Raw genomic sequence first — 72,089 nt, 5'->3', positions numbered from 1 at the left:
ACCCGACATTTTAGGTAAGAACCTGTTGGGTCCAGTCCGAGCCTGACCTACGAACATGTCTAGTTAGACCTAAATCCAATTAAAATACACATACTCGAACTTATTGCAAAGTTTTTTGTTAAAGGCTAGACCTATAATTAGGACCTTAAATTTTAGGGTTTTTAGCACCCATTGATTGCCAAAAAATACCATGGGAGTTGTGTACGGAACTTTATTTTTTTTTTTTTTGCAAAGAATTGAAATAAATGAAAGGCATAACACTCATTTAGATCCTTAAACTAAATGCTCAAACTCAATTAGATCCCTAATTTATTAAAATCAGCAAACAACCCCCTCAACTCTCAAATTTTCCTCAACTCTCCCCTTGCGTGAAACAAACTCTAGCAGTGGATCTTAATTGACTGCTTTATGTGACTTTTAACTTGATATATTAGTTTTAAATCCTAATGGTTCTCAAAATACCTGTCTTCTTACTCTTAATTTCTTATAATTTTCTTATTATCCCACCGAAAATCTTAACCACTCAGAAGAGATTCTGATGTTCTAAAAACGAGTTCAATGGATGAAGAAGGGGTGTTGTGATTTGTTCACAAAAAGGAACTTAACTATGAAAGGAAGATTTTCTATAGATGATGAATTTGAAATTGTGTATATGGGTTTATTTTTCATAATTCAAAATGAGAAATATGATTGAAAGTTAATCCTAAAAATAAAATCTCAGTTCTTAAATTGAAGCTAGCAAGATTTGGTGTGGCAAATTGGAAGTATATAGAAAACGGGTTGGATGAACTCGGACCCGACATTTTAGGTAAGAACCTGTTGGGTCCAGTCCGAACCTGACCTACATACATGTCTAGTTAGACCTAAATCCAATTAAAATACACATACTCGAACTCATTGCAAAGTTTTTTTGTTAAAGGCTAGACGTATAATTAGGACCTTAAATTTTAGGGTTTTTAGGATTGCTCCCAATTATAATTTATTTATTTTTTCAGAATAAGTCTTTAAGTTTTCACAACTTTAAGGATCAAGTCCAGCCTTCACTAACGGCCCTGTTAGGACCTTAAATTTTCATTAAATCTCTACCTAATATAAGATCCTATATGAAGTCAATAGTATAACAAATTTACATATATATAATATAGAGAAAAGATCCAGTGTGAAATTTTTTTTTATGGTGAGACAAGTTTTATGGTGTGACAAGGACCAATTTTATAATTAAGCAGGGGAAGATGGAAAAGTTGTAAATAAAATAAAAGAGAAAATTATTTTATTTTTTTCTTTAAAATGCATTTCTCCGACTTTTCCAACCTCGTTTTTCAAAAAAAATTTATATTGTTGGACTCGTCTTAATTAGACGGTCATTTTAAGATCCCAGAAGCTCGGGTAAAAAAAAATTTGGTGAACGGAATCTGGCGATCTGTTTTTCTGTGAGAAAAAAATATCCAGAAATTTTTTAAAAAATTACAGAAAATGTAAAACATCATTCTGAGAAACTTTAATTTTTGACTCAAAGTGAGATTCCTTACAGTTTAGTCTCAAATCAACGGAATCCGGCGATTAGGTGGGCGTTTTTCGGTGAGAAACCCGAAAGTGCCCAGAAAATTCTCAAAAATTCTAAAAAATGTAAAACATTATTCGGAGAAACTTTAATTCTTGATTTGAAGTAGGATTTCTTACGGTTTAGTCCCAATAAAACATTTTCCTTAATTTTATCCATTTTACATGCTTCAACAATTTATTGGGTCAAAACCATAAGAAATCTCGTTTTGAGCCAAGAATTAAAGTTTCTTAAAATAATGTTTTACATGTTTTGAAATTTTTTGATAATTTTCTGGACACTTTTTTGTCATATCTTTCAGCACTATGTGTTGGAATATTTTGTTGGAACAATATAACAATTCTGTTGGAACAATATAAGTATTATGTTGGAACAATATAAGTATTCTGTTGGAATAATATAAGAATTATAATTATTTTCTAAATAATATAACTAATATAAATTTGAAGATACTATATTAAATACTAAAAAACAAAAATGACATTGAAGACGATAGATAATAAAATTGATTTGAAACAATTAGTAAACTGATTTATTATGTTGGAACAATATAAGTATTATACTGGAATAATATAACTATTTTATTGGAAAAATTGATACGTTGATTTATTCTGTTGGAACAATATAAGTATTATGTTGGAACAAATGGTACACTGATTTGGAACAATTCCGTACACAGTCGGAACAATGTAAGTAGGATAAAAAAATATGTTCAGAAAATTATCAAAAAATTCTAAAACATGCAAAACATCATTTTAAGAAACTTTAATTCTTGGCTCAAAGTGAGATTCCTTACAATTTTGACCCAACAAATTGTTGAAGCATGTAAAATAGATAAAATTAAGGAAAAAGTTTTATTGAGACTAAACTGTAAGATATCCCACTTTGACCCAAGAACAAAAGTTTCTCAGAATAATATTTTACATTTTTTGAAATTTTTTGAGAATTTTCTGGATAATTTTTTGCTCACCAGAAAACGTCCACCCGGATTCCGCTCACTGGAATTTTTGGTAAACTGATTTGGAACAATTGGTAAACTGATTTATTATGTTGGAATAATATAAGTATTATACTAGAATAATATAACTATTTTATTGGAAAAATTGGTACACCGATTTAGTATGTTGGAACAATATTAGTATTATGTTGGAACAAATGATACACTGATTTGGAACAATTTCGTACACTATCGAAACAATGTAAGTCGAATAAAAAATGTGTTCAGAAAATTATCAAAAAATTCAAAAACATGTAAAAAATCATTTTAAGAAACTTTAATTCTTGGCTCAAAGCGAGATTCCTTACGGTTTTGACCCAACAAATTGTTGAAGCATGTAAAATAGATAAAATTAAGAAAAATAATTTATTGGGACTAAACTGTAAGAAATCTTGCTTCGACCCAAAAATTAAAGTTTCTCAGAATAATATTTTATATTTTATGAAATATTTTGAGAATTTTCTAGGCACTTATTTCTCGCCGGAAAACGCCCATCCGGATTCTGCTCACTGGAATTTTTTTACCTGACATTCAGGGATCTCAAAATGACGGTCTAATTTAGACGAGTCTAATAGTATAAAAATTTTCGAAAAACGAAGTTAGAAATGTCGGGAAAATGTATTTTAAAGAAAAGAAATAAAACAATTTTCTCTATCATCTCTTTTCTTTTATTTACAAATTTGCTACCTTGCCTTTTTCAATTATCATCAAAACTACGAAGTTTTGTTATGTCACACAATAAGCTAATTGCCACACCTAGACCCCTTGTCTCACTAGATCTCACCTCATATATATATATATATATATATATAGGAGATAGCTCTTGTGAGAACCCTTTCTTAGGTGAGAATCACTCAAAACTACGTAGTTTTGAGTGTAAAAATTAATAAAAAAACACTGATGCTACTGGGGTTCGAACCTTGAACCCATCAGCTACACTCCACACCCCTTACCACTAAGCCATGTGCTTTTCTTATGTATTATGTTGCGCACTGCTTAATATACCAATGCCCTTGTAGCTTCTATTGTTTAATATTTGATGCATGCACTTATTAATATTGATTAAATGTGCATAATAATAAATTATTAATAGAAAAATAAATAAATTTGCATAATAATGAATTATTAATAGAAAGAAAATGTCCATAATAATGACTTATTAATAGAAAAAAATCCAAAAACATGATCCAATTTCTTATTTATTTAATTCCTTTATATTTTTGTAATTTATGTTATATAAGAAAATATATTTTTTAAAACATACGTTAGAACATATATTTTAACTTTTAAAACACGAACTATGAAGTTTAGAACGTACGATATATTTTTTAGAACATACATTATGTTTTTTAGAACATGTGTTATGTTTTTTCGAACATGAGTTATAAATTATATTATAGAACAAATGAAAAAACGATCCAGATATCTACTGATTTTTTAGAACATTATACTTAATTTTGAGAACACAAACTATATATTTTTTAAAACATACGTTATAACATATATTTTAACTTTTAAAACACGAACTATGAAGTTAGAACGTACGACATATTTTTTAGAACATACGTTATGTTTTTTAGAACACGTGTTATGTTTTTTCGAACATGAGTTATAAATTATATTATAGAACAAGTGAAAAAACGATCCAGATATCTACTGCTTTTTTTAGAAAATTATACTTAATTTTTGGAACACAAACTATAAACTTTAGAACATATGTTATGTTTTTTAGAACATACGTTATGTTATTTAGAATGTGAGTTTTTTTTTTAACAAAAAAAAATGGCTCATATATTTACTATTTTTTTAAAACATTATCTTAATTTTTAGAACACAAATTATAAAGTTTAGAACATATGTAACAATATTTAGAACATCGTCCTTAACAATTTAAAACATAAATTACAAAAATATAGAGGAATTAAATAAATAAGAAATTAGAGCATGTTCTTGGTTTTTTTTCTATTAATAATTAATTATTATGCACATTTGTTTTTTTCTATTAATAATTATTATGCGAATTTAATTAATATTAATAAGTGCATGCATCAAATATTAAACAATAGAAGCTACAAGGGTATTGGTATATTAATCAGCGCGCGGTAAGATACATAAGAAAAGCAAATGGCTTAGTGGTGAGTAGTGTGGAGTGTAAGTGAGGAGGCCAAGGTTCGAACCCCAGCAGCATTATTTTTTTTTATTAAATTTTACACTCAAAACTACGTAGTTTTAGGTGGTTCTCACCTAAGGAGTGTTCTCACCTAAAGGAGGGTTCTCACTTGATCCCTCCCCTATATATATATATATATATATATATATATATATATATATATATTAGTTCGGAAGTAGAAATCTATACCGAACCAATTCAATAGTATTGTTTAAAGTTCAAAACAAAAAGTGATCTTCATGAATGTGAAAATTAAAAATCAATAATCCTTAAAATCATGAAAGCTCAAGGAGTTAATTTGGAAAAATAAATAAGGAAAGACTCATTCTTTAAAATCTTGAAAGTTTAAGGGTGTAATTGTATCTTTAATTTTTTTAAGACAATAAGTATCATCATTGAGAGTGAATTCAAATAAGGGGTAGACATGGTTTTAGCACCCATTGATTGCCAAAAAACACTACAAGAAAATTGCTTTTTGGCAACAACATTTTGCAACAAATAAAATTTTGTAGCCATAAATACCTTTTGGTAACGCTATATCTTCAGTCGTTACTAAAGTTTGTTACTGTAAATGACCCAACACCATCCTTCGAAAAATTTTGGGGGCCAATAGAAAATAACAGTTTTGGTAACAAAAGCTTCGTTACTCTAAATTTTACAATTTACGGTAACAAACACATCTTGTTGCTTTAAATAAAAAACTTTACGCAACCTAACAAGTAGTTGCTAAAGTTGTTTATTCGACTAATTAAAAAATAAATATGTATATTAGTAACTCTTGCTGCAAATTCTCCGTCCAAAAAAATTGGTCTCACGGGCTTTGTGCAGAAAATAACTAATTTTCGCAACAACGATATTGTAGCCGTGGAATAAACTTTGTACAACTACAAGTACGGTCGTTGCAGGTAATAAGTTATATATGGCTACAACCCTGTTGTAGTGAAAGATATTTATTTGATTAAAAAATATATACTAATATATATTTCTCTTCGTTCTCCCTCCATAACTTTAGTAAGGCGGGAATTGTGAAAAAAAAAATTGGAAATTTAGCAACAAAGGTTTAGTAGCTATAAATAAACACTTGTATGGCTACACCCGAAAGTTGTTGCAAACCAGTTATTTGATTAATTAAAAAGACATGCAGTTCATTTATATAGATATTTCTACTAAAAAATTTCATTTAGTACGTTTTTTAAAAGAAAATAAGAAGTTTGGCAACAATGTTGTTGTTACGATAAATAATATATTTTTACTACGAATTTAAAGGCATAAAATAAATTAAGTTTCTGCCACTCTCCCTCCAAAAATTTAGGTTGGCGGGCTATAATAGAAAAAAATGCTAGATTTGGCCACAACAACTTTGTTGCGGTAAAGGAAAATATATATAACAACAATTTTTTTATGTTGCGGTAAATATAAAACGTTTAGCTTCAGAGTATATTGTTGAAAAAACATATTATTAGATTTATTAAAAATAAAATTAATTGATATTAATATTCAGCACTAAAAAATGCGCGGGGAAGTAAAAACAAATAAATAATAATAAAAAGAGAAATATCCTTCCACCTACCCCTATCAATTATCTGTACCTTTGTATTTTCATATTTACAAAATATCTCTAACTATGCACATTCCCCTTCCACCACTCGTAATCGGTGGGAAGGGAAGTAAATTTGCCGGCGATTGAAGTGATTCAAAGGGCTGCCGAATGCTTACTAATTGACGTTCTTCCAGAAGCCATCTCCTCCATTTTTCATATTTACATGTATTTTTCAAGTTATTGTGGGTTTTATGTTGTTTGGTTGTATGATTTTTATTTCATAGTCATGATTTGCTTTCTTGTTGATGTTAAGCTCTCTTCCACTTTTGTTGTTTTTTTTCTCATTATATATATATGCTGCCTTTTATTGATTAGGGTTTTAGTTCAGGATTTCAAATTTCCCTTTTGTGTTTCTAAATTCTAAATTCAGTTTAGGTTATTTGATTTCTTACATCCCATTGATGTTTTTGTTTGTCTATGAGTGATTTCAAAAATCTATAGATAAAATTTATTGTGGGAAATTCATCTCTGCTCAGAAGCACATGCTAAAAGCAAAAGACAACTTAATAATTGGTAGGTCAGAGATTGTTGTGTTCAGTTTCAATTAATTAACACCCAAGTAGAACTACTGAAACATCGATACTATTCAAATATACTAGTATATTGTAGACTTGTAGTTACTGGAAAGAGTTCATTTGATGTGGTGTATCAAGAATTCATAAAGAATGTAAGGAAATGGCTTTGATGGATTAGTGTGCAACCCTCCTTAACACTCCAATTTGGAGTGTTGAGATTTAGAACAAAACAACACTTATCAACCTTACTAACCCTCACTCCTTATAAAACCTTCATTCGTAACACGGGTTGATAATTAAACCTTACTTTAGTATATTAGAATGTTAATTGGAATTTTGTTGGAAAGGCTTCCATTTAGACTCCTTTACCTCTACTCTGAAAAAAGAGTTTATGACTGAAAATAATATATATTCATTTGAAGCATTGCTAGGAAGCTTATGAAGCATATGGAGCATAGGATTTCATGTGACCTCGATGTTTATTTTACTGCCAATCTTAACTTGCTCAATTAATGTAACCAATTATTACTAAAAATCTTAACTTACTACATTACTATAACCACTTAGCTCATATTTTATTTAGATGACCCTATCTTCTCTTTTAAGCTCCTTTTTACCAAAAAAAAAAAATCGTTAATTTGATGGTCTGCAATGTTTTTTTTCTTTGATCTGTCTATTGTGATTAACTTTAGCTTTATGCTTGTTTAGGACTTTTTTTCTTAGTTTAAACTATGGAAGGTACATACATGATCTTATTACTCATTATTTTCCTAGACTTTAAAATGACATGTGGTGGTTTAGTTTGATTAAGAATCCAAATTTAATGTGGAACATATTGCTTAATGATATTGAAGGCATCTGTCGTTTAGGTTACTGATGAATACAACTATGTAATTAGAAGAGAGCTGTACAATTTCCGATCATCTTTAAAATTCCTGAGACCTGTACAATTTCTTTCATGGTCAGCTTTAAAATTTCCGAGACCTGTACACCATCATTAGTTTGAGTTATCAATTCAAAGTATAGGCAAATATTGTTTTGTCCAATTTCAAACAAAACACCATAAAAAGGTCCCTCGTTTTTGTACAGGGAATTGTCTGTTTATATATGTGATATGATAAGGAGCAAAATTTTGCTCACCTCAAAATACTATTGCAATGCTGGTGAATATTGATGCAATATATCTTTGATAACTCTGAAATGAAATTTATGCTTCAATATTTTGAGTACTATGGCCAGTTTGTAATATATATCCCTCATATCCATGATTAGTTTCTAATGTAATTAATATGTATTTCATTGCATCTGACATTTTTTTTTTGGAAATATGAGAATATCCAACTATAAGAAAAGTTAATATTTTTCAATATTTAGCCACTGATTGTCACTATGTTCTCCTTAGGCCGTTTGGTTACTAACTTTTTTCCTATGTACTTTTCTTTCTTGTTTCTTTTTTGAATCAGGTTGGAGTTTCAGGATGATGATATCGATCATGAATGAATAGCAACCGATACAAAAGAAATCCATGTTTTAGGAAAATGATACTTTTTGGATAGCTAACGAACTTTAGGTTTTTTTTTTTTTTTTTTGACAAAGTCGTGCACAAGCTTTTTGTCATCCATGTATTTTTTGGACTTGGCGATGACACATTAAATTAGGTTGATGTAATTAAGTATGATGATGCGTTAAACCATATGATCAAATACATTGACAATCTAGTTGATGATGATTACTATAAGCTATTGTACTTATATTTGTCTATTAAATTAATTTTATAATATATATATATATATATATATATGATGGGGTTCAAACTCTAGCCTTCTCACTTACACTCCACACTACTTACCACTGAGCCATTTCCTTTCCTTGTGTATTTTGCCGCGCGCTAATTAATATACCAATGCCCTTGTAGCTTCTATTGTTTAATATTTGATGCATACACTTATTAATATTGATTAAATTCGCATAATAATTATTAATAGAAAAAAATAAATGTGCATAATAATTAATTATTAATAGAAAAAAACCAAGAACATGCTCTAATTTCTTATTTATTTAATTCCTCTATATTTTTGTAATTTATGTTTTAAATTGTTAAGGACGATGTTCTAAATATTGTTACATATGTTCTAAACTTTATAATTTGTGTTCTAAAAATTAAGATAATGTTTTAAAAAAATAGTAAATATATGGGCCATTTTTTTTGTTCAAAAAAAAAACTCACATTCTAAATAACATAACGTATGTTCTAAAAAACATAACATATGTTCTAAAGTTTATAGTTTGTGTTCCAAAAATTAAGTATAATTTTCTAAAAAAAGCAGTAGATATCTGGATCGTTTTTTCACTTGTTCTATAATATAATTTATAACTCATGTTCGAAAAAACATAACACGTGTTCTAAAAAACATAACGTATGTTCTAAAAAATATGTCGTACGTTCTAACTTCATAGTTCGTGTTTTAAAAGTTAAAATATATGTTATAACGTATGTTTTAAAAAATATATAGTTTGTGTTCTCAAAATTAAGTATAATGTTCTAAAAAATCAGTAGATATCTGGATCGTTTTTTCATTTGTTCTATAATATAATTTATAACTCATGTTCGAAAAAACATAACACATGTTCTAAAAAACATAATGTATGTTCTAAAAAATATATCGTACGTTCTAAACTTCATAGTTCGTGTTTTAAAAGTTAAAATATATGTTCTAACGTATGTTTTAAAAAATATATTTTCTTATATAACATAAATTACAAAAATATAAAGGAATTAAATAAATAAGAAATTGGAGCATGTTTTTGGATTTTTTTCTATTAATAATTCATTATAATGGACATTTTCTTTCTTTTTTTTTTGACATTTTCTTTCTATTAATAATTCATTATTATGCAAATTTCTTTTTTTTCTATTAATAATTTATTATTATGCACATTTAATCAATATTAATAAGTGCATGCATCAAATATTAAACAATAGAAGCTACAAGAGCATTGATATATTAAGCAGTGCGCAACATAATACATAAGAAAAGCAAATGGCTTAGTGGTAAGGAGTGTGGAGTGTAAGTTAGGAGGCCAGGGTTCAAACCCCAGCAGCTGTAGCGTTTTTTAATTAATTTTTACACTCAAAACTACGTAGTTTTGAGTTGTTCTCACCTAAGGAGTGTTCTCACCTAAGAAAGGGTTCTCACAAGAGCCATCTCCTATATATATATATATGGGAGGGATCAAGTGAGAACTCTCCCTTAGGTGAGGACACTTTGTTATGTGAGAACAAGATGAAACGACGTAGTTTTGGTACCTTTAATTAAAAGATTAAATAAGAAAATGAGGGTGGAGGGTGGAGGGATTTGAACCTGAGACTAAAGAATAGAAGGAGTGATAGGCACGCATCATCTACTGCTGGGCCACTAATTTAGTTTGTTTATTATATAATTCCTTTATTTATATATTATTAGGTGGCTCTGATACTAAAAAAAATCTAATACTATATTTTTTAAATAAAAATACATTTGCTTTAGTTTGTTCATTATACAATTCTTTTATTTATATATTATTATGTGCTTCTGATGCTAAAAAAATATAATACTATATTTTTTAATAAAAATACGCTTGCTTTAGTTTGTTCATTATACAATTCTTATTTATATATTATTAAGTTCATCTGATGCTAAAAAAATCCAATACTATATTTTTTAAATAAAAATATATTATATATTTTAATAAAATTTCATATTAATATTTTATTTATATAAGAAAATATATTTTTTAAAACATACATTAGAACATATATTTTAACTTTTAAAACACGAACTATGAAGTTTAGAACATACGACATATTTTTTAGAACATACGTTATGTTTTTTAGAACATGCGTTATGTTTTTTCGAACATGAGTTATAAATTATATTATAGAACAAATACAAAAATGATCCAGATATCTGCTGATTTTTTAGAACATTATACTTAACTTTTAGAACACAAACTATAAACTTTAGAACATACGTTATGTTATTTAGAATATGAGTTATAAATTATATTATAGAACAAATGCAAAAATGGTCCATATAATATTTTTTAAGTAAAAATATATTATATATTTTAATAAAATTTCATAATAAAATTTTATTTATATAAGAAAATATATTTTTTTAAACATACGCTCGAACATATATTTTAACTTTTAAAATACGAACTATGAAGTTTAGAACAAACGACATATTTTTTAGAACATACGTTATGTTTTTTAGAACATGCGTTATGTTTTTTCGAACATGAGTTATAAATTATTATATTATAGAACAAATGCAAAAATGATCCAGATATTTACTGATTTTTTTAGAACAATATACTTAATTTTTAGAACACAAACTATAAACTTTAGAACATACGTTATGTTTTTTAGAACATACGTTATCTTATTTAGAATATGAGTTATAAATTATATTATAGAACAAATGCAAAAATGGTCCATATATTTACTGATTTTTTTAAAACATTATACTTAATTTTTAGAACACAAATTATAAAGTTTAGAACGTATGTAACAATATTTAGAACATCGTCCTTAACATTTTAAAACATAAATTACAAAAATATAGAGGAATTAAATAAATAAGAAATTGGAGCATGTTCTTGGATTTATTTTTCTATTAATAATTTATTATTATGCACATTTCTTTTTTTCTATTAATAATTTATTATTATGCACATTTCTTTTTTTTTCTATTAATGTACATTTAATCGATATTAATAAGTGTATGCGTCAAATATTAAACAATAGAAGATACAAGGACGGTAGTATATTAAGCAGCGCGCGACATAACGTACAAGAAAAGCAATTGGCTTAGTGGTAAAAAGGGTTCTCACAAGTGCCATCTTCTATATATATATATATATATATATATATATATATATATATATATATATATATATATATTATATTTATATATAATTTTGCAATAATAAGTTGTTGTCAAATATTAAATTTATGACAACAAATTCTAGTTGTAATTGAAGAAAACTAGTTATGGATACAAGTTTTATTGTTGCACAAAAATATCGTTGCTAAAAAAAATGTTGTTACCATTAATGAGACAATGGTAACGACAACAATTGTATCTATAAATGTTAATTTCCTAACGACCACTATTGTTACTATTTACGTACTTATTGGCAATGACAGAAGTTGTTGCAGAATTTGAAATATATATAACAATGACCACAGTCGTTGCAAAACATGAATATAATTCTCTGTTATGTATTCTAGATTTAGCAACAATGTAAATTTTGAAACAAACGGTGTCGTTACCAAATAGGTGTTATTGGCAACAAACGAGAGTCGTTACAAAACCCTTTCGTAACGGTGTTTCCCATAACGAGCGAAAATCGTTGCGCAAAATGCAAAATCATTGCCAAACATATTTTTGGTAACAATTTTCGCCGTTGCCAAAAGTTGTTTTTCTTGTAGTGAAATACCATGGGAGTTGTGTACGGAACTTTAATTTTTTTTTTTGCAAAGAATTAAAATAATAGCAATTAAACACCTGCGAGACATGCACAATCTGGCACCTGCAAAAATTCAGCATATGTATACCTATTTTGGCATAAAACGCAATTAGTTTTATCGTCTCTGAACTCTCGCTTGCAAATCATTAAAAACGCAATTAGGTTTATCGTCTCTGAACTCTCGCTTGTAAAGCATTAAAAACGCAATTAGGTTTATCGTCTCTGAACTCTCGCTTGCATAATAGCAATTAAACACATGTGAGACGTGCACAATCTGACACCTGCAAAAATTCAGCATATGTATACCTACGTTGGCATAAGACGCAATTAGGTTTATTGTCTATGGACTCTCGCCGTCCGGCTCAGCCACCAGATTCTTAGAAGTACGCTCTTTTCTTGTTTCAGCTATGAATGTGGAAGAACTTATGCAGGATTTGATCAACCAAATTCTGGAATCTTCTCCGATGAGTACTCTTCTCCGTTTCAGATTCATGTCTAAATCAATTTGTGGTATCATTGATAGCCCCCAATTCATCCAGTCGCATCTCCGTACAACTTTCGATAACATAAGTCACATCAAGATTATTTCCCGGCATGCTGGCAAAGCGTACGTCCCGAGTCATGTTTATGAAATTGATGATCCATTCCTTTCGGAGCTCCGTTTGGGGCAGCCAACTGATTCAGGTATGGATACTCAATTTTCAAACAACTTTTTTGCCCACTGCAATGGTTTGGTACTAGTGGAGGAAGCTCCTTTTAGTCTTGTTGTGTGGAATCCATCTACCCGGAAATGCAAGAAACTTCATGTTTTACCTTATGAAGAAGTTTCGAACGGTCGACCTATACCTAGGATTAAAGGTTGGGGTTTCGGTTATGATTCTTCCATAGATGATTACAAGGTTCTACTAATAAAAGAGACCAAGGTTATTATTTTGGACTGGGGTGATGGTAGTTATGATTACAAGGACCAATATGAGATTTGGATTTTGGGATTGAGGTCATGTTATTGGAGAAGGATTGGGCTCCCTCATGATTTTTACTGGCTTACAGACCATTTTAGAAATTGCTTTGTGGATGGTGCTTTCTATTTCTTATGCATTGACTGTGTAATATTTGCATTTGATTTAGAGAAAGAGAGGTTTTTTAAATTTTCTCTTTCTGATTTGGGTTTTGGCCAAAGAGAGCTTGAGTATCCTAATCTGGAAGTTGTTGAAGGATGTCTCTGTGTTAGCTTTTTCTGTTGGAATCAGCGTTGGGAGTTATATGCTAGAAGGAAGAATGATGGAGGTAAGCTCTTTTGGACTAAATTATGCTCTATTAGATATGACCAACTTTCTAGCATGCAATCTTTTTCAGATTTTTCCATCTTTGAAAGTGGAGTAGTTTTGGGATTTTAAAAAAATGGAGATAAAATCTATATTTTGTATGATCAATATATGTTGTGTATTCATATGATTTTAAACAGAAAAATGTCAAAAGGATTGTAACTGGAGATAAACATAATCAGAGGGTGTTCTCTTGCATTGAGAGTTTGGTTTGGGTTGGTTGAAGAAAGAAACACAGTCTTTTTGGGTTTTTATTTATAATTAATATGGGCGAAGGAGATATTATTTATAGATTATAATAAGTGCTTACTTATAATTTTTTTAAATATATTCGATCTGAATTATGAAATAAAATAAAATCTTTTGATTACAGAATATTTTTACTGAAAAAATTAGGGGTATATTTTTTTTTTTTTATATATTTTATATTTAATTAGAAATTTTACTAAATTGGTATTATATTTTATATTAAATTTATAATCTAACTATAAGAGAAACTTTACTAAAATTGTAGTATATTTTATATTAAATTAATAATCTAACTAAAGAGAAATCTCACTAAATGATAATATATTTTATATTAAATTAGAATTTTATTATTCTAAAAAATAGAATTTTATTAAATTTAAGTGGAAATGACTTAAAGTTTAATAAAATATAACCTATAATATTAAATTGGAATATTTAATATCTCGAGACAATAAAGACAAAACATGTGCCTTGGCTTGCTTTAGTAGTGTTGGGGCGGGTGTTATTTCTGTCCCTCTTGCTGAAGCTATTACAATTAAGAGTGCTTTGGATTGGTGTGAGTCTAAGCACTTTAGTAATGTGATCTTTGAGAGTGATACGAAGGTTGTTACAGACAAATTACTTGGTACTGCTTCAGATCGCTTAGAGGTGGGAGTGATTATTGATGATATCAGACAGATTCTACTTAGACGTCCAGATTATTCTGTGACCTTCATCTCGAGATTAGCGAACGAAACTGCTCATGCTATGGCTAGGCATGCTCGGTCCAATTCTTGTTTCTTTAATGATTTTTCTACCCCTGATTTTTTGGTTTCTATAGTTTATAATGAATCTTCTTTGATTTTTTAATACCATTTTATTTGGTTTCAAAAAAAAATTATTTTTAATAATTTATAATGAATTACATTGTGATAATGAAGACAATATATAGTCTTATGCAAAAAAAAATATAATATATTTTGAATTATATATTAATAGATTTGTTTATATTAATTTAATTATATTATATATATATATATATATATATATATATATATATATATATATATATATTACTTACACCGAGCTATATAACTAGTAACTATACTATATTTATATATATAAACAATGTAAATAACAATAACAATACCAAATAGGTAAATACTAATTTTTATATAAATAATAAACAAATATCTCTTTTAACCTAAATAACTTCAAAAAGTGCTAAAAGATCTTTAAAACTATCTTAACTTTCCAAGAGATTTAGTGACAGTTCTACTAAACCTTTATTTGAGATAGAAAATGGTAAATATAAAAAACATTTCTCGAAACTTTCAAAAAACGTTAAAAATAACTAGATTTAATCTAAAAACTCACTTTAATCTCAAACTACTCAAATCAGGTCATAGTTCGTGTAACGGGATTCTAAAGTAACTTTTTTTGGGTTTTAAATAAAAAAATAATAATTTAAAAATTAGAAAAACTGTAGAAACGCAATAAATTTTTTAAAATGAGTCTAGTTCCTCAGAAAAAATACCTTTTAGATTGGTATTGGTTAAAAAATGATTTTAAACGATTGATTCGGTGAGTTTCGGTGTATTTTTGGTATTTCAGAATTTTTTCGGCAAGCTTATGGTATTTTTAATTTTTTCCACAGAGATTTGGGGTCTGGGTCCATCCTGCTAAGTTTCTCGGGGTTCGTGCCTATTTATAGACATAAATCCTGATGTCACTCATTTGAGTGCAGGTGAAAGTCACCATGAGTGTAGGTGAAAATTCTAAAGAACTATCCAAGGTATGCTTCATTTAGAATAGAAATTACTCACGGATCTGAACTCGGTACTACTTTAGGAAGATACGTTGTGGTATTAGAAATCTCGTATCAAGTGGCTGAACTTCGGTGATCAGAATTCAACCTTCTTTCACACCCGACTCTCATCTTTTGTTGCAGGAACCGTATTAAGAGGCTTCGGGATGCAGCTGGCTACTGGATTGGGATTGCGCCGCCACTAAACATCATGTTACGGAGCACTACAATCAGCTCTACTTGGAGGAGGAGCAGAACCGACCGTGGCTTATGATGGCTTGCTCATTTTCGTTGAGTGCTTGCGAGTCAGTTTCTGTTCGAAACTCGCCTTTTATCGCTGAGGAAGTGCGGGTTGCCCTGTTCGATATGCATCTGTTCCATCCCCTGGCCCTGACGACTTTCAGGCAGGCCTTTTTCAAAGGCTCTAGAAGACTGTGGGCTTGCAAAGCACGGCTGGCATCCTTCATGCTCTCTCCTCGGGGTGGTCCCTCCGGATTGGAACGACACATTCATAACGGTAATATCTAAGCTTGCTCACTCAGAAACAATTTCCGATGTTTTATACAAAGTTGTGACAAAATGCATCGTGAACTAGTTGAAGCCTTACTTGCATAATATCGTGAGTCCTACCCAAAGCAGTTCCTTCAAATCTCTTAGCATCTCTGTCATCTCCCTCAAAGTCTTAGTCATTTTTGTTGGGGTTTAGTGTCCTATAGACAATTGTTGTAGGATATAAACTATTTGTAAATGAATTGTTCATTATCATTTGTTTTATAAGATATAGTAAATTAAACTATATAAAGACATTAATCTTTTATCAGATCTAATTAAGTCAAATAAAAGAAATCTCAAGTTTATTCAAGTAATCATAAAGTGTTCATACAAGCATGAAGTGAGACTATACTTTATAATAAGTCAATACACTTAAAATCAACCCAAGTCAAGTAATATGTTAAAGAGGTTGGCATATTACTGTTGTGATTTGCATGTAACAGTGTTTTCTATCGAGACATAGAGCTGATCTCACAAGCTTTAGATATGAAGATATCTAGACAGTTGCATGGATCCGGTGAAGGAGTTCATTAGGATTGGGATCCGACTTGATATAACAGTATGGATAGATTTATCTAAGTGTCAACTGTTCATCTCATTGGTGTTAGTAGGTATAAGTAATCCTCAGACTCAAACAATCATTAATTAGTAATTCTGGATTATGGAGTGTGATGCTTTGATTCTGTGTGAGCACGATCCATTACAGGGGAGGCCCTGGGGTGTGTGAGAGCAGGGGTTGGGTATCACATAAATTAATTGCAGGATAGTTAATGTTAGATTGAGCATTCATCACTCCTGATAAATAGGATATATATCCAAAGGGCCTCTTGTGGTGAATTGACTGAAATCCTTGCAAGATGATAGAGTTAAGAGTAGAAATAGAGATTCATTTAACTTATCTTTCAGAGTTAATTCAACCTGAACAAGTATAAACAGACTATTTGTTATATGTAACTTGACACGTTCCATGGTTATAAGAATTGTCTAAATGATATAATTGATGAAGGATCGAATTATACTGGACCTAATGCGGAAAGGTAAACGTCAGTATTCAACCTGGCTTCTTATTACACTGGGGGAATATCTAAGGTTCTGCCGGTAACAACTTGCCAGGTCATTCTGTTATATATAAGTTGAAATTAATCAGGATGAATAATTCCAAAGGATATATACGGCTAGTAGCAATAAGAACCTAATGGGTCGCACATAGCACTTGGAACTAGAGGACAGAACTGTAATTTAGAGGGACTTAGTATATGGGCCGAAATTTATAGTATATTTAGGGATAAAATAATTTGATTAATAATTATAATTGTAAATTAAATTATATGATTATCTGATAATATTAATTAGAAGTTTTAATATGATTATAACTCTTATTAATTATCCAACTTAAATTAATATCTAATTGAATTAGAGTTATTATCTAAATATATTTTGATATTATTAAGATAATAATAAGTATTTATTTAATTATCTAATTAGTAATCCTATTCCGAATTGGATTCTAATTCATTAATTAAATAATACAACTAGGGTTAGGATTTGAGAAGTCTATAAATAGACCCCTCCCCCTATGAAGTTCGGCCAACACAATTCAGAGGCTAAGGAATTGTTCCCAAATCATCCCGTCTAAATTACTCTATTCTTTACTCTCTCTTTGATCTCATATCGATTCCTTTAGAGGCAAATCAATTTAGATTGAGATTCATTGGTTGATTACTAATCGCTTTTTTTTCTATTGTCATCAGTGTTCGTGATACACGAATTAAGAGTTGTGGGTACTTCGTTTGCAACTGTAGATAGTTCGTCAATAAAGGTATTTCGTTCTATCCTTTTTTATATGAAATAACGATCAACGGATTTTGGGAAAAGGGAAATAGATAAAATTTTGTATTTCCGTTGTGCCTAGACTTGTCTATTTTCCTTCAATTTTCTCACAACTCCTCACAAATCTATCAATAGCTTTTGTGTTTTCCATGGCGCCACTCAAATACATCCGGCAGGTCGGACCAATGTTAGAAACTCAAACTCAAAGATAGGAGTATAAGGAGAAATATTGTTATATTGACATATAGAAGTAAACAATGATGAGTTAAGATAAAATGGATTGAGCTAAACCTCTAATCTCCACAAGAGAAAACTCCATCTCTACCAAGTAGAGCCAATGCTAAACCAGCCAATGATACACAAGAAGTATCCCCCCTCTTCCTCCACTCTTTCCCTTATATATTATTGACTTATACCCAAAATCCCCTTTTCCCTAGACAACTCTACTTTACCCTAGACACTCACCTCTTCTAGAACATTCCTGCCACTAGACTAAATAATTCGCTATCAGCAACCACCAGGGTTTGTTGCTCAGGGGGAGTATGGCAAAGTTTATCGTCTCCGCAATCTTTATATGGGTTGAAACAAAGTCTTCGAGCATGGTTTGGAAAGTTTAGCCAATCAATTGAAGATTTTGGGATGAAGAAGTGTAAGTGTCATCACTCTGTTTTTTATAAACATTCTACTTCAGGTATCATTCTCTTTGTCGTCTATGTAGACGATATTGTTATTACAGGCAGTGACATTTCATAAATCTCATCTCTAAAATCGTTTCTCCATAGTCAGTTTCATACCAAGGATTTAGGGGCTTTGAAGTACTTCTTAGGAAATGAGGTATCAAGGAGTAAGAGAGGCATTTTCCTGTCTCAAAGAAAATATGTTTTTGTTGTCTGAAACAGGAAAATCTGGAGCTAAACCATGTAGTGCACCTATGACTCCGAATGTACATCTCACATCAGAAAGAGAGCCCTTTCAAGAGCCTGGAAGATATAGGCGTTTGGTTGGAAAGTTAAACTATTTTACAGTGACTAGACCTGAAATATATAGGCGTTTGGGGGGGGGGGGTAACATTGGACTATTTGTTACCATAATGACCATTGACGATATTAAAACGAAAGTTCAAGAATTATAAAATCACACTTTTTATTTTTCAAATCATCGCTCTTTCTAACTAATCGTTTTCTTTCTCCTTACCTAATAATGAAGTTACTTAAAAATCTTATTTACATCTGTTCTGTAATAGAAGGTTATATACTACTCATTAGAGTGTTAAAAGATGAGCGAATTCTATATCAGTATAAAGTAAAATTGTGTGAGATTTTGAAGTTTTTTTTTTCTTTTGAATAAATGGAAACGGGTTATATTAAAAATCTGATAAGAGTGTGTTACAAGAAAAGGAGGAGGATTTGAAGGAAAATAGACAAGCCTATGTGCAGCGGAATTATAAAATTGTATCTATTTTATCTATTTCCCTTTTTCAAGATCTGTTAATTGTTATTTCATATAAAGAGGTATAGAATGAAATACCTTTTCTGAAGAACTATCTACAGTTGCAAACAAAGTGCCCACAACTCTTAATCCGTGTATCACGAACAACAAAAGAAACAACACAGAAAAGAATAACTAATCAGTAATCAACCTTAATAATAGCAATCGCAATGATTGCCTCTAACAGAAATCGATACGAGATCAAAGAGAGAGTAAGAAATAATGTAGATTAGTCGAGACGAAGACGGAACGGTTCCTCCTCCTTTCTTATTGTGTTAGGCGAAATATGTAGGCTAGGGAGTCTATTTATAGACTTCTCAAAACCCTAATCCTAGTTGTATTAGGTAATTAATTAATTAGAATCTTATTCGGAATAGGATTACTAATTAGATAATTAAACAAACACTTTATTATTATCTAATTATATCTAGATAATATTATTAATCAAATTAATAATTTAATTATTGTTAAGGATAATTAATTAGAGTTTCAATCACATAAAAACTTCTAATTAATATTATCAGATAATACTTTAATTTAATTTATAATCATAATCTAATTATAATTATTAAATCAAATTAATATCCCTATTTAATTAATGAATTTCGGCCCATATATTGTGTCTCACTAATTTACACTTTCGTCCTCCGATTCCAAGTCCCATATGCGATCCATTAGGTTCTTTATTGCCACTAGCCGTATATATCCTTTGAGATTAATTCATCACGATTATCTCAACACATATATAACGGAATACCGTCGCGAGCTGTTACTAGCAGAACCTATGATATTCCCCCAGAGCAATTAAGAAGTCAGGTTGATAACTGACGTTAACCTTTCTGCATTAGGTACAGTATAATACGATCCTTCATCAACTATATCATGTCGGTCAATTCCTTATAACCATGAAACGTGTCAAGGTTACATATAACGAAGAGTCCGGTTTTACTTGTACAGGTTGAATTCACTCTGAAAAGATAAGTTAAGTGAAATGTTCATTTCTACTCTTAACTCTATCACCTTGCAAGGATTTCAGTCAATTCACCACAAACGGCCATTTGGATATATCTCCCACTTATCGGGAGTGACGAATGCTCAATCTGACATTAACTATTCTGCAATCGCTTTGTGTGATACCCAACCCTGCTCTCACACACCCCAGGCTCTCGCCTGTTGGATCGTGCTCGCACAGAATCAAAGTACCAGACTCCACAATCCAGAATCACTTATTAACGAATGTTTGAGTCTGAGGATTAGTTATACCTACTAATACCAATGAGATGAACAGTTGACACATTAGATAAATCAATCCATTCTGTTATCTCAAGTCGGGTTCCAATCCTAATGAACTCCTTCACCGGATCCATGTAACTGTCTAGATATCTAAATACCTAAAGCTTGTGAGATCAGCTTTCTGTCTCGACAGAAAACATTGTTACATGCAAGTCTCAACAGTAATATGCCAACCCCTATAACATATTACTTGACTTGGGTTTACTTTAAGTCTATTGGTCTATTATAAAGTACAGTCTCATGCTTGTATGAACACTTTATAACTACTTAAATAAATTTAGGGTTACTTTCTTTATGAAAGATTTGTGCCTTTATATATAGTTACATTTTAATGCTATATATCTGATTAAACAAATGATCCAATAAACAATTTATTCATTAAGATTAATATCCTAAAACAATTGTCTTTAGGATACTAAACTCCAACAGGATTAGCCACTCATACATCACAATCAGACATAGAACTTACAGTCTGAGCAAGCAGATAACGATGAACAAAAACGACATTTCCTATATCCTTTAATAAGGATTGACAGTCAACAATAAATTTCAAGATCGAATTGCCACTAATTTTTCGCTTCAAAACATACACTAATAATTGTGAATACATTTCTTACACAATATCCTTCCATCCGTTGGTTTCAACCAACTCAACGCTTTTTGACACGAAAGGGTTTTGATCAACAACGGATCAAACTGACAGTTCAGGACACCATTTGCAGCTGCCAAGAATTTTCCAAGCCCACAAATCCAAAGCCTCCCACTCCCAGATGTTGGAAGCAAGCCCCGTCCACGTTGTATTGATTTTTTTATTAGGTATAATACTTATTTGGATCCCTAAATTAAAACTTCAAAGTCAATTAGGACATTAAACTATCAAAATCATCAATCATGTCTCTGAACTAACAAAAAACCATCAATTGAATCCTTATTCTAAATAAAAATCTTCAATTGAGGTCTCATCGAAAATCATTCGATTGAATTAGGTGGTTAGAATATATATATATCGAAGGATATGCATAGCAAATTTCAATTATTTTGAAGTAGAATTGGGTGGTTAGAATATATATATTTTATTAGAGAAAAAGGAGATGGATTGCACGTCTATTGTAGTGGATACGCACTTCTATTCAAATATGAAAGCCATAAATAGGTGTTTGTGTATTATTAACACAAAGAGAGAAACAAAAATGGCAAGTATGAGATTGAAATTGGTGATTGTGGCTTGTTTACTAGTTTTAAGCATGAAATCAAGTGTAGGATCGGAGGAACAAAGTAAAGTTATTCATGTGGCTGGAAAGGTAATTTGCCAAGATTGCACCAAGGGCTACAATGAGTGGGTCAACGGCGACAGACCCATCAAAGGTACTTTTTTTTTTTAATATCACATTCTGAATTTGCAGAAAAGCTTGATTCATCTTTTTGAATTTTAAAAGTGGTGTACTTAACTTATTTACAATAACTTTTTGGCTTTCCAAATTTCTTAAATTAAGGCATAATATTCATTTGGCCCCTGTATCAAAGTCAATTAAGATTTTAAACTATCAAAATCATCAATCGGATCCGTAAATTAAGCAAAAATCATTAATTGAGTCTCAATCTTATCATAAAATCAGAAATTGTGACTATTTGTATGGATTGTAATTATCTCTATGTTGGTTCAAAATGATTTTGAGGAAAATGGTGTGAAACTGTTCAATCAGATGATTTTCGATAAGGTCCCAGTTGATGATTTTAGCTTAAAATGAGGACTCAATTGATGATTTTTGCTTAATTCAAGGATCCGATTGATAATTTTGATAATTTAAGGTCTTACTTGACTTTGAAACCTTAGATTAGGGAACCAAATGGTTATTATGCCTTAAATTAACATATTCACTTCTAAAGTAGTTAGGATGATCAATTGCCCCTAAACTTTAACTTGTTCGAACCTTTTATTGTTTTACCACGTGGATTTGGAGATAAGAAGGCACCTTTAAGTTTAGGGATTAATCAATTTTATAGATCAAGTTCTGGGACCTGTGATGCATTAAGCCAATTTTGGATATATATAAATTATGGAGGGCATGAATTAACCCTTTATTTCTAGAGTAGTTTTCATCATAGATTCTCATTGCATCTAGATATATTAGATATTAGATTTAAACTTATTAAATTTAAATCGTATAAACACTAACATGTATTTCTAATCAAAACATTTAATATTTTTAATTCCAGGCTGAATGTGTTCTTAGCTTGTGTGGGAATTCCAATTATATTTTAACATTTATAAGGATTATATTTAAACAAATTATGATTATAACATGCTTAAAACTCTTTTCTTTCTTTTGTAAAAATATGAAATTCAGGTAGTAAATTCGTTAGAAACATAATTAGAAAAATTGTTAACTATTTGACAAGTAAAGCTATCAAATTTTGACACGACAATACGATTTAAAAACAAAACCTAATTAACCCTATATGTGTCAGACGGTTATCATTTCTTTCTTTTTTATGCGATTATATCGTATTACAATCATACAAAATATATAGATTATATAATCAGATAGCGATTATAATCAAACAACGAAAATATTCTTTCAGGATGTAAAGTATCAGTTACATGTATGGACGAGAGAAGAAGAGTAATGTACTACAGTAGTGATATAACTGACGAGGAAGGCCAATTCGATATGTCTGTGACCAAATTTATTAATGGAAAGGAACTTAAAGAAAAGTTGTGCTCGGTTAGAGTGGTTTCTTCTCCTGATCCTACTTGCAATCTTCTCACTGATTTTGCTGGTGGAAAATCCGGTGTCAAGCTCCATCGACCGAATTCGATATATCGTGATATGGTTAAGTATTTGGTTGGCCCTTTCTATTTCACCAATCCCATGTGTGATCAACCGGATACCACCGACTCTAATTATTAAAAATCTATTATAATGATGTATTGTCGTGTCAATTAAATTTTAACGATGTATCTTTTTTTATTGATCGGGTCAGTTACTCTTTGTTCATAATAGAGTTTTTCCAAATTGAAACTCAAAATTTGTCCCTAATGCATAATTACATGCTTAACGTACTAAATTAATATGAGATGTATCAAACATAACCAACTCGAAAGGATTTCAACTTGAGAGAATCGAAATTCAATATTTAAATGTATTGATTCCATCCTAATTTAGTTTTGCTCTTTTTGAAAAAAATATAACTTCCATTTTTTTAATTATATATGATTAAGATTTATTAATTTTATATGATGTTTAGTTAGTATATATTTCTAATACAAAGTGTTACGATTACATTTTACTATTGATGTATATATATATATGTAAGAGATAAAGTGTAAAAATACATTTAACGTTGGCAACCAGTAACTCCTCAGCTGGATCTTAACCTCAATGAGCGAAACTTGACTTCCGTAGATTTTTTATGCCAAAACAACTCTTGAGGCTTGAAACTAACTAACACGAGCCTATATTGTTGGTTCCTCTCCTCATCGAATCCTTGTCGTACCGAGAAGCATTAAGTTAGTTAAAGACGAAGGGATGGAAGAACATTGAGCTCGAGTCGGACTCACATATGCTAGTGTATGCATTGCAGCGAGAAACTGACGGCAGTTCGACCCTAGAGCTTGTTGTGGGTGATTACAAAATTTTGTTGAAAGACCTAAAGGAAAGCTCAGTTAAGTTTGTTCGTCGCTCAGCGAACTTAGTTGCTCATTATTTGGCTCTTGTGAGAACCCTTTCCTAGGTGAGAACTCACCTTAGGTGAGAACCACCCAAAACTACGTAGTTTTGGGTAGAAAAAATTAAAAAAAACGTTGCTGCTTAGGGGGATCAAACCTGAGACCCTATGTTTACACTCCACACAACTTACCAAAAAATTAAAAAAAACGTTGCTGCTTAGGGGGATCAAACCTTGTAGCTTCTATTGTTTAATTTTGATGCATGCTCTTATTAATATTGATTAAATGTGCATAGTAATAAATTATTAATAGAAAAAAAAATAAATTTGCATAATAATGAATTATTAATAGAAAGAAAATGTCCATAATAATGAATTATTAATAGAAAAAAATCCAAAAACATGCTCCAATTTCTTATTTATTTAATTCCTTTATATTTTTGTAATTTATGTTATATAAGAAAATATATTTTTTTAAACATACGTTAAAACATATATTTTAACTTTTAAAACACGAACTATGAAGTTTAGAACGTACGACATATTTTTTAGAACATACGTTATGTTTTTTAGAACACGTGTTATGTTTTTTCGAACATGAGTTATAAATTATATTATAGAACAAATGAAAAAACGATCCAGATATCTACTGATTTTTTAGAACATTATACTTAATTTTTAGAACACAAACTATATATTTTTTAAAACATACGTTATAACATATATTTTAACTTTTAAAACACGAACTATGAAGTTAGAACGTACGACATATTTTTTAGAACATACGTTATGTTTTTTAGAACACGTGTTATGTTTTTTCGAACATGAGTTATAAATTATATTATAGAACAAGTGAAAAAACGATCCAGATATCTACTGCTTTTTTTAGAAAATTATACTTAATTTTTGGAACACAAACTATAAACTTTAGAACATATGTTATGTTTTTTAGAACATACGTTATGTTATTTAAAAAATATATAGTTTGTGTTCCAAAAATTTAGTATAATGTTCTAAAAAAATCAGTAGATATCTGGATCATTTTTTCATTTGTTCTATAATATTATTTATAATTCATGTTCGAAAAAACATAACACGTGTTCTAAAAAATATAACGTATGTTCTAAAGGCAACTACCAAGAGCAAAAACATGATGATCAAGAATCAGAGGTACAGTCAGCGTTTTGTTCAAAATCTCAGCGATTAGAATCGCATTCTTGAACTCCGATAGCTGGTTGCTGAACCCACTATGTGGTGCATAAAATAGGAATTTATGTCCTTCAGTAAGGATCTGGAAGGTGGTGCATTGTGAGAATTGGGGATTTAGGGTTTTGTGCAAAAAAGAATTGGAGGTTTTAGTGTAGGACGAGAGAAGGAGTAGAAGAATGAAGACGGTGGAAATAGAGACGAGTAAAATTAAGCGTGGAGATCTGGAAAAAATGGATGACTTCCTTTTGCCCCACGATTTGGTAGTGTTTTTGTGGAAATTCAGAATGCTATTCATTGCTTATATTAAGCAGAGCGCAATATTATAAACAAAGAAAGCAATTGGTTTAGTAATAAGTAATATGAAGTGTGGATGAAGAGGCCCAGGTTCGAATCTCCTAAGTAGTAGTGTTTTTTATTTTATTTAATATATATATATATATATATATATATATATATATATATATATATATATATATATACCCCATCGTACTAGGCCTCACATGTTGGCCATTATCTTCATCTTTTCTTTCACTTTGACTGCTCTTCTCTTAAAATTCACAAACAATTCCGTTGGATCCAACGGCCTATTTGGACTTGGAGACTCTCCAACCTTTTACTTTTACTCTTACAAAATTACAAACTGGTCCTTTTGGTCACCATTAGAGTTAACACCTGCTCTAAATTGATATCCAAATTTATTTTTAAATTAAACTGATCTTTTTAAAGAGACATTCAACAACTAAATTCATCCTTAATTTAATTTATAATATTCATTTCCGATCCGGAGATGCCACTTGGTGAGACATGCATGTTGCAACGTGCTACAAACTGTCACCTACAAAAATTCAAGCCTACAAATAACTACTTTGGCATAACAACGCAATTAGGTTCACCGTCCACCAAGATCTTTGGACTGTCGTCAGCTCAGCCATAGTCCTCCGGATTCTTAGAATTGCGTTGTCTTCTTCCTCAAGGCAAATTGCTTCAACAGCTGATTATTCGGCGGCGACCTTTTTCTCCTCTTCCACTTCTAGGCTACGATGGACCTTTTCCTCTTCTTCTTCTTTCTCCTCCTCTTCATCCTCACCGTCATCGTCGAAGCTTGACAAAAAGATAACAAATCGTCTAGCTGCTGTTATAGACGCCGCTAATCAGTGGCGGACCTAGGATTTCAGATCTGAAGGACTAATTTTAGAATACGGGTTGGCTAAATTTCTAGAGCTGGCAAAATTTGTTTAGTTTACAGCATTATAAAATTGTTTCATTTTAGTGTGCTCACTAAAAAATTAAAAGTGTCTCACATGAAAATTTTAGACATATTTAATTTTTTATAAGTTTAACGTTAATTTCCGAACTTAAAACCCCTAAATAATTATATTATTATTATTTATCAATTGAATATTTACATTGACATTTTGATTAAAGGAAAAAATTAAAAAATAATGATGATGAAAAAGATAATTAAATTAGGTAATAATATTGATATTTTAATTTAAAAAAAAATTATAATTAGATAAAAATAATGATGGAAAAAATAATAAATTTTAATATTTAAATTTTGATTTAATAAAAAACTAAAAGTGTTTCACGTGAAAATTTTAGACATATTTAATGTTTTATAATTTCAATGTTAATTTCCGAACTTAAAACCCCTAAACAAGTATATTATTATTATTATTATTATTTATCAATTGAAAATTTACATTGACATTTTGATTAAAGGAAAAAATTAAAAAATAATAATGATGAAAAAGATAATTAAATTAGGTAATAACATTGATATTTTAATTTTTAAAAAAATTATAATTAGATAAAAATAATGATGAAAAAAATAATAAAATTTAATATTTAAATTTTGATTTAATAAAAAATTAAAAGTGTCTCACGTGAAAATTTTAGACATATTTAATGTTTTATAATTTCAACGTTGATTTCCGAACTTAAAACCCTTAAACAAGTATATTATTATTATTATTATTATTTATCAATTGAAAATTTACATTGACATTTTGATTAAAGGAAAAATTAAAAAATAATAATGATGAAAAAGATAATTAAATTAGGTAATAACATTGATATTTTAATTTTTAAAAAAATTATAATTAGATAAAAATAATGATGGAAAAAATAATAAAATTTAATATTTAAATTTTGATTTAATAAAAAATTAAAAGTGTCTCACGTGAAAATTTTAGACATGTTTAATTTTTTATAAGTTTAACGTTAATTTCCGAACTTAAAACCCCTAAACAAGTATATTATTATTATTATTTATCAACTGAATATTTACGTTGATATTTTGATTAAAAGAAAAAATTAAAAAATAATAATGATGAAAAAGATAATTAAATTAGGTAATAATATTGATATTTTAATTTATAAAAATTATAATTAGATAAAAAAAATAATAATATTTAATATTTAAATTTTGATTTTAATAAAAAATTAAAAGTGTCTCACGTGAAAATTTTAGGAATATTTAGTTTTTTATAAGTTTAACATTAATTTCCAAACTTAAAACCCCTAAACAAGTATATTATTATTATTTATCAATTGAATATTTACATTGACATTTTGATTAAAGAAAAAAATTAAAAAATAATGATGATGAATTAACATTTTAATTTAAAAAAATTATAATTAGATAAACATAATGATGAAAAAAATAATAAATTTAAATTTTAAATTTTGATTTAATAAAAAATTAAAATGTCTCACGTGAAAATTTTAGACATATGTAATTTTTTATAAGTTTAACATTAATTTCCGAACTTAAAACCCCTAAATAAGTATATTATTATTATTATTTATCAACTGAATATTTACATTGACATTTTGATTAAAGGAAAAAATTAAAAAATAATGATGATGAAAAAGATAATTAAATTAGGTAATTGATATTTTAGTTTAAAAAAATTTATAATAAGTTAAAAATAATGATGGAAAAAATAATAAAATTTAATATTTAAATTTTGATTTAATAAAAAATTAAAAGTGTCTCACGTGAAAATTTTAGACATATTTAATGTTTTATAATTTCAACGTTAATTTCCGAACTTAAAACCCCTAAACAAGTATATTATTATTATTATTATTTATCAATTGAAAATTTACATTGACATTTTGATTAAAGGAAAAAATTAAAAAATAATAATGATGAAAAAGATAATTAAATTAGGTAATAACATTGAATATGTCTAAAATATGTCTAAAAATAATAAAATTTAATATTTAAATTTTGAATTAATAAAAAATTAAAAGTGTCTCACGTGAAAATTTTAGAAATATTTAATTTTATATAAGTTTAATGTTAATTTCCGAACTTAAAACCCCTAAACAAGTATATTATTATTATTTATCAATTGAATATTTACACTGATATTTTGATTAAAGGAAAAAATTAAAAAATAATGATGATGAAAAAGATAATTAAATTAGGTAATAATATTGATATTTTAATTTAAAAAAATTATAATTAGATAAAAATAATGATGGAAAAAATAATAAAATTTAATATTTAAATTTTGATTTAATAAAAAATTAAAAGTGTTTCACGTGAAAATTTTAGACATGTTTAATTTTTTATGAGTTTGACGTTAATTTCCAAACTTAAAACCCCTAAACAAATATATTATTATTATTTATCAATTGAATATTTACATTGACATTTTGATTAAAGGAAAAAATTTAAAAATAATGATGATGAAAAATATAATTAAATTAGGTAATAATATTGATATTTTAATTTTTAAAAAAAATTATAATTAGATAAAAATAATGATGGAAAAAATAATAAAATTTAATATTAAAATTTTGATTTAATAAAAAATTAAAAGTGTCTCACGTGAAAATTTTAGACATATTTAATGTTTTATAATTTCAACGTTGATTTCCGAACTTAAAACCCTTAAACAAGTATATTATTATTATTATTATTATTTATCAATTGAAAATTTACATTGACATTTTGATTAAAGGAAAAAATTAAAAAATAATAATGATGAAAAAGATAATTAAATTAGGTAATAACATTGATATTTTAATTTTTAAAAAAATTATAATTAGATAAAAATAATGATGGAAAAAATAATAAAATTTAATATTTAAATTTTGATTTAATAAAAAATTAAAAGTGTCTCACGTGAAAATTTTAGACATGTTTAATTTTTTATAAGTTTAACGTTAATTTCCGAACTTAAAACCCCTAAACAAGTATATTATTATTATTATTTATCAACTGAATATTTACGTTGATATTTTGATTAAAAGAAAAAATTAAAAAATAATAATGATGAAAAAGATAATTAAATTAGGTAATAATATTGATATTTTAATTTATAAAAATTATAATTAGATAAAAAAAATAATAATATTTAATATTTAAATTTTGATTTTAATAAAAAATTAAAAGTGTCTCACGTGAAAATTTTAGGAATATTTAATTTTTTATAAGTTTAACATTAATTTCCAAACTTAAAACCCCTAAACAAGTATATTATTATTATTTATCAATTGAATATTTACATTGACATTTTGATTAAAGAAAAAAATTAAAAAATAATGATGATGAATTAACATTTTAATTTAAAAAAATTATAATTAGATAAACATAATGATGAAAAAAATAATAATTTTAAATTTTAAATTTTGATTTAATAAAAAATTAAAATGTCTCACGTGAAAATTTTAGACATATTTAATTTTTTATAAGTTTAACATTAATTTCCGAACTTAAAACCCCTAAATAAGTATATTATTATTATTATTATTATTATTTATCAACTGAATATTTACATTGACATTTTGAGTAAAGGAAAAAATTAAAAAATAATGATGATGAAAAAGATAATTAAATTAGGTAATTGATATTTTAGTTTAAAAAAATTTATAATAAGTTAAAAATAATGATGGAAAAAATAATAAAATTTAATATTTAAATTTTGATTTAATAAAAAATTAAAAGTGTCTCACGTGAAAATTTTAGACATATTTAATGTTTTATAATTTCAACGTTAATTTCCGAACTTAAAACCCCTAAACAAGTATATTATTATTATTATTATTATTTATCAATTGAAAATTTACATTGACATTTTGATTAAAGGAAAAAATTAAAAAATAATAATGATGAAAAAGATAATTAAATTAGGTAATAACATTGAATATGTCTAAAATATGTCTAAAAATAATAAAATTTAATATTTAAATTTTGATTTAATAAAAAATTAAAAGTGTCTCACGTGAAAATTTTAGAAATATTTAATTTTATATAAGTTTAATGTTAATTTCCGAACTTAAAACCCCTAAACAAGTATATTATTATTATTTATCAATTGAATATTTACACTGATATTTTGATTAAAGGAAAAAATTAAAAAATAATGATGATGAAAAAGATAATTAAATTAGGTAATAATATTGATATTTTAATTTAAAAAAATTATAATTAGATAAAAATAATGATGGAAAAAATAATAAAATTTAATATTTAAATTTTGATTTAATAAAAAATTAAAAGTGTTTCACGTGAAAATTTTAGACATGTTTAATTTTTTATGAGTTTGACGTTAATTTCCAAACTTAAAACCCCTAAACAAATATATTATTATTATTTATCAATTGAATATTTAAATTGACATTTTGATTAAAGGAAAAAATTTAAAAATAATGATGATGAAAAATATAATTAAATTAGGTAATAATATTGATATTTTAATTTAAAAAAAAACTATAATTATATAAAAAATAATGATCAGAAAGATTTAGCAGTCAACTTTTGGAATTTGATTGAATTTCTAGTTTTCTACTGAACTTTATGCTTTGGGTTTCCATTGTTAGTGTTAGTGTTAGAAAGTTGCTATTATCGCATTGACCTTTCAAGGGGTAAAATACACCTTGTGTACGAATATTCACATGAATGTTGATGTGCCACATTAGCCACTTACACATTGAAATCAAACTTGAAATTCATGATTTCAATGAAAGAAAATGAAGTGTTGTGATATTTGTGAAATAGATTTCAAATTTCAGTGACCTGTCAGTGCAATTTACCGTTTTTAAGGCATCTCTAAGATTGTAGACTCTGGTCAATTTCTTGGTTAATGGTTATAAAGATAATTTGTAGTATCTCTTCCATTAGTCTGGCTCTGCTACTGCTTGTGTGTAATTCAAATTCTCTCTTTTGAGCTTAGCTGTGACAAGCAGATCATGTTTCTCTGGTTCAATGTGGCTCTATATTGCACAGAAACTCTTCTTCATTAGCGTTTTCGTGTTTCCGTTTCATGTACTGCTATCTTTTTCCGCTTCCGTGCAAAATAGATGTGGCTAGATGATATATATGTATCAGTGTATGTTAGATTCGACTTATATATTTGTGTGCATATTCTTTACAGATGAATATGTTGTCATGTCCACACTTCGTTTTGAAGTTATAAGGTCTTTCCTATTACTAATCAAGTAAAGTTGGTTTGTGTAGAAAGGGTCTCACTAGATTTTAGATTCCCCATACGTCATAGTTATCCCCATTCAACTTCAGGTCCTTGTTTAGTTCAGCTACAATCGATTTCCTAGCTGAGGCCATTGTGACTCACTGATCTTCAATGTAATTGCACGACTTATTAAGAAGTTCTAAAGGTTTCAATACACGCAATAAATTCTCTTAGCAACCTATATCTACCTAAGAAGTTTAGTGCTAAATTTCAATTCGAATATGAGACCATATAGGAATGGCTCAAATCACCCTTTACACTTTAATAGTTAGTTTATTAGACAGATATTTATCCCTAGAGAATTTTATGTTACCTTTTGTAACAAGATACGTAACTTCTTATAAAGGGGTGGTTATTTTATGGAGTTTTGATGACTTTGGTTCATTATGCTTTGATTTTCAGGCAAGTCCTACTCTTAGGTTCAACATGAATAAAAAAAAGTATGCAGATGATCAAAAGCATAGAAACAAAACAAAAACAGCCCTCGTTGAACCAACTGATCTAAAAGTTCCATTCAAAATAACCCATAATGATATTCAAACACAATTGAATAAAAGAATGAAAACGAGCAACTTTGTCCTTAAAGCGAAACAAAAAAAACTAACACAAAAGTTTTTAATAAAGAACAAATCAAATCTGGAATCCATAAAACAACCCAAAAGCAAGACCCTCAACCCTAGAGGTTCAAATGATTCCTCGGATTAAAACCATCACTATGGACTCTAGTGGGGAGATAGCACAAAATCAACATCTGTAGATCATCCGGGAAGCGAACTGATTCTCTTCGAGTGTACCAGGGAGCCCGAACAAGCTTGCCCGACCTTAGTCGCATGCCTCCCTCACTCTCTAGGAGGATAACCCCTAACGCATCCAGCTTTTTGATGCGAGACCCAACTAGCGGATCTCGGCAACTAAGGGATAAGTGTACCCCGTTGTATCAAATAATAAATCTGGTTAATTCCAAGTATCGAATCCACGGGATTTATGTCTACAAGTATTAAACTACTCGGTTCTATTCTTTATATAGGCGATGAATACTTTGAGTTGGTTTGGGTGACAACTATAACTACTCCTAAACTATGGGTTAAACAGTTTTGTGTAATTCAAACTCTTGTGAAGTGATACAGGTGGTGATAAGTCACAACATACGACAAATAATATTTCAAAATATATATGAGTAACAATTTACTCTTGCAAAGATGATTATCTATAGACCGAACAACTCTGTGAGGTTCTTAGGTTGTAATTCCCTCTTAAGGCGACTCTAGTTCTTAGGTTCAGAAAATAGGGCCCGTAAATTCTGTAGCTTGTTAATTCCTACGGTTTCCGGTTTGTCACTTCCGATAAGGCAACACCTATATGAATCCTAGTGGATTTCGGAGTTCATAAGCGACCTACACAATAACCAATTATAAGTATCAAAACAAGCAATAAACATTAACACGTATAGAGAAACTGAAAATCGTAAATCATATATTATAACTGTGGAACGCGTAAATGCGGAATACAACCAAGTCTAGCACATAGGAAGAGTACAAGCTAATTAACAAGTAGAAAGGGAAGAAGAATCGACCCTTAGAACTAGCTAACCGGACTCAAGACTGTAGCTTCGGACTTGGAGGTGGAACTCTCGAGCTTGGGGAATGCGGATGGAACAGAACTTTGATGAAGTAACGAAAGGATTACGCAAGCTCTCAAGGTGGTAGAGTTTTATTACAAAGAAAACTGAATATAAACTCTAAATAAACTTTATTCTAAACTAAACATCAAACTTCATATCTCTCTCTCTTATAATTGGATTCTAAGCTAGTTTATATAGAGAAAATTATAAGCCATACTGGCAAAATTGAAATTATATAAAGTAAGAAGATTTTGAATGTTGAAAGAAGACTTTGAATTTAAAGGAAGAACTTGAATTTGATGTAGAAGATGGACCCCACACGAAATAATGAAGCATATGATGCTTCATTATTTGCCTATTTTCTCCCTTGCTTACCTTGTCCCTTTTGCTTGTCTTTTCCTTTGAATTGGGTTTCTTTTTCTCTTTGGTCTGGAAAGCTGATTCGTCATCGCTAAAGGTCATTCTGTCGCTGAAAATCAACATTTCGTCGCTGAAAAGAATCGCGGCGTCGCCAAAGATGGAGATGCTTCCGCAAAGAGCTCAGAACTTAACCAATTTTGGCAGGGGCATACCCACACATCGTGTGGGTTAGTTTCAGACCTTAAAAGTGTATTTTCTTCATGCCAACTCCTCGTGCTACTTCCCCGGATCAAACTCTACTCCACACGATGTGTGGAATGATTGGCACACCGTGTGGGACTGTTTTTCCCCTTTTATCGCTTGATCATCCATCTCGTGTGTTCATTGAGCCTGTAAAATACAACCATTGAACTCGGGAAGCTTGATTTATTTATTTACTTTATTTATAACAAAATGAGATTCAAAATGACTAAAATAAACTTAACGTACATAATTTATTACTTCTCGTTGATTTATTGAAATATGCATAAAACTAAACACTAAACTTAATTATTTAACTCAAGAATAAACCCTAAATTATCCCAAAAGTTAAGGATAAAACATCCCTATCACTTTTCCATAAAAATGTAGATCGACCAGTCATAGCGCATATGCGATCCGCAATAACTTTCAGTGTATAGTTGACCAGTTTCCTGCTGACTAGAAATTACGTCAGGGGCAAAGCTGATACAACCTTATTCATTAAGAAAAAGGGTAAAGATACCCTGCTTGCCCAAATTTATGTTGATGATATAATATTTGGTGCAACTAACGAATCAATGTGCAAGGAGTTTAGCAAACAAATGCAGACTGAGTTTGAAATGTCCATGATGGGAGAACTCAACTTCTTCCTTGGTCTTCAAATTAAACAAGGAAAGAATGGCATCTTCATCAGTCAAGCCAAATATGCCAAGGAGATATTAAAGAAATATGATTTGGAAAATTGCAAGCCAATATCCACTCATATGGGCACTGACACTGTCCTCTGCGCTGACGAGAATGGTAAGTCAGTAGACAACAAATTATATCGAGGTATGATAGGCTCTCTACTTTACTTAACAGCCAGTAGACCGGACATTCAGTTTTCAGTATGCTACTGTGCTAGATATCAATCTAACCCTAAGGGATCTCATTAGATTGCTGTAAAAAGAATCCTTAGATATTTGCAAAGCTCAGTGAACGCAGGTTTATGGTATCCAAATACTCATGATTTTACACTCATCGGATACACTGACGCTGACTATGGACGGGATAAGCTGGAACGTAAAAGCACCTCTGGAGGATGTCACTTCTTGGGAAGCTGTCTTGTATCCTGGTTCAGCAAAAAGCAAGCGTCAGTAGCCTTGTCTACCACTGAAGCTGAGTACATTGCTGCTGGTCATTGTGTTGCTCAAGTCCTATGGATTAAGCAACAGCTTGAAGACTATGGTGTTCAAACGAAGACAATTGAAGTCAAATGTGACAACAAAAGTTCAATTGATCTTTCAAAGAACCCAATTCAACACAGCAGAATGAAGCATGTCAGCATCAGACATCACTTCATTAGAGACCATGTACTCAAAGGTGAGATCAAGCTGACCTTTGTCCCAACGGACGAACAGCTTGCGGATATCTTCACGAAGCCACTGGCCCGTGAGCAGTTCAGCATACTGAGAGAAGCAATTGGTATGTTTAATCCTCTTCAGTAAATTCCTGTGCTAAATGAATATGAATGCTGAGTGAATTACTATGTTGAATGATTGTCTTTGCTGTGTACTCATTAAAACAAATTAAACAGCAAATACTGAGTAAACTTGCATACTGAGTAAATTAGTTCAAACTTAAACTTAGAAATCATCCCTTTATGCAATACTGACCACTCAGAATATCAAACGATTAGTATTCTAAACGCTGAGTGTTATATCCATTAGAATCATTGCAAAAGCACGCGTATAGCCCTAGAATGACGTATACGCCATATGTGTCATAAATGCTAGGATTATTGTCGGTTCACAATCCCGAGGCAAAACTGACACATGGATTCGATAAGATCCATTTCTCACCTCTATAAATAATGGGTAATTCCCCATTTTTATTCTTTACGCTTATCGAATAATCTGGCTAAGAAATTCCTTCTCTCTCAAAATCCCTCTAAGCTTTCCCATCCTCAACAATGACTAAGGTTTCCTACAACATCTCCGGTGCTGGCCACTCTAAACCCAGCTCCGATGACACTTCCAGGCAAACCTCTGTGCCGGAACCTACCAACATAACCTCGCTGAGCAAAGGAAAAGCTGGCCAAACCTCTGGTCAGGGAAAATGATAGCGTACGGTCTAGTGTGTGTATGTTTACGGATGTTGGTGCGATATGAGTGAGCTACGGGACTATGGATTTGATCTTTATAAATGCTCTAAATTCACTAGACGTCACGACTACTTAGGGGCAAGTGTAACCCGTCGTATCAAGTAATAATCTGGTTAAGACCGGGTATCGAATCCACGGGATTTATAACTGCAAGTATTAAACGACTCGGTTTTATACGTTATTTAAGCGGTGAATACTTTAAAGGGGTTTTGGTGACGACTACCAACTATTCCTAAACTATTGGTGAGACCGGTTTTATGCAACGAATACTCCTACGAAGTGCAATGGCGACGATGAGTTATAAATATGACAAACAAAGACTCCGGATATATACGATTAACAATCTACTCTTACAAAGATGACTACGTGTAGTTTGACCGACCCGTGAAGTACTTAGACTACGTGGTTCCTAGTCAAGGCGTGTCTAATGCTGGGGATCAAAAACTAGCACCCGTAAGTTCCGTGGTGTGTCAATTCCTACGGTTTCCGGAGCGTCACTTCCGGTAAGGCAACGCCTATATGAATCCCTAAGGATAGCCCGAATGGCGGCGGAAATCGCGTTCCCCTACACGATAGTCAATTATAAGTATCAAAGCAAGTAATAGACATTAACACGTATATAGAAACGGAAATTGCAAGTCATATATCATAAATATGGAGAATAAAAAATGGTGAATACAACCAAGCCTAGTACATAGGAAGAGTGCAAGCTAGTTAGCAAGCGAAGAGGAAAGAATCGGCCCTCGGAACTCGCCAACCGGACTCAAGGCCGTCGCTTAGGACTTTGAGGTGGAACTTTCGAGCTTGGTGAATCGGGGAAGGAACGGAACTTTGATGGAATGCCGGGATCAACGAACAAGCCCGAAAGGGGAGAGTTTTTATTACATAAATCAAGTCTCACACCAAGACTATACAAAACAATATAGAAAGTAATCTAGGAGTAGATAGGTAGAAGTCCCCTGGTGTGTGTGTAAATGAGTGCTAGTCACTCTTATTTATACATCAAGCTAAGGGCAGAATTGTAATTTCACAAGGTACAAGTATGGAGGTACATAATTTGGTGCAGAATCCTCAGGACACGCCCTGCGTATGGGAGGAGACGCCCTGCGTGTCTTGCTATACGCCCCGCGTGTTTGAGCTCCTGGTATCTTATTGCTCGAATTTCCCTATGTACGCCCCGCGTGTGCCAAAACACGCCCCGCGTATTGCTAGTTGACTTAGGGGACAGTGCAGTCTGACCTTCAGGATTGGGTTAATCATGTCCTGACAAACACCATACGCCCTGCGTGGTGGTGGACATGCCCTGCGTGTGCTGAGTAGATCCCATGTGGTGGTTCAGGATTGATCAATCATTTCTGACTTGCTTGTCTGTACGCCCCGCGTGTATGGGAATACGCCCTGCGTGTATGGTATTTTGTACCTGCGAAATACACTTCTCACGAGCCGAGTTAGCTTGACATTTTATTCTCTAAATTCATCTAAAAAATAAAGGAAATTACCCGAAAGCTCGGTTTTTATTTTTATTTCATTATTTTATTAAAACGCATTATTTTTGTAATTAAACTTATTTATTTAGCTCGAAAATAGATCGTAAACCACCCTAAAAGATAGGGACGAAATGCCCCTATCAAACCTCCTCGGACTTTAAAGTTTTACTTGTCCTCAAGTAAAAGAAATTGAAAGACAAGGGATTGAGATGATTAAGAAACAAACCTTCGAGGTTTTACCAAGTGCGTGGTTTCAAAGCTACGGTTTTATGCAAAGGTTTCGGTAAGTAACTACGCAAACAATTTGAGTACAAAACTTGTTTGAAACCTCCATGATCAAGATTAATAGGCGATATTAACGGGGGCTATTATCTTTTGAGAGCCCGATAGTACCTCACCAAGGGGTTTCGCTCTTACGCTCAATTTTAGGTGGGTCGGTGTTTTATCGCTCTTCTTTATACTTACTCGAGATCACGTTGAATTTGCATTTTTATCCGGGCCTTTCCTCCTACTTTTATGGTTTAGGCAATATTAAAAACGAACCCGGAGGGGGGTTGTAATGTGGGAGGCTCTTTAGTGGGTGTTTGAGAAACTGATGTTCCAAAATACCAACTTATGATCGCATCGCATTTTGCTCCGACCTTAGCGAATTCTATAAGATATTTCAAAATTGCTCGGGTGGAGCTTGAGAATGCCTTTTTATTATTATTTTTTTATTGTATCCTTTGCTTTGATAGAGGCAAAAAAAACAAAATTTTGAAAGCTTATGGTGCTCATTTGCTAAGGTCGTGACTTATTTCGGGTAATTTGGGTGCAAATTGATTTTGTCGGTATTCGGACAAGAGGAAAAAAAAGGGTGAATGATAAAGGGGTATTGAAAAAAATGGGTTATTAGGCTCGAAGGGGTTTCCTAATGTTTAATGAAAACGAGAAAAATAAATTAGGAAAAATTAGCCTAAGTGGGTTCGGTTTATCATCTATTGCCGTTTTTTACCAAAAGTAAGTGTACTTATCCCGGTATTGGATGCAAATTCTATGAGTCGAGTGAAGTCAAAGCCCTCGAAAAATTGTGAAAGAATTAGAGTTCTCGTACGAACTCTTTTAGGCTCAAAATTAGCTCACAAAGATTCGGGTTTCAATTGTGTACTATCAAGTTTTCGCTAAATTCTCAACTATCCCGTTTTTATTGCCTTTTAAACTTCATTATGGAATGACTCGTGGGTTAGGACTCAAATGCTTTTAATTAGTACAAACCTACATTTTGCATAAATTCCCTAACTTCGAAACTAAGACCAAAATTTCTTAATGAAAGCAATCCTTTATTTCGATGTCTTTACTTTTAAGGACAAATAACGGAACTATAGTTGATTTCCGAGGTAGGTGGTGTGCCGGAATGATTTATGAGCTCAATAAATTTGCTTAATTATTTTGACATTTATTTGAAATTTTTTTTTTATTTTTTTTTGTTTTTGTTTAGTGCAAAACAAGCTGAAAGTGCGGGGTTGCACGTCCCTCCGCGTGTTTAAAAATGACGTTTATTCGAAAAACGTCGCAAAAGAAAAGAAGAAAAACGAAAACAAAAATAAAGATAAGGCTGGAAAAGAAGGGGCCCAGACCGCTGGTCCCCACGCAGGGCGTGCCAGAAGAGGCGCCCTGCGCAAAAAGGTGCTTATTAAACACGTTGGGATCAGAGGCGGGAACACGTGGGGCGTGCCCAAGGGGACGCCCTGCGTGTTTCAGCTCCTGATCACGTTATTGCGTGTTTGAGTCTCTGAATAGGTATTAAGCACAAAAATGAAGGGACGCGGGGCGTGTCATGGGGTACGCCCTGCGTCGATTTATTACAAAAAGTAAAATTAAACGAAAAACAATACGAAACACAAATCGAAATAACTAAATTAGAAGAAATGGAAAGTACATGAACAATAAAAAGAAAAATATGACAAGAAAGATAAAAAGGAAGGCGAATTATTGTTGGGGTGGAGGCGGATTGCCACGAATGTTGAAGTGGGCGAAGAAAGTGTTGGTGAAAGCGTCAAAGTTGGCCCGATCCTCTCGGCGTTGCGCCTCAAGCGCATCAAAACGGGTGTTGACAATGGCGTTGAGGCTCTCGAATCGAGAATCGAAATGGGCCCGGTCTTGACGTTGTTGGGCTTCCACCGCACCCAACCGGGAATAAATGTCATTGAAATCGGGGTTGGGTGGTGGGCTGAAATTAAGCCCCATGTCCGAGTCCGAACCGCTATCCCCGTCATAGTGGGTGGCCTTCGCGTCTTGGGCTGCCCTCGAACTTTCTCCCGGACCGGAAGTAGGCTGCCCAATTGATTTGAAAGCATTTTTACTTAGCGGCCGTGGTTCGTGGCGTGGAAGGCGGTTCAGGGTGTTAGCACCGAGGGCGGAGGTGGCGAAAATAGTGATGAGGTGGCCCAAACCGAGTTGAGCCCGCTTTCGTCGTGGCATAGCACGGAGGTGGACCGCCACGAGATAAGACCAGTCGTAAGCGAGCTTATTTACAGCACAATAGAGGGCCAGAAGCTCGTGAATGTTCACTTTGACGGCCTCCGATTTCCCCGAGAAATAATAATTGATGAACCGGTGGAGAAGTTGGAGGCTGGGGTCGCGGATGCATAATGGCCGGAGGTTGGAGACGTCAAATTTGTTAGACCCGGTAATGGAGGTCCAGAATTCTTTAGCGGAGACGCCATCCGGCCAAACGGCGATGCCCGCCTCGGGTTGTTTGGTGAAGTGAGTGCGGATCCATTGAGTGTCAATGGAGAAGGGGTTGTATGTAGGCGGAAGGTGAAGAGGGCAGCACCCGGGACGTTGTTGGATTCCATGGTGGTGAAAAATTCCAACACCAAGGAAGGATAAACATGATGACGAGCCCGGAAGAGGTCTTCCAAGCCAAGAGTACGGAGGCGCTCCGTGAAAGCATCACGGATATGGTCATGCTCAACAACGTCCAAGGTGAAGTATGGGAGGGTCAAGGGTTGATTGGTAGAGAGGGCTTGATATGCCTCGGCTTCGGCCTCGGAAAGGAGGTGGAAAGGTGCCCGATATTGTCGGGTGAGGGGTGGAGTTGCTTCCCGATTGGGAGAAGGTGGATTTTGTGTGGGGCGAGCGGAGCGAGCACGAGTGGCCCATGGGGGACGGTCAATCGCTTGTCGCTTGCTTCGGGTCATGGTTGTATGAGGGGAAGTAAGGATGTAGGGATGAGGAGAAGAATGATTTGTGAGGAAGAAAGTGTGAGAGGAAGGGAAGTTTAAATAGAAAAAGAGGGGGGAATCCAAGAGTTTTCGGATTCCCAGGCGGGACACGCGGGGCGTGAGGGGGCCACGTCCTGCGTCGCCCACCTCCTGACTTTTATTTGATGAGACACGCGGGGCGTACCGTGTGAGACGCCCTGCGTGTCAAGCTTCCTAGATAGATTGTTCTAGGAGAAGGTGGAGACGCGGGGCGTACCGGAAGGGACGCCCTGCGTCAGTGCTCGATTTTTTTTTTTTTCAAATGTTTATGGGTTTTAATTGTGTATTTAATGTTTTTGTTATTTTAATGAGTAATTAAGAAGGTAATTAAGGTAAATTTATTTGGGGATTTGAAAAGGTTGTGATGTGATTGGAGAGAAAGGGAGGTGGAGTGGAGAAGTGGGAAAGGTTTTTGGGGAAGGGGTGATTGATGGGAGAGGAAAGAAAAAACAGTTGCCATGGGGAACATGCATTTCGCAGCTCCCCAAGATACGCGGGGCGTGTAGGCAGGGACGCCCCGCGTCCTTTGCACGTGTCCGTTTATTTTTCCGAAAAGGGGAACACGCAGGGCATGGATTAGGGACGCCCTGCGTCCTCTGCAATTTATGCTAGGAAAAAGAGCAGAGCCGGGAACACGCGGGGCGTCAGGGTTTGTACGCCCCGCGTATATTTGGATTCCTAAGGGATTTGTTTTTCTTTTGGTTTTATAAAAATAAACAAAAATGGAAAAACAAAGTGAAGGTAAAAATAGAACAATAATGCACAAGATACGTCACACGTAAAAATAAAGAAATAGTGAAAACAAATAAGTTGGAAAATATATATATATAAACAAGTGGTTTGAGAAATTCAAACCGATGCTACGTTTAGAGTCGGGGTAGCTCGACTTTCTCCCATCCTAGGTGAATGCCTTTAATCGCGTAAGATATTCAAATTCTTGAATAAACAACCCGTACCTACAAAACGGATTGTTAGCTTCGAAGAAATTCAACAAAAACCAAAAACTATATTCACAAAAATTATCGAAGAGTTTAGTTCGCTCCCTTTTTGACTCCTTCGGTATTTCAAAAAGAGCGAAATGTTCCGACGTAGAAGGAACCTCCGACTCTTCTAACTTTGGATTTATTTCCATGGGTCCGCGCACAACCGACTCATCGATGTCCGTTTCCTCACAACTGAAACAACTTTTGTTCCTTAGGGGATCCTTTTGAGAAAACTCAATTAACTCGAGCTTCCCATGTTGGCTAACCGAATTGGGATCTCGAATTGATTCGTCTGCGGTGGAATCAAGAGGAGATTTCAATCTGGGCCATAGATCTCCTATTTCCCTGAAATATGTCTCAGTGTTAGATAAACTTTCATGAATATCTTTAAGCAAAGAATTTATCACATCGAATTGCGAGGTTGAGTGCGGGCATTCGTCATCCATGCGGTTGTCCCACCGATGACGACTATGAAGCATCATACCATGAAACAAATCATTAGTAACATAAAACGAAATAAATTATTCACAAAAAGAAGAAATAAAATTTACAAATGCTTAAACTAACAATAAAACGTTTTTGTCTAATATTGCAAGAAATTATAAATCCCCGGCAACGGCGCCAAAAACTTGATAGCGTACGGTCTAGTGTGTGTATGTTTACGGATGTTGGTGCGATATGAGTGAGCTACGGGACTATGGATTTGATCTTTATAAATGATCTAAATTCACTAGACGTCACGACTACTTAGGGGCAAGTGTACCCCGTCGTATCAAGTAATAATCCGGTTAAGACCGGGTATCGAATCCACGGGATTTATAACTGCAAGTATTAAACGACTCGGTTTTATACGTGATTTAAGCGGTGAATACTTTAAAGGGGTTTTGGTGACGACTACCAACTATTCCTAAACTATTGGTGAGACCGGTTTTATGCAACGAATACTCCTACAAAGTGCAATGGCGACGATGAGTTATAAATATGACAAACAAAGACTCCGGATATATACGATTAACAATCTACTCTTACAAAGACGACTACGTGTAGTTTGACCGACCCGTGAAGTACTTAGACTACGTGGTTCCTAGTCAAGGCGTGTCTAATGCTGGGGATCAGAAACTAGGGCCCGTAAGTTCCGTGGTGTGTCAATTCCTACGGTTTCCGGAGCGTCACTTCCGGTAAGGCAATGCCTATATGAATCCCTAAGGATAGCCCGAATGGCGGTGGAAATCGCGTTCCCCTACACGATAGTCAATTATAAGTATCAAAGCAAGTAATAGACATTAACACGTATATAGAAACGGAAATTGCAAGTCATATATCATAAATATGGAGAATAAAAAATGGTGAATACAACCAAGCCTAGTACATAGGAAGAGTGCAAGCTAGTTAGCAAGCGAAGAGGAAAGAATCGGCCCTCGGAACTCGCCAACCGGACTCAAGGCCGTCGCTTAGGACTTGGAGGTGGAACTTTCGAGCTTGGTGAATCGGGGAAGGAACGGAACTTTGATGGAATGCCGGGATCAACGAACAAGCCCGAAAGGGGAGAGTTTTTATTACATAAATCAAGTCTCACACCAAGACTATACAAAACAATATAGAAAGTAATCTAGGAGTAGATAGGTAGAAGTCCCCTGGTGTGTGTGTAAATGAGTGCTAGTCACTCTTATTTATACATCAAGCTAAGGGCAGAATTGTAATTTCACAAGGTACAAGTATGGAGGTACATAATTTGGTGCAGAATCCTCAGGACACGCCCTGTGTATGGGAAGAGACGCCCTGCGTGTCTTGCTATACGCCCCGCGTGTCTGAGTTCCTGGTATCTTATTGCTCGAATTTCCCTATGTACGCCCCGCGTGTCCCAAAACACGCCCCGCGTATTGCTAGTTGACTTAGGGGACAGTGCAGTCTGACCTTCAGGATTGGGTTAATCATGTCCTGACAAACACCATACACCCTGCGTGGTGGTGGACACGCCCTGCGTGTGCTGAGTAGATCCCATGTGGTGGTTCAGGATTGATCAATCATTTCTGACTTGCTTGTCTGTACGCCCCGCGTGTATGGGAATACGCCCTGCATGTATGGTATTTTGTACCTGCGAAATACACTTCTCACGAGCCGAGTTAGCTTGACATTTTATTCTCTAAATTCAACTAAAAAATAAAGGAAATTACCCGAAAGCTCGGTTTTTATTTTTATTTCATTATTTTATTAAAACGCATTATTTTTGTAATTAAACTTATTTATTTAGCTCGAAAATAGATCGTAAACCACGCTAAAAGATAGGGACGAAATGCCCCTATCAGAAAACCTGTAAAATTCAGGACCTACTCCAAGGTCTTTGAGAACACCCGCGAATGGAAAGTTGAGCCCTCAAGATGGGTATCAGAAAACTTCGTACAAAACGAACAACCCTTTTGCGAGTGGATTTCACAAAATGGCTGGACGGAGTTGTTTTCGGTTAGGGATGAAACCTATCCTGACTTGGTAAGGGAGTTTTACCACAACCTCAAAGTTGCAAATGACAACACTGACTATCTGTGCACAGTGGTTAAAGAGAAAACCATCTTCATCAACCCTCTCTACTTAGGAAATCTTCTCAAATTAAAAACTGAGGGAGCAAGGCTGAGAAGATCTGGAGATCGGGATGGCACTGGGTATGAACAAAACTTCTGCAAACCTGAGGGCCACTCAGGAGAAGTCTCAGCTTCATCTATGGGTCAGTACCAGAAGATGGCTCATTACTTGCTGACCTACTTCATCTACCCAAAGATCAACTGCACCACATCAGCAACAAATTTCGAGCAGTGCTTTATATGGCATATGCTGACGTACACTCCAATCAACATGCCAGTTTTTCTCGTCGCTGGCTTCCTATGCAGCACTGGTACGCTGAGGCTAGGATCAATCATCACAAGAATCCTCATCGACCATAGAGTTGACCTCGAAGGTGAGGACAAGACTCGAGGAACTGAGATCACAGCGGCCTCGCTGAGAGCACTAAAGTTTGGACAGCCTTTGAAGAAAGGTAAAACTGCTGCTGCTGCTGGACAAGCTGAGGGAACTGATCAGCCAAAAAAAGGGCGAAGGACTAAGGCCCTAGCTTCCCACAAAAGGAAAACTTCTGAGACTCCTTCCAAAAATGTTGAGTCTCCAGCAAAAAGACAGAAGTTACCTGGTAAGTCAGCTGAAAAACGAAGCAGGCAAGGTGAGCCTGGAACTGAGGAAACTGCTGAGCATCCTCAGAAGAAGCAGAAACCTTCTACACTGACTCCCCTCAACGCCATACCTACTGACTTTGTAGTACCGGGTGACTCTCACTTCACCCAATGTCAAGGTACCATAACTGAGTCCGAAGAACATGAGGTACAACTGGATGATCACTTCATCTCACAAGTTGAGGAAGAACTTGATGGTGACAGTACCGAAAAAGAAGAAGAAGAGGTCAGTGGTCAGGATGACGCTGAGGACTCTGAGGAGACAGCAAGTGAACATGAGACTGAGCAGGCCAATGCTGGGTTTGCTGCTGGAGATGAGCAAGTACTTGATCAACACAATGTTGATCCAGTCCAAGAACAAGCTGACCAGCCTCATGATGAGCAACACGACTGTTAGACGAGGTGTCGCAACCTAATCTCCCGGGCGAACCGGGGGGTGGACACCTCATGGCGACGTAAGCGGTGATTGGCGCCGAAAGCAACCAATCGTGGAATCAAGCTGCTCGGCAGGACCGGAGCTCGGAGTATGAAAGAGTCGCCACCCACGAATGGGAAAATGAACACCGATCCCTTGCGGGAGACCGGTGAGGGTTCGGGAAACTTAGGTACGAGCCAAGAAGACTAGCTCCTTTCCGGAGAAAGGCTACTAGGCACCTCGACATCGCCCGGTTATGAACCAGCGGCCTCCTACTCAGCGTGTTAGGCGATAACGGACTAATCGCATATTTCTTTAAGTTTAAAATTCATTTGAAACCTTTTCTTTCTCGTTTTGAAAACCGTTTTGAGCATATATTATTGAAAGCCATTTTGGTAAAGAATCACCCATTTACATCAGTTCAAAATACATAGGAGAGAGAGGGGGGAGAAGAATTGATTTGTTTACAATGTGATTTATGCTTCGTATTATACACTAACTCTAAACTAAACTCACTTCCCAAAAACGAGTTTATTTACATGGTTCGTATCTTAATCGCCGTTGGAACGATTTAGGTACGTTTCAAAACCCCGTTTAATGACGTTCACTCGAATCGCCGTTGGAATGACTCGAGCTTTCGAAAATGTCGAGATAAAAGTTTTAACAAGAAAGCGTGATTAAGCATACAAGTCAATTTATTTTGTTCAAAAACCATTTAGGAAAACAATTCAAAAACTCTATTATTTACAACTAAAAGCAATTTTAATTACAAGGTTCGCTTAATCCGTCGTTGGAACGAATTAAGGTTTTAAAACGTGATGTTTTAAGAAATAGTTTAAAAATGTCAAGAAAACATTGTTTATACTTTAAGAACATCTAGAAAAGCTTTAATTTAAACCAACCAATTAAACTCTCTTTTTTGTGATTTATTTTCCCTTTTTTTCACTCAATTACCTTACTTGAATATAATAACAACAAATGATAAATTGAATCTCAAATCCAACCCATCAAAATATTTTCCCAAATAATATATATATAAGAAATTTGAAAGGAAAAGAAGAAAAGTATATGTATACATATTTTTGATAGAAATGATACTATACATATATATTTAAAAGATAAACAATAAAGACTTTGATTAATAGATAAAAACGATAATAATATCCCCAAATAACGAGAAATTGGCTTTTGACCCCAAAATGCCCAAATATGTTTAGTTTAAATGAATAAAAAGGAAAATCTATATATATAGATATACTTTTATTAAATCAAATTAATAATATATAAACACATTAAATAACATATGTACAAAGTATTTAAAAATAGCTTAAAAGTATATATTACATAAATATACATATATATATATAGGACCAAAAGCCTAAAAGTTGAGAAAGAGTGACCAAAACAGCATTTTTTACAATTCAGCAGCTTTACCGACGGAAAATCCGTCGGTAAACAGCCTTTAGTGACAGAAAATGGAAAGTTACAGAACTGTTCCAACTGTTTCCAGATTTATTCAAAAGCTTTAAATTAGATCTATTCTATCGTTTTGGACCTCCGAACTACCGAGAACGGATCATAGTCTATAACGGAGGTTCTTAAACGATGTTTTTTTATTTAAAACGTTATTTAGAAAAATTTTCTAAAACTTATAATTACAACGTTTTTAATACCCGAACTACCTTTGAATCGGATCACGGTTCGTATTGGGATATTAAAACGAGGTTTTTATTTTAAAAACAAAACCGAACGTTTATCTAATACGAGACGAAAATTAAATAAATACGAAAAATTAAATAAAACGTGATATCTAAATAAATAACTAAATAAAATTATAACATAAAAATAAATAAATAAAATAAATAAATAAAATAAAATAAAACGAGTCTAGTCCTCGGATAATACCTCAAGTTCGGTATCTAACAGTCGAAGTCGTTCGATTCCACGAGTTGTGATTTTCCGGTGTTTTTTTATGTTTTTGATAAAATATTTAACTTTTTGGAGATTTTCAATTTTTAGGAAAAAAAATGTTTTCTCCCAAAAAAATCAACTTTCTCTCTCTAGAAAATGTTCTAGTGTGAGAAGCTCTCCAAAATCCTCCCCCAAATGCATTGGGATCCGTGCCTTAAATAGGCAACGGATCCTGGAAGCTTTGGGCGACGCCCAAATAAAATTGGGCGTCGCCCAAAGCCGGTTGGGCGAACGCCCAACTTATGTTGGGCGAACACCCAACTTTCGTTGGGCGGACGCCCAACCAGCGTTGGGCGTGCACGCCCAACTGACGTTGGGCGTTCGCCCAACGACCGTTGGGCATCCGCCCAACATCGCTGGGCGCTCGCCCAGCGGCTGTCGGGCGCGCTCGCCCAGCGGCCATCGGGCGTGCGCCCCGCGCTGTCGGGCGCGCTCGCCCAGCGGCCATCGGGCGCGCGCGCCCCACGGTCGTCGAGCGCGCGCTCCGCGCTGCTGAGCCTGCGCGCCCAACGGACGTCGAGCGTGCGCCCCGCGCTGCCGGGCGTGCGTCCAACTGTCGTCGGACACGCGTCGGCTGCCGCTAGGCGCTCGTACCACATCGCTGAGCACTCGCGAGCCGTCCACTTGACGACCGCGACTCACATCAACTTTTCTTTTCTTATTATATATTTTTGTTTTAAAACTTCCGGAATCAATTGCTTCGACCGTCTTATTTATAGGTTTTCGTCACAGGTCCTCCGACTCGGTGTCTACAGTTGCCCCTACTTTCCTATTTTGACAATGATGTGTGTGTTTTGAAAACGCTTTTTGCTAACGCAACACATGCAATGTAAAACATATAAAAGTAAGAGACACGTAAAGAGTAGGAGGAAGAATACCTGACCTTTGCGCTGCGCGTTCCGGCATCGTTCTCGATTCTTTCCGTCCTTGCCTTTCAATCGGCTGCTGGTGGATGTTCTTCTTATGGACCCTAGCCTAAGTTGACTGCGGGTAAAAAATGCTCAAAAGCAACCTTGGTGCACGACCGCGAGTAAAATGGCTCAAAAGCGACCCCGGTCTACGATTGGGGGGGGGGGGGGGGGGGTAATGGCTCAAAAGCAACCCTGGTCTACGACCATGGGTAAAATGGCTCAAAAGCAACCCCGGTCTACGACCGGAGGTAAAATGGCTCAAAAGCAACCCTAGTCCACGACCGCGGGTAAAAATGGCTCAAAAGCAACCCTGGTCCACGACCGCGGGTAAAATGGCTCAAAAGCGACCCCGGTTCACGATCGGGGTAAAATGGCTCAAAAGCAACCCTAGTCCACGACCGCGGGTAAAAATGGCTCAAAAGCAACCCTGGTCCACGACCGCGGGTAAAATGGCTCAAAAGCGACCCCGGTTCACGACCGGGGTAAAATGGCTCAAAAGCAACCCTAGTCCACGACCGCGGGTAAAATGGCTCAAAAGCGACCCCGGTCTACGACCGTGGGAAAAATGGCTCAAAAGCAACCCTGGTCCACGACCACTGGTAAAATGGCTCAAAAGCGACCCCGGTCTACGACCGTGGGTAAAATGGCTCAAAAGCGACTCTAGTCTACGACTGTGGGTAAAATGGCTCAAAAGCAACCCTGGTCCACGACCGCGGGCAAAACGGCTCAAAAGCAAAGGTTCTTTCTAACAATTCTGAATTCTTTTAAAACATCGTTGTCTGTATTTTCTCACTGGAGCTAGTGTCTTGGAGGTTTGAATGGTTTGATAGGAACGTCTTTTTAGTCCGGAATGATTCAAACTAACAATTATTTTTCTGTTGACTGTCGTCTGTATTTTGACTGGTGTCGCTGTTCTGTAAAAATTGGCTATCGTCTGGAGTTCTATCTCGACATTATTGGTCGCAGTCTGGCAGAAGCGCAGGTGTTAGACGAGGTGCCGTGGCCTAATCTCTCGGGCGGACCGGGGGGTGGACAACCTCATGGCGACGTAAGCGGTGATTGGCGCCGAAAGCAACCAATCGTGGAATCAAGCTGCTCGGCAGGACCGGAGCTCGGAGATATGGAAGAGTCGCCACCCACGAATGGGAAAATGAACACCGATCTCTTGCGGGAGACCGGTGTGGGTTCGGGAAACTTAGGTACGAGCCGAGAAGGCTAGCTCCTTTCCGGAGAAAGGCTACTATGCACCCCGACATCGCCCGGTTATGAACCACCGGCCTCCTACTCAGCATGTTAGGCGATAACGGACTAATTGTATACTTCTTTAAGTTTAAAATTCATTTGAAACCTTTTCTTTCTCATTTTGGGAAACCGTTTTGAGCATATATTATTGAAAAGCCACTTTAGTAAAGAATCACCCATTTACATTATACATACACAGAGAAGGGGGGAAGAAAGAAGTGATTTATTTCCAACTTGATTTACATGTCGTGTTATGTGTTTATTCTACACTAACTTATTTCCTCAAAACGAGTTTATTTACATGGTTCGTACCTTAATCGTCGTTGGAACGATTTAGGTACGTTTCAAAACCCCGTTGATTTACATGGCATCGACTCGAATCGCCGTTGGAACGACTCGAGTGTTTTGAAGATGTGGAATGAAGAATTTGTATCTAGAAACGTGGTTAGGCATACAAGTCAATTTTATTTTGTACAAATCCTTTAAGAAAGTGATTCGAAAATTCTATTATTCACAACGAAAACGATTTTAATTACAATAATCCTTTAATCCGCCTTTGGAACGGACTAAGGTTTTAAAACGTGGTGTTTTGAGAAACGATTTGAAATGTTAACAAGAATGACTCTATTTATTTACATTAGAAATCTAAAAAACTCATTAATTTAAATAGTTCAATTGAAAACTCTCTTTTTGTGATTTATTTTCCCCTTTTTATTTAATGCACTCTTTACCTATTGTAATTACAATAATAACCACATTTAAGCCCAAAATTAATTTTTCAAAGTGAAGCCCATTAGAAACATGGACTCATAAATGGCCAAAAGAGATAAAGAAAATAATATAGATATATATTTACACATTTTAGCCCAAAAGACATAAAATAAGAGTAAAAGAAAGTATACTATCTAATACATATATAAGAAAGAGTAATGAAAATAATATATTTATACTTTAAATATATGAAAATAGTAGATGAAATTCATAAATAAGAAAATAGCATTTATCACTCAAAATAACTCTATTTATCAATAATTAACATAACCCAAATATACTCCGAAACTATATATATATACATAACTAATATAATCTTAATGTCAAAAAGACTATATGTTTATCCCCTTATATCTACTAATTGTCTCACAAAATACCCAAGTAAATAACGTTTAAAATAGATTTTAATGTGACTTAAACAAATAATAATAAAAAAAGAGAAAATAATACATACATATATAAAAATAAAATGGAACACCACTCTTCTAAAATAATCATATATGTTAAAATTCTAAAACAATTTGAAAATCATATATTACATAATTATATATATATATATATACTAAGGATTAAAAGTCTAAAAGTTAAGAAAATGGGACCGAAATGGCATTTTTTACATTTTGGCAGATTTACCGACGGAAAATCCGTCGGTAAACAGCCTTTAGTGACAGAATTGGCAAATTACAGAAGCACTCCAACATTTTCCAGATTTGTTCAAAAGCATTAAATTAAATCTAATTCAATCGTTTTGGACTTCCGAACTACCAAAGATGGATCATAGTCGAAAACGGAAGTTCCTAAAACGATGTTTTTATTTTAAAACGTTATTTGGAAACCTCTTTTAAATAAAAAAAACTTATAATTACAACATTTTCGATACCCGAGCTACCTTTTTATCGGATCACGGTTCGTATTGGGATATCCAAAACGAGCTTTTTATTTTAAAACAAAACCGAATTTTATTTAACACGAAACGAAAATTAAATAAATACGCTACCTAAATAAAACGTGACAAAATAAATAAATGACTAAAGGAATAAAAACTATAGCATAAAAAATAAATAGAAGGAGAGAAATAAATTAAATAAAATAAAGAGTCTAGTCCTCGGATAATACCTTTGATTCGGTATCTGACAGTCGAAGCCGATTGATTCCACGAACCGCGAGCTCCCGATTTTAATAAAAATTTAGTAAAAATTGAACTTAGGAAATTTGGAATTTTTGAGAAAAAAAAATATTTTTCTCAAAAAAAATCCACTCTCTCCCTCTCTAAAAATGTTTAGAGTGAGAAAGTTTTTCCTCCAAAAAGCCTCCCTCTTCACCTTGGGATCCGTGCCCTTATATAGGGAAACGGATCCCGGAACAATGGGCGACGCCCAAAAAAAATTGGGCGTCACCCATTGTGGTTGGGCGGCCGCCCAACGCGAGGTTGGGCGCCCGCGCCCAACCTTCGTCGGGCGTCCGCCCGACGCGTTGGGCGTTCGCCCGACGTGGTTGGGTGCCCGCCCGGCGACCCTCGGGGTGTGCCCCGCGCCGTCGGATGCGTACACTCCGTGGCCGCCGAGCGCGCGTTCCGCGCAGCTAGACGCTCGTACGTCGCGGCCGCCGAACGCGCGCCTCGCGCTGCCAGGCACGTGTGCTCAACGGCCCACGAGGGCACGCACCGCCAGCGGTCCCAGGCATTGCTCGGGCGTCGAGAGCGTGCCACTCGCGGTGCGTCCGACGGACGCCGTGCGCACGTCTCGAGCCGTCAAGCGGGCATTCGACCATCGTCGTCCGCGTGCGGGATGCCGTTGCGTGCCCGCGCCGTGCCGTTAATTTTCCTCAACTTATCATTCTTTATATATTTTTCAAAACTTCCGGAATCAATCGCTTCGACCGTCTTGTTTCAGATTTTCGTCACAGGTCCTCCGACTCGGTGTCTACAGTTGCCCCTACTTTTCTATTTTGACAGTGATGTGTGTGGTTCGAAAACGTTTTTGCTAACGTAACACATGCAATGTAAAACATATAAAAGTAAAAGACACGTAACGAGTAGGAGGAAACATACCTGACCTTTGCGCTGCGCACTCCGGCGTTGCTCTCTGACTGCATCAGACTCTGCTTCGGGCTGCACCCTAGTTCACGACCGCGGGGATAATGGCTAAATAGCTACCCTAGTTTATGACCGCGGGGATAATGGCTAAACAGCTACCCTATTTCAAGATTGCGGGGATAATGGCTAAATAGCTACCCTGATTTACGACTGCGGGGATAATGGCTAAATAGCTACCCCATTTTAAGATTGCGGGGATGATGGCTAAACAGTTACCCTGGTTTACGACTGCGGGGATGATGGCTAAACAGATACCCTGGTTCACGACTGCGGGGATAAAGGCTAAACAGCTACCCCATTTCAAGATTGCGGGGATAATGGCTAAACAGCTACCCTGGTTTACGACTGCCGGGATAATGGCTAAACAGCTACCCTGGTTTACGACTACGGGGATAATGGCTAAACAGCTACCCTATTTCAAGATTGCGGGGATAATGGCTAAATAGCTACCCTGATTTACGACTGCGGGGATAATGGCTAAATAGCTACCCTACTTTAAGATTGCGGGGATAATGGCTAAACAGCTACCCTATTTCAAGATTGCGGGGATAATGGCTAAACAGCTACCCTATTTCAAGATTGCGGGGATAATGGCTAAATAGCTACCCTATTTTAAGATTGCGGGGATAATGGCTAAACAGCTACCCCATTTCAAGATCGCGGGGATAATGGCTAAACAGCTACCCTAGTCTACGATCTTAGGTAAATATGGCTCAAAAGCAACTCCGGTCTGCGACCATGAGTCAGATGGCTCAAAAGCAACTCCGATCTGCGACCGTGAGTCAGATGGCTCAAAAGCAACTCCGGTCTGCGACCGTGAGTCAGATGGCTCAAAAGCAACTCCGGTCTGCGACCGTGAGTCAGATGGCTCAAAGCAACTCCGGTCTGCGACCGTGAGTCAGATGACTCAAAAGCAACTCTGGTCTGCGACCGTGAGTCAGATGGCTCAAAAGCAACTCCGATCTGCGATCGTGAGTCAAATGGCTCAAAAGCAACTCCGGTCTGCGACCGTGAGTCAAATGGCTCAAAAGCAACTCCGGTCTGCGACCGTGAGTCAGATGGCTCAAAAGCAACTCCGGTCTGCGACCGTGAGTCAAATGGCTCAGAAGCAACTCCGGTCTGCGACCGCGAGTCAGATGGCTCAAAAGCAACTCCGATCTGCGACCGCGAGTCAGGTGGCTCAAAAGCAACTCCGGTCTGCGACCGTGGGTCAGAATGGCTCAAAAGCAACCCTGGTCTCTAAATCGACCGCAGGTGTGTAGTGATGCATATAGATGGATGAATGTAGCCTAGTCTATGGATGCATGTAAACACCTATGTGTGTGTGTAGGTGACTGTGAGTGTGTTTGAATGTGCATAAGTGTGGCTTATGTGTTTTGCTTTATGCGGATGTATGGACATGTGTGTATGCGAACTATGTACATGTCGATGAAATGCTCGGATGGATTCCCTTTTCATAGGCTTGGAGGATTTTTGTAGCTTCAGATCAAGAAATGATGTTTCGGGCCGTCCCCAAGGAGTGCGAGGATGAGGGCGAGGTTAAGTTTGAAACCAAGGGTTGTAAGGATAAGGATTTGGTCTTGATGAGCTCGTGTCAAAGGGGCTCTCGCTTTTAACCAGAGTTTGATGTATTCATTTTTTCCCTAATTTTTGCCTGAGCTGCCCTTTTCGGGTTTTCAACTCAACGGGATCTCTCCGATGTTCTCTATCTCTCCTTTTGCATGAACTGCCCCTAGGGGTTTTCGATTCATCTTTTCTATATCTCACTGATTTTCTCTATCTCTCCTTTTGCTTGGATCGCCTCTTTGGAGGTTTTCAATCCAACCTTTTTGTTCAATTTTTCTTCTCTTTTTCTTTCTTTCTTGATTGTGAATGATACCGGATAGCACAGGGGGTTTATATTCACGGGCCATTTCTATGCTAATCATTTGATGATGAGTTCATGCCCGATGCCTTCGTTAATGGAGAAGCTTCCGGAGTGAGATGGATGTTGATCTGATTGTAGGGTCGTGCCCCCGATTAAAGTTACCGTCTTGGTGTAGGTTAGAAGTTGATGCGGGCGTATGCCCCTGCCAACTCGAGGTGAGATTTCGTGTGCGCCAAACTAGGGATACTGCCGTTGGGAGTAGCTATGGAGGAGAGACGCTTCGGTCAAAGTTTGACCCTTGAGAGGACCACATAGGAGCAGAGGAACCAGACTTCATGGAGCATGAGAGAGAGGAATAGTCTTCTTTTTTTTAGTTTTTCTTTTTTATAGATTTTGGATTGGTTTATGGGTGTTGGGGTGATTTCAGTTGAGATGGGGTGTCTATTGATGCGGGTGTTTTCATTACAAATGCAACCGTCTAGCTTAAATAAAGCACCTGGCAAAGATACATTGAATTGTTTACTGCTTAGTTTATTAACCACTGTCACCAAAGCATGCCCTTTCGGGTTTTCACACTTCAGTTATTTTAACTCTCTCCTTTTACCCCGGAATTTTCAAATAAGCGCCCCGTGGGGTTTTCACTTATTGGGGTGTCCTTTATTGTTGCATAGGCCGTCCTTTGCGGATTTTCAACCTATCGGGATTTTCTTTCTTTTTTTTTTATTTTCATGAGAAGGATTCCTCGGTTCCCTCGAGATTGATTAAAGTTCTGAACTTTGTTGCCGCCTTCGGCTTCCCTTGACTACGCATTTGATCTTTCTTCGTTACAGTGAGCTTTTCTCATACATTTGATTACACATTTGTTGGACAATGTCAACCGCTCTTGCCACCTTGACGCCTCTTGGCTGATCACGTCAGCTTTTGATTTATTTTCTTTTACTTCCGATTGACTTGACTTTGCCCCAGGGCCTTTTTAGCATCATTTTTTTTCTTTTTTCTTCTTCCTTTGTTTAACTTTGAGTCATCATAGGTCTAACCCTTTCCTTGATCCTGGAACAAAATACTTTATCGCTGATAGGTTAGTTGCCCCCGCCTCGTTCTAAATGGCGCACTCATGTACTTGTGTCCCCCTTTGGGGGGAGAAATCTTTGTCGGTGCCTCAGTGTAAGTATGGCTCTGAGGGCTTGTTGCTTGCTCCATATTTTCTTTTCTTTTTCTCTCTTTTGGACTTTGTTGATTGTCGCTCAATCTTCTTCTTGGCAAAAGCCGGTGAGAACCCTTCGTTTGATGGGTCTACGCCCGACTTATCATCGTAGAGTCAGGGAATCGCTTGTCATGACTTATTTTGTTTTTTTTGTTTTTTTGTTTTTTTTGTTTTTTTTTTTACCCTCTTAATTTTCTCTCTTCAGTGGTTAAGTATTGAGCAATAAGTATATTCTAGATCTTACGTCCGTGCCATGATAGAAGCGGGAATATCTCAATTGAGTAGATATCAAATGTAAGTACGTATGTTTAGGATAAATTTGCGGAAACGAAATTTCATTGAATTCAAAAGGAGGTTAATAACATCTTGTGGAATAGAAGATAAAATAAAAGACAAGGATAAAGACTACAAGTGCAATCCTCTCTCTCATACTACTTCAGGAAGCTTCAAGTTCTCCTGCTTCATAAGTGTCCTCAATCTAGAGAACCTCTTCTTTCGTTTATCCTGATCCGTGGTAGACCTCACCGTTCAAGGAACAAGTCGAAGACTTCATCCGCTGAGAAGGATCTGGGTCACTTATCTTCCCAGCTTCGATGAGATCTTGGATTTCATGCTTCAACTTCATGCAAGTGCTTGTTTCGTGACCATATTTCTGGTGGAAGTGGCAGTAGCCCCTGCGTTTGACTAATTCAGTGGTTGGACCTCCCGTGGCTGGTAGGGGATGAAGTATATCACGCATTTGTAGGCCCTCCAATACTTCTAATAAGGGTTGAGTGAAAGTGGAGAATTCCCTTCCCTCCCTTCTATACTGAGTGGGCGACGGAGGGCGAACAACCTTGGTAATCTCATGTCCCCGATGGCGTGGATCTGGTTGTGTTCGTGAAATATGGTGTGAGACTACCCTTGGTGGAGTGAATATTTGTGGATTAACTTGTGACGCAAGATGGAACATAGGTTTCTCCATAGCAGCTTTCGGGATCTCCGCAACCAGTGACTCGCTCAGGACCTCCCTGACCAACCTTTTCAGCTCTATCTTGAATTCATGTGTACCAAGGATATCGGGAAGAACTCGCTCGATTTCTGCTCTGAGATTGAAATCTCCTATCATCTCTTGGGAATTTTCAACCCCCTCATGCTTAGTATTCTCCGGATCATTAAGAGCACGTTTGAACTCATCAGAAAAGATGTATTTGGCTAAAGCCCCTTGCACACGGCTCTCAAGATTGTGGCTTGAATTGCTGGACTGGGCCATGAGTTGGGTTTCTAACAAGGAAAGAGAAAGGATCGGTGAGTGGAGCTTTTTAGGCATTATGAATTTTGATGATGCACGTGCGATGCGAATGCTAAAGCTATCTACTTGTGCCTCCTATAGATGGATGTATGATTTATGCATGATTCGTGGTCTGCGCTTTATTTCTTACAACATAAACACGATTTGACTGGAGATAAACCCCTTCTTCTTTTTTCTTTTCTTTTTTTTTTTTTTTACCAGAGCCGTCGGCAGTACTTTGGTCGTTTGTGCTAACTTACCTGTTTGGAAGTGCCGATGCCTAAAACCATTTCAACTGTTATACACACATTAGTACGAACCCTACAAGTTCACCTTGCAATGCTTTACAAGATTTACAATGTTGAATGACGCTTGACACGACCGACACTTGTGAGATTGAGACGACCCTCATGATGAGTAAAGTTCCCTAGGACGCTAGGTATTGGAGGGGTAGCGACATGAGTGGTGGGAATGACATACTTGGTACATTGATACGACTCACGATCTAAAAAGAACAACCTAAGTGACCATGCATGAGGTGTATGTGAGGGATTGCCCTCCTTGGTGGCAATGACGTACTTCGAAGATAGGCGGTGTTACACGGACTGATGTGACGCTCATGGTATGTCCGAGACTCAAACAGACCGTGATGGAGGCATGCGGGGCATTTGTCCATAGTTTACTTGGTATCGATACTGATAACAGGGAACCGTCTTTCTGGGAAACACAAGTTTCCTGAAACAGACCGACGTAGAGGGCGTGTCCTAAACTGGAAGCAAGCGGGATGAGACCACCGCATATGGGGTGTGGGTCAAGGGTTAGTTTAAAAAAAAGACACGAATACGTAGGTGTACCAACGGAACCTTGGCGTGTTATGCAGAAAGTGGTGATGCACGGGACATGCCGTAAATAGGTTAAGGCATAGGGGAGGCTCGAGTGACATATGTGATGTGCGCTAATCGTCAGCTTCTCTTGGAAAGCAACTATTACGATGATGGGTATTATCTGACGGGATAACGAACACGGAATTCCCGACACTCGAGGTACGAATAGGATGCATATGTCAACGTACGAGGTACGTGTCAATTATTAACTCCTACTTGGCTCACTAGCATCTTGACATAGTGGTTTGAAACGTGGTGCGTTCAGGAAACACGATGACGTACTTGGTATGCCTTAGAGGTAGCCAAAAGGCATGATGGGAGTCCCACTTGATGTGCCCCCACGATTGACTTATACGTAACTCACGAACGATGTGATGGCTTGATTTTGGGATTTCGACCATTGTGGGGGAAATCCAACATGCTAGGTACGAGACACGAATAGGGTACGCATATGACACACGTATTATCTGACCAACTTTGGGTACAGAGATGACTCGAGAGGTACCTTCTAACAACATTGGAGGTGTAAGCTCGACACGATACCGACACGCAGGGTGTGGTTCAAGGATTAACTTAAGCTAGGGACCCAAATACCTCGATGGATTTGCGGACATCAGTGCGTCCGGTAGAATGAGAGGTGTCCTAATCCGATCGAGGTATCAACGAAATGGAAATGAAGACTTACCTGGTACGTGTCGAAGGTCAATTTGTTTCATAGCGCAAACCCGATGAAGATATGTTTTATGAGAATCACTAAAGATCTTACGCGGATATGTCTGACGTATTCGGTCCATCATTGATATTTGAGATACCAACGATGACACACAGGGTGGACATCCATAGTTCGACGGGAACCTATTACTATGAACAACTCGAGGAACAACGAGGATGCGAACCAAGACCTTCGAGGTAAGTGCCAAATGTTGGACTTAGCCGCGGTATGAACAACTCGATACTACTGATACGAGTGAGACTCAAATAGCGACACATAGGGCATGTGTCTCAGACTCATGGATAAGGCAATTCGGAGTTTGGGGGCACATGGACAGCGGTACCAATGATGTAGGGAGAGCGTGTCGAGGATTTGACAATAGAAACAAACCGTTGTTTGAGACGTACTCCAGATATGAGTGACAATTTACAGGGCGTACGTCAAGAGTTTGATAGGAACCTCTTGACATGAACGACTCAGTGTGTCAAGGTATGGGCGGGATGCCCGAGATGTCCCATAGGGTACGTGCCTAAGGGTGTGACTTGGACTCGATGACATAAATCACTCTATATGACAGGTACGGGCCAAAAGTTCAACTTGAACTTGTCGATACAAATGACTCGACATTGGGGGTGTAAGCAAGATGCATGTGATGACATATATGAACTTGCCCCAGATTCGACTGGAACTCAATGACATGAGTGACTCGACATTTGACATGCGAACAAGACGTACCGAACCGCGTATGTGGGTGTGTGCCACAAGCTTAACCCTGACTGGATGGTATAAACGACTCAGTTTTCGACATGTGAGTAAGGTGCGAGGGATGACCTACGGAACGCGCGTCAAAGGTCGGTCCAGAATTGGATAGCCTAATGACATACTCGTGGGCTACAAATATTGATAAGGCGACATGTGGGGCACATTTTGACAAGGCCCAACGTATGACTAAAGCGCAAGTGGTGACATACGGGATACGCACCGAAAGCTGATACGTGTTCGAAGGACTAGTGTCACATGTTTGGAATACTGATGTGTTACGATATATGATGACACACCTGGTATGTCTCATATCGATTTGCCCATTTTTGAAGATGCGACAGTGTGTCTCAAGAAGGCCGAGGATGCGCGGGTTACCTTAGTACAATGACGTATCGATATACAAAGTATGGTCGAGAGTACCAATGGGGGCATGAGGATGACCTACTAGCTAAGAGTTTAGTGCAATGACGCATGGATTTATTAGATGTGACGAGGTGCCATATAAGGTGCCAGTTAAAACGCGGATGTGACACCATGACTTCGTGTGAAGCGTGCGTCAAAGGGTTAATGCGAACCTGGGGTCCGGACAGTGGGATGGTGTAAATACGAGGGGACACTATGATGACCCCCATGGCGCACCTAAAGGTACAAATGGGAAGCGTGGACAACATACCAGTCAAGGGTTCGTTTCGAAGCTCAGGGTATTGCCCATAATTTTGGAAATACGGAGGTGCTACGTATGGAATACCTCCCCAGATGCGAATGATGACAGGTAAACGAGATTCATGTGAAACAGTTCACTCGACCCTAAGGTTTTGATCTTACAACCACGTAACTTTGGAGTATAGGTGCACTGCGCACCGACACGCGTGGCATGTCTTAGCGTGAGAAGGTCATGATGGCAACCTACGAGGTGAGGGGCATGGATAATATAACAACATATATTTGGAATCACTTGGGCATTATGTATAGCGTGGTGACATTCGTGGGTATGTTTTGAGATACGAAAGGGAGGTGACGATGACCCATGAGATTATGGTTCTATTTGAGATCAAGGTACCAGTCATAATATTGAGATGTGTTGGCTAAGGCGTAGCGACATACATGGTATGTCTTGAGACATAAGTAGGACGTGTGTGAGACATGTGACGAATGGTTAATTCGAGTCTCGGGGGGAACCGATGCCATGACAATGTTTCTTTTTTTTTGAACTATCGATAAGTTGTAAGTGACGTGGCGACACACATAGTATGTCTCGAGTCGACCATGTGGAAAGTGAACGGAATTTTCCCCACGATGTGAATGTTAGGACAACAAGGTACGACCACCAAGCAGTTTGGTATTGTTAACCATGACAGAGGGAGGCGGAGTACGTCACGACATATGGGATATGTCTCCGGATGACTTAAACACGATGGCGAAGGTGCGTGTGGCAGGTCACGATGCAGGCGGTATACCCCCTAATGGTATGAACGGGACGATAAAGATATGTCCGACCCATCCCACGCAAAGTATAACCTGGCGAAGACGTAGAGAACACCTCGGGGTCTAGAGGTAGACCACTTAACGGGTATGCAAGACCTGGTAAAGACGTGCGAGATTCATCATGACATACGGGGTATGTCTTTCATTAGGCACCTAACAAGGTGAGAACTCAAGTCGTGACATGTGGGGTATGGCTCTGGACTAGTGTATCTAATATGGACGACGCATTTGTGACCTATCACGATGTACGACCTTGACAATGCCTGGATGTACGCGGTGCACGGTGGCGCATCTAGTACACGTCTTGACTAGCGTATAGCTGACGTGATGGAGACGCATAGGACACTCCACGATATGGAAGATGGGACGGGGTAAGGATGTCTGGGCTATGCCACAGCTCAAATGGTATGCCTTCCGTCTAACATACATAACATGGTGAACAAGCACCGGATATGCCCTGACATATGGGGTATGCAACTCATGCCCCTTGCTTGGCGCAAGGAATGAGGCGAAGATGTACATGATGCGTTATGACACACATGGTACCCCTTCTGGCCGGTGTGTAATGACGTGGTAAAGACACAAGGGATGGATCATAATATACGAGGCATGACAGGGAAAGGACATGTGGTATACGTCATAGCATAACGGGTACACCCCTTGATCAGTGTCTGAATGTTTACTGGAAAGTGCATGGGGGGTGCGTTACGTCCTCAGGGGTACGACAAAGTAAAGATGCAAGGAATACGTCACCACATGACAGGTGGGACTCCTGATGGGTGGACGCGTGATGACACGACACAACAAAGACATAGGGGATACGTCACGAGAGAATAGTACGCCTCTTGACAGGGTAAGGACATATTGGAGGTGCCGTGACATACGGGGTATGCCAAAACCAAGGCGTAGGGGATACGCTATGACATAATGGTTGTACCTTCTGACTGGTGCCTACGATACTGGAAAAATGTACGAGGTATGCTACCATACACATAGTATGCTAAGGCGAAGACGCATAGGATACGTCACGACATAATGGACATGCCTCCTAGCTAGCATACAAACGACACGGTGAAGACGCGCGAGACGTGCCAAGGTCGCATAGGATGCGTCCCAACACATAGGTATGACAAGGCAAAGACGTATGGGATACATCACGACATAACTAGTATGCCTCCTGAATGACACGCGACGCTGGGATCGACTCTTTCTCACTTTCCTAATAAACACGTCCTAAATCTATGAAACCTAGAATGGCTGCACGCAATGCGGTTAGCATGCAACGCTCTATATGGTATGATTGCAATGATTCGTTAAGCATAGAACGCATTATAACTTAAATCTGACTCGACTGATGTACAACAAGATATAAATCTATACAAACAAACTAGTTAGCGAAGATCGTACATAATGCGTAAGTAGATCGCAATAAGAGAAAGAAAACGTTAGATAACAATCACAATCATCACATCATCTCTCTTCCATCCTTATTTCTCCACACACTCGTTGGTCCAAGTCTCTTTCCTAGGATTTTGGTATGGGCTCACACCGTGGTCCAGAGGACGCGTGATGCCATCGATTATTGCGGAAAAGTAAATCATCCATCAGACAATACAGTTCGTTTTGACGTATCCACGTTCAGTGACTTAAGAAATCGACCAAATTGGATTGTCCTTTCAGAATAACTCATCTTTCGTCCTTTTGCGAGACGCATTAATTCGGGTTTCGACTCCCTTTGAGCGCATCTCGGTTTTTAGACATGGTTCGAGTTATTCTTCTGGTTCAATCGTCGTTATCGTCTATGATTCGTTCCCTTTCATTTACTTGGATTCGTGTCTCGATTTTTGGATTACAACAGGATCTTTTTGGATCTATCGAGAGACGTAACCACGCGTTTGTTTAGTGATGGAATTACTTTTGGATTTATTTTAGGGAACGGATTCATTGCGTAACGTGTTTGTTCTTAGCGTCGAGGATTCGTTTGCTCATTTTGCTATGTGAAAAGACGGTGAGTCTTATTTGAGCGCACGGTAATCTTTCGGCTAACAACAATCCTTTATTCTTTCCAATCTACGGGATACGTCACCTTAGCGTGGTTATAGAAAATCAACGTTTCGTTGGATCGCGTGTTTATTCGAGGCGAGGATATCACCGTTCTCTTTCCTTTAGGCGCGAATTTAAGCAAACACGTACATCGGGCCATATTTCTTGCAGTTTTGGTAACGGTCGAAATGATCGAGTCGTTAGTCAAAACCAGCAGTCTCGTCCATATGGCGCAATTATATGGTTTGGCTTAATCCGGCTTCGAGATTTTAAACGGGGTATATAATCGTTCGAGACACGTATTCAACGGCATTGGTTTATTTTCTTTAACTACCCTCGGGATTGATATATATCGTAGGTTCGGAAAGATTTTGGTCGTATAGTTTATTTTTCTTTTCTTTTATTTTCTTAGTCACCTTTACGGACACATCCATTTCTCTTAAGAACAACTCGAGGCGTAACGTAAAAGCTCGTCTTTTATTCAGGAGGGACGGGCTACTTGTGCGAAACTTTTCACGTTACGACAGGGTCATTCAAGACAGAAATGTTCTTTGTTTTCGTTTCATCATGATTTCGTTTTATCCCAATTTATTTAAAGAATGTGAATAACGGCTACTGTTAATATAGTCTTTTGTATCGACATGTAATTATCCTTAATACCAAACCGATTCATACTAATACGTGCTTATGTCATAACGCATTTCCTGAACATGTGCCTTCGTCGGGACACCAAAAGGGACAAGGCGGGTCGCACATGTTCATTCACACGAGACGACTAAGTCGTCTTTAGTTCAAATCGTTTTGATGTTTTAGGGTAATGAGTATGTCGATTCACGAGTATATATTAACGCATCGTTTCATTTTCTTTATATAATTTAGGATTAGACACGTATCATGGCGGTTTGAAAACACGAACTGATTCATTTATCACATCAAAAATAGTAACGGGTAATCCTATGGAAACTTCTAAGGCTACTATATGCTGACACGGCTGACCGCGGGACCTCACAGGACCGCACAGATTCGCCCCTAACGAATGGATGGGGACCCTCTGGCGCCTTACTGTAAGGGGGAACTTACGCTAGCCTCTTTCGAGCGACGAATGGACTCTCGCTAGAGGTTTCGCGGAAATTACCCAAAGGGTTTGCAATAATGCACATGTATGCATACGAAAAGAAGTAAAACGATCCGTCCCCGTTAAGGGCTTAGTGCATGCCTTCCGGAATCAAATTTCTCGCTTCCCCAGCAGAGTCGCCACTTGTTAGACGAGGTGTCGCGGCCTAATCTCCCGGGCGGACCGGGGGGTGGACAACCTCATGGCGACGTAAGCGGTGATTGGCGCCGAAAGCAACCAATCGTGGAATCAAGCTGCTCGGCAGGACCGGAGCTCGGAGATATGGAAGAGTCGCCACCCACGAATGGGAAAATGAACACCGATCCCTTGCGGGAGACCGGTGTGGGTTCGGGAAACTTAGGTACGAGCCGAGAAGGCTAGCTCCTTTCCGGAGAAAGGTTACTAGGCACCCCGACATCGCCCGGTTATGAACCACCGGCCTCCTACTCAGCATGTTAGGTGATAACGGACTAATCGTATACTTCTTTAAGTTTAAAATTCATTTGAAACCTTTTCTTTCTCATTTTGGGAAACCGTTTTGAGCATATATTATTGAAAAGCCACTTTAGTAAAGAATCACCCATTTACATTATACATACACAGAGAAGGGGGAAAGAAAGAAGTGATTTATTTCCAACTTGATTTACATGTCGTGTTATGTGTTTATTCTACACTAACTTATTTCTTCAAAACGAGTTTATTTACATGGTTCGTACCTTAATCGTCGTTGGAACGATTTAGGTACGTTTCAAAACCCCGTTGATTTACATGGCATCGACTCGAATCGCCGTTGGAACGACTCGAGTGTTTTGAAGATGTGGAATGAAGAATTTGTATCTAGAAACGTGGTTAGGCATACAAGTCAATTTTATTTTGTACAAATCCTTTAAGAAAGTGATTCGAAAATTCTATTATTCACAACGAAAACGATTTTAATTACAATAATCCTTTAATCTGCCTTTGGAACGGACTAAGATTTTAAAACGTGGTGTTTTGAGAAACGATTTGAAATGTTAACAAGAATGACTCTATTTATTTACATTAGAAATCTAAAAAACTCATTAATTTAAATAGTTCAATTGAAAACTCTCTTTTTGTGGTTTATTTTCCCCTTTTTATTTAATGCACTCTTTACCTATTGTAATTACAATAATAACCACATTTAAGCCCAAAATTAATTTTTCAAAGTGAAGCCCATTAGAAACATGGACTCATAAATGGCCAAAAGAGATAAAGAAAATAATATAGATATATATTTACACATTTTAGCCCAAAAGACATAAAATAAGAGTAAAAGAAAGTATACTATCTAATACATATATAAGAAAGAGTAATGAAAATAATATATTTATACTTTAAATATATGAAAATAGTAGATGAAATTCATAAATAAGAAAATAGCATTTATCACTCAAAATAACTCTATTTATCAATAATTAACATAACCCAAATATACTCCGAAACTATATATATATACATAACTAATATAATCTTAATGTCAAAAAGACTATATGTTTATCCCCTAATATCTACTAATTGTCTCACAAAATACCCAAGTAAATAACGTTTAAAATAGATTTTAATGTGACTTAAACAAATAATAATAAAAAAAGAGAAAATAATACATACATATATAAAAATAAAATGGAACACCACTCTTCTAAAATAATCATATATGTTAAAATTCTAAAACAATTTGAAAATCATATATTACATAATTATATATATATATACTAAGGATTAAAAGTCTAAAAGTTAAGAAAAGGGGACCGAAATGGCATTTTTTACATTTTGGCAGATTTACCGACGGAAAATCCGTCGGTAAACAGCCTTTAGTGACAGAATTGGCAAATTACAGCAGCACTCCAACATTTTCCAGATTTGTTCAAAAGCATTAAATTAAATCTAATTCAATCGTTTTGGACTTCCGAACTACCAAAGATGGATCATAGTCGAAAACGGAAGTTCCTAAAACGATGTTTTTATTTTAAAACGTTATTTGGAAACCTCTTTTAAATAAAAAAACTTATAATTACAACATTTTCGATACCCGAGCTACCTTTTTATCGGATCACGGTTCGTATTGGGATATCCAAAACGAGGTTTTTATTTTAAAACAAAACCGAATTTTATTTAACACGAAACGAAAATTAAATAAATACGCTACCTAAATAAAACGTGACAAAATAAATAAATGACTAAAGGAATAAAAACTATAGCATAAAAAATAAATAGAATGAGAGAAATAAATTAAATAAAATAAAGAGTCTAGTCCTCGGATAATACCTTTGATTCGGTATCTGACAGTCGAAGCCGATTGATTCCACGAACCGCGAGCTCCCGATTTTAATAAAAATTTAGTAAAAATTGAACTTAGGAAATTTGGAATTTTTGAGAAAAAAAAATATTTTTCTCAAAAAAAATCCACTCTCTCCCTCTCTAAAAATGTTTAGAGTGAGAAAGTTTTTCCTCCAAAAAGCCTCCCTCTTCACCTTGGGATCCATGCCCTTATATAGGGAAACGGATCCCGGAACAATGGGCGACGCGCAAAAAAAATTGGGCGTCGCCCATTGTGGTTGGGCGGCCGCCCAACCTAGTGTTGGGCTACCGCCCAACATGAGTTGGGCGGCCGCCCGACAATGTTGGGCGATCGCCCAACTTTCGTTGGGCGAGCGCCCAACGCGAGGTTGGGCGCCCGCGCCCAACCTTCGTCGGGCGTCCGCTCGACGTGGTTGGGTGCCCGCCCGGCGACCCTCGGGGCGTGCCCCGCGCCGTCGGACGCGTGCACTCCGTGGCCGCCGAGCGCGCGTTTCGCGCAGCTAGACTCTCGTACGTCGCGGCCGCCGAACGCGCGCCTCGCGCTGCCAGGCACGTGTGCTCAACGGCCCACGAGGGCGCGCACCGCCAACGGTCCCAGGCATTGCTCGGGCGTCGAGAGCGTGCCACTCGCGGTGCGTCCGACGGACGCCGCGCGCACTTCTCGAGCCGTCAAGCGGGCGTTCGACCATCATCGTCCGCGTGCAGGATGCCGTTGCGTGCCCGCACCGTGCCGTTAATTTTCCTCAGCTTATCATTCTTTATATATTTTTCAAAACTTCCGGAATCAATCGCTTCGACCGTCTTGTTTCAGGTTTTCATCACAGGTCCTCCGACTCGGTGTCTACAGCAGGCTGAAACGGACTGCAAATCGGAGGTCTGTGCACCTGGTAAATGATTATTTACTTTTTACCTTTATGTCACATCGTACCTTTTTCACTATTTACGGGAATGTCATTCCCTTCCCTTATATAAGGTGGTGGGGTTTCATTCCAACCCCACACCTTCTCTCTCTTCTCTCTCTCTCTAACTTCTGATTTGGATTATTTTCGGGATGGATTTGGATCAACATGATGGGACGAAGGGCATGGAGGAGGGTTTTGTGAACCTTACTACAGTGGACCCTTTTCAGGACCCCACATCTCATCTGAGCCGGACCCGTTGTAACCAGGTAAGTACTTTCTTACTTCCTCGTCTTTTGACTAAATTTCTAGGCTTTAGTATCCCTACTTTGAACATGGTTTGCATGCTAACCCCTAGGTTGCCTTAGAAGACCTTAGTTAGAAAACATGAATTTCTTTTCTTGCAAGTAACACTTTATTTGTCTTTTTGGAAGAATGTGAATTATATGCATGTGAATAGTAAACATACGAGCAATGCATGCCAACAGTAAGCACGTGAATAGTGAAAACGTGAATAGTAAAAACGTGAATAGTGTACGTGAATAGTAAAAACGTGAAGAGTGCACGTGAATAGCAAAAACGTGGATAGCGCACGTGAATAGTAAAAACGTGAATAGTGCACGTATAGTAAAGACTTGAATAATTCTCTTTGCCAATGCGGACAAGAGTAGATCAAAGAATAATGAATTAATCAAATCCTATGCAAACAACCCTAAGGGAGAGATTTCACAAAATGACGGTCCAAATTGACAAGATGTCTCTAGGTTAGATTTGACCGAAAGAATAGCTAGATTAACGTGCTTTCATCAGATGCAAGCCTAGGAACAACATTTAAACTTACCTGTTCCGTTCTTTCCAGTTCATCGACATTTCCGGGACTACGGCAGATATTCATGTGTGGTATTCCATGCTAGGCGCCGCGACGAGAGCCCGTGTGCGAGAGTTGGGCTTTGAGCCCTTTATTTTAGCGCTGCCCCGTGCCAACGGGGTGTGCGACCGTTTTGGCCTACGGGCCTTATGAGAGATGGGTTGACTCGACCCACACCTTTCACCTCTCGTTCGGGGAGATGACGATCTCGCCCCGCGACTTCTCTTTACTGATCGGGCTGTGGGGGAGTGGTACTCCGGTTCCCTTCTCCTTTGATACGATACGTCCACGGGTTGACCATGCTAGGTTGGCTGCTTTGCTCGGGCCGGGAGTTTATACGGGTGTCAAATCCACCACGGCAATGTTCATCACTACCTCGAGGCTTTTGAGTCGTAGGGACTTTTGTGGGACTGACGACACTGATCTGGCTATCCGCAGCTTCCTGGTGTATGCTTTAGGCGAGACGATCTTCCGCACCAAGAGCGGGACGATACATGCGGGTCTCATTCAGGCCTTCAGTGATTTGGACGCGGTGGCATCTTACGATTGGGCAGGAGCGGGTCTAGCTTACCTGTACAAGTTTTTGGATCTGACTTGCCGGAAGCGCAAGGACTTCGGCGGTTACACTTTTGCTCTTCTGGTACGTGGTTCATCCTTAACTTGCCCCTTTTATCTTCTTCGCGCCTTCTGTTCATAACCTTTGTTTTTACAAGCAGGTTTCGGCCTACGAGAGGCGGATTCTTCCCAGCGAGCGTCGGCGCAGGCCACAGGTAGTGAAGCCCCCACTTATGGCTCGGTGGAGCGAGTTCGGTCTAGGTACCGGGGAGAGGCAGACGGTGGCGCAGCTCCTAGATTGGATTGATTCACGGACCTTGGGGCAGGTAAATATCTTCTAATCGTGCTAGATTTTTGTTTGATCAGTCCTGACTTTTTCTTTGTGCTTTCAGATTAGATTCAGGTGGGATGACCTTGACTTCGGTCCCGATTACGCGTACGTCACCCTGATCTAGGAGCAGCAGAGCGTGCTTACCGGCCCTTGCGTGCGGGCATAGTACTTGGGCGACCGGGGCATCACCGGGGTTAGTGCCTCGTATTGGACACCAGGCGAGATCCCCGTCTCCATGTTTGCGGTGCGGACTATGCCCTTATCGGTCATTCGTCGGGATTTGACTCGCCGCTTTGCTGGTAGAGATGTATGGGTTCATGCCGGGGGCCGTGTTCCCTATTTATCGACATTATTGAGCGCGAGGGATGCCCCAGCGGTGGCGATGGAGGTGGACCCTATGGCGGACGTGTTTTCGGGGGAAGCTGTCGCTGCAGTCTTTGGTCAGGAGGCGGTTCCGGTGAGTGGTTCAGCCTATTTATTTTTATTTACGAGATGGTCAGGGGTGTTTATTGTGTCTCTACTTGCAGGAGGGTTCCTGGAGGAGTGCCCATACGTCAGACTTCTTCGATAGTGCCCAAGCCCAAACGTCTGCGAGCGAGCCGCCCTATTATGTCGGCGAGTCCTCCGGCGCCGTCCGACCGGAGAGGTCCCCTTTGGGCGTACCCATCCCTGACTTTAGGAGGGATTTCGCGACAGTTTGCTATGACCAGTCCGGAGTGGCTTATGCCGGTGTCGAGATGGCCCCTCCTGCCTTTACATCGAGGATACCGTTTGATCCCTCAGACGCTCTCCAGACTTCGAGGGAGACGTGCACCGACTATGTGGGGCTATCTGGTTTCTTTAGAGATCGACTCCGCTTGTGTTGCGCCAGCCACCTGGTATGTATCTTTATTTTATTTTAGTGTAGTGGAATGTATGCACATGTGTATGTATGACTTCTATTCTAGTCTGTATTTCTTTTTTATATCTGTTTTTTCCTTCTTCTTTTTTTTTACAGAGCGATCTCCGTGCACATGAGCTGAGACAGAGCGAAGCGCTACGGGAGGCTGATGCCAGGGTTGGCCAGGTGTATCAGGAGAGGAACGACCACTGGTCCGGGGTGATGCGGATGGAGACCGTGGGACGCCTTGCTGTTAAGGAGAGGGTGCGGGAGGAGACCGCGGGTCGCCTTGCTGCCGAGGAGAGACTTCGAGTCGCCGAGGAGACCCTATCTGCGGAGCGGACGTCACATCTGATGGACTTTGAGGCCCACTGGGATTTCCCTCCTTATTAGGCTTATCATGTATAGCTTCGTAGCTTTTATTAGAATTACCCCGATGTATAGCTTGTGTATAGGGAGTGGGGTAGATAGTACGTAGGCTTTTTATTGTGAAAAGAAAGGTAAGAAATGTATAACTCATGATTCATATTATCTTGCATTCAGTAAATTATAACGATCCCAATCATTCTCTTCAAATATACTCATGCCTTTATTTATTTACAAACAACAGAAATACTTAGCCTCTTATACATTATTTTTATAATTGCTCAAGATATAACTACCGTTACCAGGACCTGCCTTTTTTCGGTTTTCAGATCCCAGCGATTTTTCGTCTCTCCTTTTACTATCCCGGAATTTTCAAATGAGTGCCCTTTCGGGTTTTCACCCATTGGGATGTCCCTTATTGTTGCATAGGCCGCCCTTTGCGGGTTTTCGACCTATCGGGAATTTTTCTTTCTTTTTTTTTTTTTTACAAAAAGTATTTCTTAAGCCTATCCAGATTGGTAGGTTCGGAGAACTCCATGCCGTCCATAGTAGTTAACTTCACCGCTCCTTTGCTTAGTATCTTCTTCATGAAGAACGGCCCTTCCCAGTTTGGCCTAAACTTGCCCCTCGGGTCGGTGTGCGTCACACAGATCTGTTTTAGCACCATATCCCCTTCTTTGATAGGGCTGGCCTTGACCTTTTTGTTGAAGGCTCGGGCCATCCTTCGCTGATATAACTGCACATGGTAAAGGGCCTCCATCCTTTTCTCGTCCACCAATGCTAACTGTTCATACCGCTTCTTCACCCATTCCGTCTCGGTAATCTCTGCTTCTACTGCGATTCTCAACTATCGCTTTTCAACCTCAATCGGGAGAACGGCTTCTGCACCGTATACCAAGGAGAACGGCGTTGCCCCAGTTGACATTCTAACTGTCGTGCGATAAGCCCATAAAGCGAGCGGAAGCTGTTCGTGCCAGTTCCGATGCGATTCTACTATCTTTACGAGTATCCTTTTAAGGTTCTTATTAGCTGCCTCTACTGTGCCATTAGCTTGCGGACGATACAGAGAAGACCTATGATGTTCAATACCGTACTCTTGGAATAGACTTTTCACTTCTCCTTGAAACTGGACCCCATTATCCGTGATCATATGATGAGGCACTCCGAACCTGGTGATCAAGTGCTTTTCAATGAACTTCCGCATCTATTTAGACCCCAACTTGCTAAATGATTCTGCCTCCACCCACTTGGTGAAATAATCAATAGCGACTGCAATGAATTTGTGCCCGTTTGAAGCATTAGGCCTCACCTCTCCGATAATATCAATGCCCCAAGCCGCAAACGGCCAAATGGGTGCTAACACGTGCAGTTCCATAGCTGGTAAATGATTATAATCTCCGTGGATTTGACAATCATGGCATTTCTTCGCATATTCGTTACAATCTCTTTCCATTGTGAGCCAATAGAAGCCTTGCCTTATGATTTTCTTTGCCAATACCACCCCTCCCATATGGGCTCCACAAATTCCTGAGTGTACTGACTCCATTGCCTCACGGGCTTCTCCCGCATCCAAGCACCTCAG

The sequence above is a fragment of the Euphorbia lathyris genome, chromosome 10, assembly GCF_963576675.1.
Source record: "Euphorbia lathyris chromosome 10, ddEupLath1.1, whole genome shotgun sequence".
Classification (NCBI taxonomy): Eukaryota; Viridiplantae; Streptophyta; class Magnoliopsida; order Malpighiales; family Euphorbiaceae; genus Euphorbia; species Euphorbia lathyris.
This window is presented reverse-complemented; position numbering follows the sequence as displayed.